Source organism: Brassica napus, chromosome C9, assembly GCF_020379485.1.
Source record: "Brassica napus cultivar Da-Ae chromosome C9, Da-Ae, whole genome shotgun sequence".
Taxonomy (NCBI): Eukaryota; Viridiplantae; Streptophyta; class Magnoliopsida; order Brassicales; family Brassicaceae; genus Brassica; species Brassica napus.
The window spans coordinates 15,442,638-15,510,250 of NC_063452.1; the positions used below are offsets into that span (position 1 = coordinate 15,442,638).

Consider the following 67,613-nt stretch of genomic DNA (forward strand, 5'->3'; position numbering starts at 1 on the left):
TATCACCGGCTATTTTATTTTCTTTTCTATTCTAACGTTTTATGGTCTTATTTTCTGTTAATTTTGAACTGAGTTTTTTTTTAGGTTTCTTAATTATGAGTTCGTATTTCTTTTACATGGTTTCTTTGTTTTATTTGGTTGTGTTTTGTGTAGCTTTTAATTCGTATTCAGCTTTGCCTTGCTAGATAAACCAAATAACTATTATCCAAGGAAAGAGGTTATATCAAGTGTTCCTCGGAATTTCCTCGGTATTTCTTAAAAAAAAAAAAAAATAAGTTCAATGGTAGTCTGTTTCCGAGTCATCATCACCAGATGAATCTGAATCTGGATCTTGGTGAAACTCTCCAATTACTGGTTCATCCTCTACGTGAACGACGGCTTCCTCTCCAAAGTCGGTTAAATCGACTACAAGGCCAACTCCAGCTAAATCTTCTGCTGCACTACAGTTGCCGGATGTGCTTGGTTGTAGTGGGTCTTCCAGCTCAGAACTTCCCTGAACTCGGCCTCTCGGGTTGAGTCTTGTAACAGTAACCCATGGATCATCTCTGTTCCTTACCCGGGGGTACTTGATATAACAAACCTGTAACATTTAGAAAAATTATAAATTAATACACATGATGATGAATCATTCTGAATAATTAACATTTAATTACCTGATCGGCCTGGGAAGCAAGAATGAAAGGATCATAATATTGCAGCTTTCGCCTCGAATTTACTGATGTAACACCAAATGCATCTGTTCTCACACCTCGATCTGGGGTGTTGTCGTGCCAATCACAATAGAAAACAGTACAGCGCAATCCAACCATGCCCAAATACTTGATTTCCAAAATCTCATGTATGTGTCCGTAGTATACATCATCTCCTGATGCAGAACAAACGCCAGCATCATAAGTCGTACTCGAACGTCTCCTCTTCTGAGTTGTGAATGCATATCCTCGAGTACAAAATCTCGGATATGACTTCACAACAAAGTTTGGTCCAACGACCATCTCACGTATCCAATCGTCAAATGTTTCACCTCTGGCCAAACCAGCAGACACCTATTAATAGCACATATATATATATTATATCAATAAATGTGAATTAGTATAAATATGTGATAAAATATATTTTAATTTGTTTAAAGCACTCACATAAGTAAACATCCATCCAGTAAATTCTCTCTGCTTCATTTCTTCTAGTTCGTCCTCTGTGGCGTATCTATACTCGAACCGCTTTTCTGCCATGAAAATCCTGTATATGATGACAATAATGTAATTAATTAAGATTTAAATTTCAACTTGTTAAAATAAAAATTTGTAAGCTCATTTATTTACCTCTCATATTGAAGAACGTCTTCGCAGTTGGTGAGCAAATATGTTTGCAAATGACTGCGCTCCTGCTCAGTAAGTCGACGGTCCTTTGGTTTTCCGCTAAGTCGTCCAACGTCTGTGAAAATGTCTGGAACCGTAACATGATATGTTGCCCGTTCGCCTCTATCATCATGCCGAGCAGGTCTTCTGTTTTTGGTCTGAACTTCTGCTGGAAAGTAGTACTCGGCAAAGTTTGAAGTTTCTTCATTGATCATCTGTGCGACTATAGAACCTTCCACCCTACTTAAATTTTTCACCATCTTCTTCAAATGGAACATATACCGCTCATACAGATACATCCATCTATACTGCACAGGACCACCAAGTTCCAATTCTCTTGCCAGGTGAATAACAAGATGCTCCATAACATCAAAAAATGAGGGAGGAAATATCTTCTCAAGGTTGCACTGAATCACGGCTATGTTAGTCTTCAAATTTTCAATACCTTCAAGAGTCACTGATCTCGTGCATAAATCGCGGAAGAAACCACTTATCCCTGCAATTGCTTCATGAACATTTCGTGGTAATATTTCCTTGAAGGCGAACGGAAGGAGGCGCTGCATCATTACATGGCAATCGTGGCTTTTCAAGCCAGTAAACTTTCCTTCCTTTCTGTCGATACAGTTACGCAAATTTGATGCGTAACCGTCTGGAAATTCCACATCGTTTGAAATCCAATCAAAGAACGCATCTTTTCCCGCTGCATCAAGTCGGTATATGGGAAAAGGAGCCCTACCATTCTCATCAACATGAAGTTCTGAACGAGCACATATATCGACTAAATCCAGTCTTGACTTCAAATTATCCTTTGTTTTACCTTGAACATTAAGGATCGTGTTCATGAGATTGTCAAAAAAGTTCTTCTCAATATGCATGACATCTAAATTATGCCTTAGCAGATGATCCTCCCAGTATGGCAGATCCCAGAAAATACTTTTTTTGTGCCAGTTATGTAGTTCTCCAACAGCATCTACCGGAAAACGCTCATGTCCACCGACTTCTGGCGTCCTTTCTGCACCAAAATCTCTTAGTTGTATCTTCAAATCTTTCCCACAAATTTCCGGAGGTGGACTGTCAAACACCCTCTTGTTCTTCGTAAACAAATTCCTACTCCTACGATATGGATGATCAGGTGGTAGGAATCTCCTGTGACAGTCAAACCAACACGTTTTCCTTCCGTGCTTTAGTTGGAAAGCATCAGTGTTATCTTGACAATATGGACATGATAGCCTTCCATGCGTTGTCCATCCAGACAACATACCATATGCTGGAAAATCACTTATTGTCCACATTAGTACTGCCCGCATTTGAAAGTTTTCTTTACACGAAACATCGTATGTTTCAGCACCTTGAGCCCATAGTTGTTGCAACTCATATATTAGTGGCTGAAGAAACACATCAAGTGATCTCTTAGGATGCTCTGGTCCGGGAACGAGAATCGAGAGAAACAAAAACTCTCGTCGCAAGCACAAGTTTGGGGGGAGGTTGTATGGTGTAAGAATGACGGGCCATAGAGAATACTGTCTTCCACTCTTGCCAAACGGACTGAAACCATCAGTACATAATCCAAGGTAGACATTTCTTCTCTCATACGCAAAGTCGGGATACTTTGATTGGAAATGCTTCCACGCTTTTGCATCTGAAGGATGTCTGATCTCACCATCTGTTGAGTGCTCCGCATGCCATCTCATTGGTTGCGCTGTGCGTTCAGACAGATACAACCTCTGCAACCTTTCCGTCAAAGGTAAATACCACATCCTTTTATATGGCACTGGAACTCTTCCAATTGTATCTTTATAACGAGGCTTTCCACAAAATTTGCATGTAACCCGCTGTTCATCCACCCTCCAATAAATCATGCAGTTGTCGCTGCATACATCTATTACCTGATACGATAAACCAAGACCAGCTACGAGTTTCTGAACCTCGTAGTATGAACCAGGAGCTACATTATCCTCGGGTAGAATACCTTTTACAAAATCAGCAATCGCATCCACACAGTCTTCAGCCAAATTATAATCTGTTTTAATGCCCATCAATCTTGTAGCAGATGATAAAGCTGAATGACCATCTCTGCAACCTTCGTACAATGGTTGCTTTCCAGCATCCAACATATCATAAAATCTCCTAGCTTCTGCATTGGGTAAATCTTCCCCTCTAAAATGATCATTTACCATCTGCTCAGTACCTACACCATAATCTACATCCGTTCTAATTGGTTCTTCTAATCTAACCGCTGGCTGAGGTTCACTAGTACTACCATGTTCATAATCAGTTTCCCCATGATGATACCAAATTTTGTAACTTCGTGTAAACCCACTCAAATATAGATGAGTCCAAACATCCCACTCTTTAATAACCTTTCTATTTTTACAATTAGAGCAAGGACATCTTAACATACCTGTTTTTGCTTCCGGTTGTCGGTGAACTAACCCCATGAATTCAGTTATACCTCGTTGGTATTCTTCCGTAAGCAATCTCGTGTTCGGATCCAAATGAGGTCGATCGATCCAAGAACGAAAATAATTTGAAGAAGACATATTTTTTATGAATCAAATTCGTGTGTAAATAGAGTAAGAGGGAGGATGAAGATATGAAGTGAATGAAGAGGAAGAGGAGTGCTTGTATTTATAGTTTAAATCCTGCCGACATACCGAGGAAATTCCAACGGAATTCCGACGGACAAAACTAGTTCGTCGGAATTTCCTCGGAATTTTGTAAAATCCCCCAACGGCTCTCCAACGGCTATAATATTTCCTCGGAATTCATCGGTTTTTTCCGAGGAACACAGTTTTCCTCGGAATTTCCTCGGAATATTCCGACGGACTGTAGTTTCCTCGGAATTCCGTCGGTATATTCCGAGGAAATTCCGAGGAAACCCAATTTTGTGTTTCCTCGGAATTTCCTCGGAAATTCCTCGGTATATTCCGAGGATTTCATTTTCCGTCGGAATGTCCGTCAGAATATCGCTGTTTTCTTGTAGTGTAGGAGGAAAATACATTTTTATAGTTGTAATTAATCTGCTTCTGTTATTAGTATACATCTTGCAACCATGGAGTAGAAAGAGACGTATAGACCTTTCTTGACGTAAACAGATACGCATACATATGTGAGATCACGTGTGTATATATAATTTATCTATATACTGTATCAACTATATTGTGTCTGCATAAATACATACATACATAGCTATGTAGATTATGGGTGCCAGTTCATGTTAGGAAGCTGAAACGCCTGTCTTAAAACCCCATGATCAACTAGAGTCGACGTCGTATCGATGACTCCATTTCCATGAAACCCTGAACTCTGAGGAATTTCACTAAGCATCGAGACAAATGAGACATTGTAGTTGTCATTATTGAGATCACTCGTATGATGGAACCTCTTGCTCGATAAGAAGGACCCGAAAGAAGATGATCCAGAGGCCTCATGACCTATACGATACTGACCACACAAGGAACGTTTGTCCGAAGAAACGGCCATACCATCGAAAAAGTGTTCTTCGTTATTATTATTGTTGTTGTTGTTGTCTAAGACCGATGTGGAAGATGAATTAGCAGATGATTTTGAGAGCATTCCTTCCATGAGATCTTCTCTTAGTAATACTCTCTCCATTGTTGGTCTTTGTGAACTATTCTTCTTATAGATCCTACAAAGAACCCAATCGTCTAGCTGCGATTTTTGGATTCGTATTACATTAATAAATACACCAAACCATATTACATATATTTAGTATATAATAATTAATAGCGTACGCGTTAGTCTAACGATCAACTCATTTAATAGAGACTATCATGAATTATACCCAAAATAATATTTTTGCTCGAGTTTCCCACGTGAAACAATGTTGTAGACTAACAAGTAGATGTTAGATAATTTTCCACGTGGTGACGGTATGAGGACCTTATTTTATATCTTAGAATCTATATAAGCCGATGACCAAAAATTGTTAGTAGATGTTAGACCATTTCGCATACCCGTAGTGAGTTTTTCCTTGACGTGGTTGAGTCGGGTGGCTTAGCAGCGGTGTTAAGGTTACCATCAGTGAGGCGATATTCATGCATGATCCAATCAGTTTTAATCCCTTTAGGAGGTTTTCCACCATAGAACACAAGCGCTTTCTTGACCCCAACCTTGTGACTATTGCACGTAAATATTGGTTTATCGGTTCCCGTGGCTTTCCAGTAACCAGAAGTTGCTGCCCGATTCGGCCTAACCCCATTGGGATACTTCCGATCTCTAGGACTAAAGAAGTACCATTCTTGTTCTCCAAAACTCGCCTTGCCTAAACCATTCAAAATACCGTACATTAACCAAGTGATCACCATCCATCAGTAAAAGAAAAGATGTCAATGGACTCATAATCTAACTAACTATGCATTTTAATCGAAACAACAAAAAACAAATTAGGAAATATATAGGTAAGTGTATATACTTGGAAGCTCCCAAGGATCAAACTTGTAAAGATCAATCTCGGCGATGATTGAGACCGGTAGTGGAATAGAAGCAGCTTTCTTCTTGAGGTAATGAACTACAAGTTCTTCGTCGGTCGGGTGAAACCGAAACCCGGGAGGGAGATGCGGATGACCCGGCCCTATGGTCGAATCCCCCATGTTTTCCATCAACTCGCTATTTTCAAATGAGTTATTCTACGAAGACCGTCTCATGATACTCAAGGGAGAATATGTAAGCAGAGGATTTTGATATTTTGGAGAGTGAAGGTGTATCATATAAGATGCAAGAAGAAATAGGTGTTAGGTTTGTGTGTGCATACGAGTACCGAACTGGGTCCCTTGATAAGAAAATGACACGTGGCTAATCGTGGGGCCCAGGATAAGCGGCCAATGTGCATTAAATGTTGGAGAAAAGGCAGGTTTTTTCGAACTGCCTTATGTCATGCCTTTCTTATGCTACACATCACGCACATACCTCATTTTGGGTTTTTTGCAAAACTTTTTATATATAAGAATATAAATGTGGGAATTCTGTCTTATATGCATTTTTTTACTTGAATATTGCATGAGCATTGTGTTTTTTTGTTTGCAATCAAACATTAACTAATTACGATGATATAAAAAAAATAAACTCGACCATAACAGATACTTTTAACAGATGGTTTTGATTAACTTTCTTTTCTGTGAATTTTAAAGCCTTTTGTGGTTTCAATTTAAATTATTTATTACCTTATCAATTTTTACATTAAAAAATGCTAACTAATCTAGGAAAATTGCAATACTAGTTATCCTTTAATTTGAGAGCCTTCAGAAGAAATAATGTTTTTAAAAAGAACAAAACTTAGGTTAAATTCACTCCACCTTTTACCAATCAAAGTGACACATAAATTATTAATTAAAAATATTAAATTAAATAAAAAATAGCTACAAAAAATAAAAACGCTAATTTTAACGACGCTAACGCTTCCAGCGAAACCCTAAGCCCTAAATCTTAAATTCTAAACCCTATACCCTAAACTCAAAACCCAAAGTCAAACCCCTAAACTCAAACCTTATACCCTAAACCCTAATCCTAGACCCTAAACCCAAATTATATACCTTAAACCCAAAAAATAGACTATAAACCTAAATCCTATATCCTAAACCCAAGTCTTAGACCCTAAACCCAAACCGTAAACCTTAACTCAAACCCTATAGCATCTAAGTTTCGGGTTTGGGTTTAGGATTTACCGTTTGGGTTTTAGGTCTAGGATTTGGGTTTAGGGTATAGGTTTTGGGTTTAGGATCTACGACTTGGGTTTAGGGTCTACGACTTGGGTTTAGGGTATAGAGTTTAAGTTTATTGTCTAGTTTTTGGGTTAAGGATGTATAATTTGGGTTTAGGGTCTAGGATTAGGGTTTAGGGTATAGGGTTTGAGTTTAGGGGTTTGGATTTTGGTTTAGAATTTAGGGTATAGGGTTTAAAATTTAAGATTTAGGGTTTAGCTGGAATCGTTAGCGTCGTTAAAATTAACGTTTTTATTTTTTGTAGTTTTTTTATTTAATTTAAAGATTTTTAATTAATAATCTATGTATCACTTTGATTGATCCTATAGGGTGAGGTAAACATGAGTTCCGTCGTTTTAAAAATTTGTGTGATTGAAAAATCTATTGAAAGGGCAATGGACCTGAGATTTAGCCCAAATTAGTAACACTAGGGGGCATTTGAAAATATATAATTAGGTGTTTCCTTTTCCACTCTACGCACAACTAATCCATCTGGTTTACAAGTTTTGATGTAAAGGTTGGATGCTTGGTCCAAAATATTGTGGGCCGGATAAAAACAAATCCTGCTAGATGTAATAGCCCAGCTTGACTGTATTCTTTATTTCGTGAAATGTCATGTTAATATATCCGTGTTCAGATTCAAATCTGCGTTTTTAGGTTGGATTTTCGGGTTCAGCATTCCCATTCAGATTTTATACATGTTTAGGTTTGGTTCGATTAACAATACTTCATATTTTAATACGTAATTTTGTTTAAGATTCGTTTTGTATTCAAACTCATATCAGATCGGTCAAAGTATCTATATATAGATATTATTATATCAAACTAAATATACAAATGAATATTTGAAGTATTTATTTAGATTATGAATAATTTTTTTTAACATCCGACAGAAATATATGTCTTGTGGTTACAATGGGAAATGAGAGCAACATAAAGGATACAAGTACATTAAATATTTTACATGATCTATTAGGATATTTTTACAACTTGGATCAAATACAAATCAGGGTTATTTGGTTCGGATATCTCCGTCCAATCCTAATCCGATTTATAATCACGTATAAGAATGCTTCGAATAATTATAACATCTTCCAGGTTGATTAATGTATCGAGTAATGCAATATTTCACGTCTGAGTCGTTAGGTCAATCAATTGAGTGACATAAAATTTTCGATATAGTTATGCCATTTGCATTTTGCTGATTTTACGTAAGAAACCAGTAAACAAAGATCATTTTATACTTATATAGATGCTCTTTTAAACCAACTTTTAATTATACATTTGTTAATTTAAGGTCCAGCATAAGTAACATTCATCTCATATGGTGGGGTATAAACACCATGACCTGGTTTGATGATTGTCCAATCTCATATGTGTTACCACGTATAAGCCTGCGGGAGGATATCAGGAGATCTCGGTGATAACGAGATCACCTAGAATATATTCCCATGTAACTATTAGGAAAGCTAGCATTAATGTATAAGTTAGATTTCTTATTCTATTATGTAAAAAACTTGCTAGACAAGTTATGTATTTGTATAAATAAGCCTATTGACTAAGTTAATAAGAAGAGAGAAACTATTATACTACTTAGGTTTCTTCCAAATTTGACATAGTATCAGAGCCAAAGATCTAATATCCTATGGGTTATGGTTTTGTTATTCTTTTCTAAAAAAGAAAAAAAAAATGGTTTTCACGTTTTCTTTCAATTTGAAGTTCTTATCTACTACTTCTTCTACTTTGTGACGAGTTTTGATTATTATAGTTATGCTTCTTCTGTAATTTATCTTCCTATGATTTTGCTACTAAAAAAAAAAAAGGAAAAGACGTTGTCTCATACTACAAAAGAGGACGACGTTCACTTTGATTATTATTACTAGGGATTATGAGCATGGACCATTGATGGATCCGTTCATATTCACTTGTGTAATATTTTCTTATCATGATCTTCATGTGGCTATTTATCAACTACAACTCCGATGTAGTCACGAAGATGACGACTCCAACGGGTATATACGGATCCAGTGGGGTGATTATTTGATGATGTTGCCGTGGACTTTGAGCATGAATCAGATGGGTTCGTTCGGTTCACATGGTGGCATGAGACGAGGAAGATACACAACTACTACAGTATTTTTCATGGAATTGATGACCTTGGCGAGGTATAAACGCTATTGATGACCCTATGGTGGGGTATAAACACCATGAGATAGTTTGATAATCGTCAAATGTCATACTGTTACCAAGTATAAGCCTGCGGGATTAAGAGATTTCGGTGAAATGAGATCACCTAGAATATATTTCATGTAGCTATTAGGAAAGTTAGCATTAACGTATATAAGTTAGATTTCATATTCTATTATGTAAAAAAACTTTTTTTGAAAAAAAAAGGTTAAACCCGGATCTATTAAAGACATAGACCTAACATCCGGATGGGAGATGCAACCCACAGATGGATCCTCTCCCGGATATTCAAATGGGCCGTAAACATGAGTCCATATCCACGTGTCCACATGTGGAGCTAATAATTTCGCACTAGAGAGGAGTCGATCCCTGGTCTAGACCAACAGGAAACTCCTCCTCTAATGGAAACAACTAAACCACCGCGATGTGGTTCATTATGTAAAGAACTTGTTAGACAAGTTATGTACTTGTATAAATAAGTCTATTGGCTAAATTAATAAGGGGAGAGAAACTATTATACTACTTAGGTTTCCGCCAAATTTGACACTACATAGGATGGGAACAAAATTTGACTGGGTCCACGAGACAAGCCTTCCAAAATAACAATCCTTAAACACCTTTGCAAAACATAATTAATTTTTTTTACAGCAGGCAAGCTAATTTTTTTTTTTTGGCTAAATTATATTCTATTTAAAGCATGAGACCAAAAAAGTTTACAAAGCTGAGCTTAGTGGGCCAAGGGCCTTAATAGAACGAGAATCACAGTAAAATTGGATTTTCTAGGCTTGCCCAAGCCCATACGAAAATCCAGAAGGTAGAGCAGCGGTCAGTTGCATGCATCAGAGGAGGTGGGGGATCGATGGAGGTCAAACAGTCCAAGCTTGGAACAGAGAGGACGATAAGTTTGGGTTTGAGTATCGGGTAGCAGCGATCTTTTGTCTGATTACTCTGTCAATGTCCTACTTTATCAAATCTCGATGCCGGAAAGCCGAGCGATGAAGATGACTGTTGCGCTCAGACCAGCAGAAGTATATTGTTGCTTAGAAGCGTGAGAAGGCGCCATGGCCCTAGAGGAGTAGTTGCTCGCATCGCAGAGAGGACATCATGCCAATTAGGGAGAGGGGGGGGGGGATGGGGCTTCTGGACATGAATGATTCCCATATATCCCAAGTATATGGGCAGTTGAAGAAGAGGTGATCACGTGACTCTGAGGCGGCATTACACAGGATACAAGACCGATCAACATCCAGACTGTTGGGGATTGATTTACATCCTCCTCAAGGCCCATTAGACATTGAACTAGACTCATATTACTAGGAAGCCCTAGGGAAGCCCTAGGCTTCATCTTTCTATAAATAAGGAGTTACTTCCTTATGAGAAAAGATCTCTCTCCTCCCATTTGACATATTAAACACTTCATACAAAGAGTTTATTGATTCTTAGATTTATTTACACTTGTAATCATACATGTAATATAATTTTTAATCAATAAATTCTTTTTGATGTTCTTTTTCCATTTGATTTCTATGTTGATTTCTCTTTAGCCTCAAGAATCTAAGAAATCTATTTCTTAAATTCTTCATTGTATGAATCCGACAAACACACCATTTTCGGTTCAAACAGTTGGCGCTAGAAGGAGGGGGCCAAAGAGAACAATCTTGATAGCATATCAAACTTGGAAAAACCCGAGATCTAGGATAAAAAAAAAAAAAAAAAAAAAAAAAAAAAAAAAAAAGAAAAAGAGAGAATGAACCAACGATGTCGTCTTGTTTCTTACCGTGGATACTCGTCAGTTCCGGTTTGTTCATCACAAGATAGGAGAAGCTGTTCGAGACTCACGTTCCGGTTTGTTCATCACAAGATAGGAGAAGCTGTTCGAGGCTCACGTTCTCGGCTTTGATAACGCGACAGTCCTCGACATAACTTGATATCGGCGTTCTTGGGTTGATCTCGGCAGTTTGGGCATATCATCCTCAGAAGATTCGATCCCGGCAGAAGCAGTTCATCGAGCACTAGGTGAAGCTAAAGGATGAAGCTTTCTCATGAAAGCTTTGCTTTCTTCGGGTGGGACTTTCATCGAGCACTTGGTGGGCTGATAATAACATGAAGCAACAATGGCAGTTCATGTTCGTAATCCCAGAGAACGACATCAGACACACGATCGCAAACGTCGCCGCCGTGAAGACGAGCCATCCTCGCAGCTTCCGCCATCTCCTTCATTCTCTTCCCCGGCGTATCCTCACCGTCCGTCAGAGATCTTACGGCTCCCGCGATCTCCTCAGCTTTCACTACCTCTCCGTTCGCAGCGACGTAATTCATACGCAGCTCCAGCTCCAGACAAGCAAATAGCAAACAGAAACTTATCTGGCTCGGCTTCCACTGAATCATCTTCCTCCTCATCAACTTCTGATCGGATGAGCAACCACTTGATCTGCCTTGAGAAACACATGTTCTTCACTGCGTTGTTGGATCGAGTTCTTGTCTGGTCAGATGAGCAACTGCTTCGCTCATACCTTTGGTCTCCAAGCTGTTGTTCAGACACGAGACACGGCAAAGACTTGATCCTTCAAGCCCCATCAAGGACAGCTTATTGACGACTTGAGCTCTGTTTTTCAAAGCTTTATTCTTACTAAATTGAGCTCCAAAGTCAACAGCTTCTTCTCGCCATGACTCGCTTTGCGAGAGTGAAGACTGCAACACCTTACAAGGCGTGCTCCAGCTTAATACTGCCATGTTATGTTTCCACTCGGCTTCACAAGATTGTTCACCGTGCAAAACGCATTCCAACCTGTCGTTAAGCTTGGCTTCTCGAACAGCAAAGAATCTGACGAAATGACATCAGTCATCACACCTCCATTAAAAGCTCTTGCTTCTCTTTGCCGACTTGTTCTGTGGAACACAGAGCTTACCACCATCTCAGCTCAGACAAGAACGATCCATTGAGGCAGAGCTCACCACCATCTCAGCTCAGACAAGAGCGATACATTGAGATAAGTTTTCCCAATATTAACTAATTATTATCATTAGACCACCTTCTTTAAAACGTCAAAATGCACGTCTATTGATAGTTTGGCAGCTAATTGCTTTATTAAAATTATTGGGAAAGTTAATGGATTATGGTAGTCATACGTAAACCCTTGTCCCTTGCTAGGAAAAATTAATATGCTAGCAGCAAGGAAAAACTAATATGCTAGCCCGAGTATCAAGTCATAAAGCATATCAACTCTTACATTTTTTTTTTGTGAGTTGCAAGGTCTAATTATTAATGGGGTTTAAATTTTATTTGTGAAGATTATCTCTTTGGTGACTCGATCTCGGCGACCATGATTCAGTCTTGATACATTCAGTTTGATTCCGGCGAGAGCGGAGATGATGAGCCAACCACCTCATCCCCTCATCACCTCGTCATTTGTTTCACAGGGTCGACGGCGTCTCGTTCTTGTGAATGATGCACTCATCAAACATTGTGCTTCTTTATGCTCCATCAACACCGATGAGCCCGAGCCCGACCTCACAAATGAACGTCATCGCAGCCTGACGAACATACAAGCCAACAACTTGCTCGGCACACACGATCTCAACACGAGACTTCGGGTCGGCAATAGTTCGGTAAACTTGTATTTTAGGCACGAGTTTAAATTGAACTTGCTTTTTATTAGGCACGAGTTTGCGGTCGACTCGCTTATTGTTAGACACGAGTTTACAAAAACTCAACTTTGGCTAGGCATGAGTTTACAGAAACTCTCCTTCTACTAGACACGAATTCTCAGTAAACTCGCCTCTGTCTTAGCATGAGTCAAGTAAACTCGTCTTTCGCTAAGCATGAGTTTAAAGCAAACTCGCTTTTTACTAGGCACAAGTTCGAAATAAACTCACCTAAACCGTCATAGGCATGAGTATGTCTAGTTCATTGTCTAATAAACCCTATTCGTAAACTTCGCAGAGATCGATTCCATCTCTCTCAACGAACTTGGGGGGACTTACTGTTGGGGATTGATTTACATCCTCCTCAAGGCCCATTAGACATTGAACTAGACTCATATTACTAGGAAGCCCTAGGGAAGCCCTAGGCTTCATCTTTCTATAAATAAGGAGTTACTTCCTTATGAGAAAAGATCTCTCTCCTCCCATTTGACATATTAAACACTTCATACAAAGAGTTTATTGATTCTTAGATTTATTTACACTTGTAATCATACATGTAATATAATCTTTAATCAATAAATTCTTTTTGATGTTCTTTTTCCATTTGATTTCTATGTTGATTTCTCTTTAGCCTCAAGAATCTAAGAAATCTATTTCTTAAATTCTTCATTGTATGAATCCGACAAACACACCATTTTCGGTTCAAACACAGACCCCATGCTGCCATCCTGTCTTTGGTAGGGCATCGATCAAGCACAAACAGCCAAGTTAGGAACTGATGTTTTGGGATTCCACCAGTGAACCAGACCTCCTAATGCCACGCCACCTCCGGCTCAGCCGTTCTTAAGAGGTCGTAGATCATTCTTGTTGAATAGGAATCTGCTTTATTACCTCCAGGCATCCAAAGGTACTCATCTCTAGTATGAAATAGAGATAGTGTTGATAAGTAAGATTGGATATTGACCTGTTTTTCTGATCTCGCAGGAGGCAATACCCAAGTGTCAGATTCCCATAGCTCTGCTAAGGTTGCCATTGAAGAAATATCGACATGGCTAGCGCTTTCACCTTGCAGGTAGTTCCTTAAATTTCCGAATGGTGACCAATTACTAGTCCAGAAGTAGGTTGTCTCGCCATTTCCTACAACAACCTTGATCCATTGGAAAATTGTTTCTCTAAGCAGCAGGAGATAGTTAGCTAACCAAGAATGTTTTTGCTTTGTATCGATCACCCAGAAATTGTTGATATCACCTTCAAGAATCTCTTCAATAAACCAAGTAGCCCAGATGGAATCAGACTTGAAGAATAGCAGCCATATAAGCTTCAGCGCACAAGCCTTGTTCCAAGCAATCCAGTTTTTTTAACCCTAGGCCTCCTTCACGTTTCGGCTGAGAGCATTTCTCCCAAGCTACCTTCGCAGCTCCATTCCCGTCCAGTTTGCCTTTCCCAAGGAACTTTGGACACATCGAGTCGATTTCAGATAGACAAGCTTTGGGTAGTATGTACGCATAGGTCCAGAAATTGATGAGTCCCGAGATACCCGTGGATATAGGTTGAAGCCTTCCTGCGAAGGATAGTAGACGGACAGTCCAAGACATGAACTTTGATTTGATGGCCTGAATCAAGGGAGCGCAGTGGTTCATGGAGAGCCTTGACAGATAGGCAAGCCAATTTTTCCGTCCGATTTAACGTCAAGTACTAATGTAAACATTTGTCCCCCGAAAAGACAAAACTAATGTAAACATTTCTGTTAACAATTTGATATATATATTACTAAGAAGTTTTGCAGTCATATATTTTTTGGATTTTCTAAAACAGTATTTAACAAAGTTGTTGTCAATGGTTTAATAAAAATTTCGTTTCACCAAAAAAATAAGTTAATGTCCAACCATTAATCCGATTATGCAGTTTTTCTCTCACAACATAATGATTTTTTGCTGTTTATATATGATATTTTTGTCAACTATATATGAATTTATTTCTCTCACAAAAATAAACATTTGTCCCCAAAACAACTAATGCATTATTAACCGTAAACGGTAAATCTGAGTTATAGACATGAGATATTTTATAAAGTTTTGTTTGTTTAAGCAACCATATATATATATATTTATATCACGTTATTGATTTGTTTTTTTTTTTTTTGAACATCGTTATTGATTTGTTAATATGAACTTCTTATTTTATATGCTGATACAGCTTTTTAATTTAGTGCATTAACGTAGCATTCAGGGAGTACTATTTAAGTATTTTGTTTTTGGGATGGTGACCGTTTCAAAGAATGTTTTACTTCTTTTTCCTGATGCTTTACAACAACGGAAAAGTAATTAGAATACTTTTTATATAATAGCATATACGTCTTTGAAGGTTTTTTTGTTTTCTCTTCAAACTACATGAAAGAAGACGCAAATACTTGCAAGTCAAAGAGGGAGAAAAAAAAAACGTTTCAAAAATATTTGTTTCCCAAGCTTGGAATCACACCAAGTGTTTTCTTGAAGTCCAAATGTTAGAAAATGAAAGGTTGAATTCTTCCTTGAATACCAGCGAGAGAAGAACCAATATTTACAAACCATAGCTAAAACCATTATAAATAAAGACACATATATCTATTTCTTGCCAGTCTAAAACCAATTCTTCTTACGTTCCATTACTGTTTCTTTTTCAAACACGGTTAAATAAAAATAGTTCTCATAATCTCTGAATAATTCTTGTGATTTATTTCATTTTTCTCTTCAGTTCAAATTTGATCGATGCAACGCTTGTCAGTACCTTGTTCTAAACTCGCATGCACAAGATACTTAGCAAACCCAACCCTACGTAACCAAAACCCATGTGATATTTTCATCAATCATCGCGGGATCGATACCAAGAAGACTATTTCAGGCCTATTATATGATCGATTCACTAGACTAGGTTTGAATTCTTTTTTGGATAGTAAGAATTTAAAGCCTGGGGATAAACTTTTCGTGGAGATCAATGCAGCAATCAAAGAATGCAGTGCTGGTATTGCGGTTTTTTCACCCCGTTACTGTGACTCTTACTTCTGTCTCCATGAACTCACCATGCTCATGGAGAGCAAGAAAAGAGTTATCCCAATCTTTTGCGATGTCAAGCCATCAGAACTATGCGTTAAGGACGACAGGACACGTCCAGCTGCCGAGATTCGGAGGTTCCGGTTGGCTCTCGAGGAAGCAAAATACACCGTAGGACTCACGTTTGATACATGTAATGGGTATGCTCTTGGGGTTCAATTTTTTATATATGGAATACATAGTTTCATTGTTTTTTTTTTTTTTTGATAACTCTGGTATCTGGGCAGCCACATTCCCAACTATCTCTCCGAAAGGGGTCCAGCGCCCCAACGGAAGAGATGTTAAATCTGTTGTGGCCAAGGCTCGAACCCGGGTGACGGGCAGTACATCTGTACCTCTTTTACCACCAAGCTACGAGCGCTTGGTTCATAGTTTCATTGTTTTCTAACTTATGTTAAACTAATTATCGGTAACCTTAAGAGAATAAACATAAATATAACACTTTTTATGGCTTTATAGAACATTTTCGTTTATGTATTTATATAAATACAAACGGAATAATGATTGTGTTGACGGTTCGTATTTGAAGGTTTACAAAGAAAGTTCATTAAAAAACTAGAAATATGCACTCATGTAGTACTAAGTATAGTTTTTGTACACAACGTTTGAAACAGTCAAACATAAGGCTTATAATTCATTATTTATTTCATAACTAATAAACTAATAGGTAGCGCTTATCTACTTATAGAAGCTTTAAACAGTAGGAGAACCCCGATGTCAGCTTAGAATGCTCTTTGGTTATAAGAAAACACTTATGGTCTCTCATTGATAATTTTTTTTTTGATCATTGATTATTGATTTTTTTTATAGTAGAAAAATCAATATATGAACTTTGATGCTTGTTGGAAACCCTACAAAGATAAGTTTGATAAAACTAACTTATGCGTAAAACTGTTGTGTAGAGACTGGTCAGAGTTCTTGGCCAAGGCATCGGATGCAGTCACGAAGAACTTGTTAGACGTTGAAGAGGCGAGACTACGGAGCATCAACCCTACGTACAAGCACATACCTGCATAGGTCAATCAATAATACAATAATAAATGAGACATAACAAAGTGTGTTTTATTTTCTGTTTATTTAACTTAATTTGACAGTAGAAAATTCTTTTATTATTTTGATTTCTGAATAATCATTTTTCAATTAGCTTCAATCATGTAAGAATTTGATTAGTTATATTGATTATTATTAATTTTGTAAACAGATTATCACACCAAATATGACAGATTGAATCAATTTTTTTTAACACGATTGAATCAGTATTATTATTTTTAGATGTGATTTTTTACAATGCATGTATGATATGTTTAGGGTATGACATGCTTGTGGTATGGCATATTGAATTAATATTACTGAAGTACCCTAAGCTTTTATGGTACGAGACGACATGTCTGTGGTATGACATATTGAATCAATATTAATCAAGTGTCTTAAGTTGTTCATTGTCTTAAGTTGCTCATGGTATGACATGTTTGTCTCAACACAAGCTTTTTATTTTCTAACTCTAGTGCTCAATGCTTATACTAGTTGAATGTTATAGAAAAGAGTGCATATTTTATATGGATTTGTAACATCCCAATTTACAGAAAACATATAAAAAAAATTATTTTATTGGAACGAGGGTAGTATGTTATTGCAATTTTGGGGATATTATATAAATGTTATGTTAGGCACTTGGGATTAAACAGCAACATGGGTAAATTAAAAAGAAAGAAGAAAAAAATGCAAGAAGAATCGACGAAACCACAATCCAAAAATCAATTGTACATTCAGGTACATTTAAGAAAAAAACATGCAAAGTCTGGAACGGATTAAATAGCAGGTACACAAGGAGACGAGAATGAAGAAATACATGTGCAGATAATGATAATTCAGAATTAGATGATCATGTGGATGATTTTGTTAACAAAGAGCATGATGAAGTTGTCGATGAGAAGATCAGAAGTTTACAGAATGAAAAACTTCCCACAAATGCTTCTGATCCAAGTAATTGGAAAAATTGATATGATATTAAGAGATTTATTGGTAGCCAATGGTCTATCAACAGGGCTATTAACTAATGCTTTTAGTGATGTTAGGCTATTTTTGGCTATTTAATCTACTAAAAAACATGATGTATAATTTATTCATTTAATCAAAAAGAATAATGCCTATTTTTATTTTTGAATAGAGATTCTAACAGATATGCACCCGTGCTGAAGGCTTAAGTCCAAAAATTGTCTTTGTATTATTTACAAAAACTATTATTGTATGAATAAAAAATGTTTCTTGAATCTATCAATCTAAAACATGCAGTATGTCCGATTTCACTAGTCATACTTACTAGTTTTTTTTGTTAAGTATGTGAATTTAACTTAATAATGAGGCAAAGAGATACAATGGATTTCAACTAATCTAATCCTATTGAATCTAAGTCGCTAAGTCAATAAGACAGAGTAATTGAGCCATAGCAAGCCACAAAAAAGTAAAAAGACTCACTAAGACTAATAAGGTTCAATCACAACCATGAGGATGCGAGAAGCTTAGCTAGTTTTTAACAGGTCTTAAGACAACCATTCAGCAAACAGGAGACCAGAGAAAAGATCTTGAAGCCGGAACCTGCATCAAAATCGCTCGGACCAATAGAGAATCGCAACCGGAGAACGGTCCGAGGCACCGCAGACCATCCCGAAGGCGACATCGAAAGAAGGAGAGGCAAAGCAGGGTCGGCAAGCCCTGGTCCGGCCATCGCAAGCAATGAAGTCCACTCCAGACGTTGCTATCTCAAGAAACTGTCATGCCATACTCTGAGAATCCAAACTGAAGTAAAGAGCCGGTATATGAAGCAAAGGTGGAATACTGGCTGGTGGAAGCAGAGGTTTAATGGCTGGACTCTGGTCCCACCACGCGAGCAGAGCACGAGGGATTCCAGCAACAGAACACCAAGAGAGGCAGATGACAACGACCAACTTCCTGCTGAAGCTTGAAGAACGGAGGAGCCATAGCTCCTTACAGCAGGTGAAACAGGAGGAGAGACCCGTCTGAGGAAGCTAGACAAAACGGAGTAACGACACGAAACTCCAATCCAACCCAAACCCGAACAGATTGAAACCCAAAGAAATACCACGTGGTTATCTAAGAACCGTTACCGAGAAAGAAGTCCCCGACAATGAGTCTCGAATCGCCTTTTCAACTTGGAACAAGAGGGGGAAGTTCTTACCAAAGCAGCCGCAAGAGGATACATGGGAGAGACGGTGGAGGCAGAATACTGACCAAAACGGCAAAGGCAGCGACGCAGAGCCACTGCGGCGAACCCTCCTGGAGAGATCTGACCCAGATCTACTCCGTGCGAAACCCTAGATCTACCAGCTTGACGACGCCTCCAACTCAGATCTGGCTCACCACGACCTCGCCATCTCTCCAGGGAAGCTGAAGACACCCACAGCCACCAGTTTGAATCGCCTAGTCTGGCCGCAACCCGACGATAAACAGAGGAGATGAAGCAAGGAGGAAGTGGAGGAGACGGAAGCGTGAGAGGGCATAGACTAGGAACGGTGACGAAACGGGGTGGCGACCGACGGGTAGAGACCCTCCATCGGCCACCGGAACGAGAGCGGTGAAGAGGTGTCGAGGGAAAAAGTATGGGTGGGCACTTCGATTATTTTTTCGGTTCGGGTTCAGTTCGGTTTGGTTAGTTCGGTTTTAGTATTTTTTCAACTGAAATAAACCATAGTTGGTTTGGTTTGGTTTGGTTTGTGTTCGGTTCGGTTTGTATTCGGTTCGGTTTGTATTCGGCTCGGTTTGTTTTTGGATCAGTTTAATTAGATTCTTCTTAGTTTAATTTTTTAATACAAATTATGTTTTAAGACATAAATTATGTAAACATAAACTATGTGAACTAAATTCAATATAAAACTGAAACAAAACCATTTAAAAAATTACAAAAATATATAAAAATTAAAACAAATGAAAGTTAACTAAAAGAAAAAGTCAACATCATTAGTAATGTCTTTTATATCATTATTAAAAACCTCCAATGAATCATCTTCCATGTGATGATGTGGAGAAGAATTTTTGTTTTTAATAAAATTTGTTTTAGGTTTTGATTTAACATCCACGTTTACATATATAAGAATATAAAAATAGAGACTTTTTCTATTTTTTTAAATCAAATATTTTGATGATTACATATTAGGTTAGAAAAATATATGTTAATGAATGAAAAATGGAAAATACTTGGTTTGGTATTAGAATTTTAGTATATTGATATTACTAATATTTTTAATTTAAATAATTACAAAATATATCGGTTTTTCGGTTCGGTTCGGTTTAAAACCGAACTATTCGGGTTGGAGAAATCTTCAACCGAATGGTTTGAAATAGACTTTGGTTCGGTTTGAATCGGTTTCGGTTCGGTTGGTTCGGTTTAACTCGGTTCGGTTTGTTTTTTTTGCCCACTCCTAGGGAAAAGTATGTGGGGGAGAAAAGATAGAGAGAAAATACTCTCTCACCTCTCTCTAAATATTCTTTAAACTAGTCTTTTTTTTCACCGGTACTTACTAGTTTTTTCACTAGGAAAAACGCCAATATGGCAAAGGTTTTTGAGATTCACTATTATTGACGACATTGTATAGACACGGTAAACAAAATCATATACTAGATTGAAAGAGTCAGAGGAGAAAATAAATTAGAAGATGAAGATGTTTTTCTCTGTTGATTTTCGGGTGACAAATTCATGGAGAAATTCGGTACAAATCAAACATATGGTCTCTCTCATTTGGATATCTCATGACGTGTACAACTGGTGTATATTTAACACAATACAAAAATATTCAGTCCTCACATGGTTTGTGATGAAAAACCATTTGGCATCATGAGACAAGCTAAAAATGGAGTTCAGAAAACATAAGAACATGTATTATACGCAAAAAATAAATTGATAAACCATTTTCACATGTCATTTAGAAGAAAAAAAATGGAGAAAAACGTTAAAAGAAGCAAGAAAATAATACAATATAGGGAAAATCTCCCCAAAAGTCTTTAAAAAGTTTTATAATCAAAATAATTCACAAAGAAGAAAATGACTAAAATAACAATTATTAAAAAATAAAAATATATCCTTAATAAATAAAACATAATATAAATAAATATTTATTTTTATATTTTTATTTTTATTTTATAACATAAATCTTATATTCTATATCATGAACCCAAATCTCTTCAATCTCATCCCCAGAAACCATATCTTGGTCTAGTAAATAAATGAATAATGTACAAATTATATAAATTTGAAATTGTACTTATAAATATACTGTATTTGTTTTGTTTTTCTGATATTATATGTATAGTTCACTATTGAAAGATACAGTAATTATTTTACATATTTTCAATATTTTATCTTACTTCTGGTTGTAAATATATATATTTGTAAGAGAACTCTGATTTGTGATCCAAGTCTTTATGTGTAAGGGCATCTTTTGTCTTAAGCCACCTGAACATCCTCTTATGACACATCAACCCATGAGTTAAGACACATGACACCCTAAAGTGATCCAGGGAATTGTGATCTGGGACTGAAATTAAATACATTTATCTCAAAAATTTTACTAAAAAAATCATGATCTAAGTTGGTGGTGAAAGGCGTTTTATAATCTTTGTATTGAAAGCATAAATTCTGAAAAACAAGGTTGGTTAAAAAGGTTGTGTGGAAATTGTTAGTTCTTGAATCACTAGAAAAGGTTAAAGTCTTTGAGGGATTTGCTATATGCCACGTCACTTTGTTTGACAGATTGACAATATAATCATTTGTCACTACACTGCGAAGACTAAAGTCCCTTAAGATTCTTACTTGGGCTTCTTTAGGGATTTGGGATCACATCCCTGTGAAACTTCATAGGTTAACGCCAGTCTAGTAATTGAATCTGAGCAATAAGTTTTTGTTTCGATCAATGTTACACAAGTTTTCTACAATGGTAAAGCTTGAAACTTTCAGATTTGATCTTAACTTCTTCAATGCCATGTTACCTAGATGGTGTGATTCTCAGTGAAAGTTCCTTACATGACACGATAAGTTCGATGATAATTTTGTGTTTTCAGAGTCATCATCTTCTTTGATATAGATTCTTAAACTTGCTTATAATCTTACTGTGCCATCTCTCTTGGATGGTCTTGGTTTCTAGTAGTATGCATGTGCTATGCGCGGGGTGGTTTACTCTTTGTGCTATTCACATAAGTTATTTTAAGAGATGGCTTGGTTTATTGAAATGTATGTGTTGTATTTGTTATCGTTGCTTTAGCGAGTGTATGGTAATAATTTGGTGTTTTTTTTTAAGTTGTAGGTTTTTTCCATAATGGTTATTTGTTTGGGTTTAAGTGAAAAGCTTGAGTTTATTAATATATATTGTGTATACATTTTCTTGACGTAATATATATGTATGAGAAAAATGAGTGGTTAAACGTAAACGTAGAGAAGTAAAAAATTTATATATTGTGTCCAACAGAAACCCACAAAAATTGTTATTGCTAAAGTACATGAAAACAGATGCGATACAATGTTTTTGCAAAATTGATTCAAAACTTGGAGTCAAACAGAAAATTAACCTTTTCTTTTGACTCCTTTTTTTTTGAGATTTTAACTCCACACCTGCATTTTATCTACGAAAATGCCATTAACATTTTTTTTTTCTTTCGAAAATGGCTTCTTTACTGTCTCAACCTCATCTTCTTCAAGTATTAACAATATTGCCACTGCAATGAATAGTGGCAACAACCTTGTACGAACTGTTTGGAGCTTTTAATGCCCTTTAATGCACGTAAATCTCTTTACACTCTCTCTGTTTCAATTGTTATGAACTAAAAACAACATTTCTTTCACTTTCTCTCTATATTCATCCAAAAAACTCAAGCTTTTGATTCAAAATATGGGCTATGGTTGACAGAGCCATATTTCTTTCGTTTTGACTTACGGTTGCTTTCGTTTGAGGTTCTGGGTGGTTGGAGAAGACCATGTGTGCAAACGAAGTCATCTCACCTAGTTTAAGGTACGAATTTGAATTTTTTTTCAAGATCTGTTCGCGTAGAAGACTTACTAGTAAGTCATCTGTATGTAGAAGACTTACTGATGAGTCTTCTGGTCAAACGGACGACTTAAATTAAGTCGTCCAGCTTTGTTTGTTAAAAAAAAACACTCCAGACGACTTATATATAAGTCGTCTACGAGAAACGGGCTAGTTTTGCATTTGACCGAATCGTGTCAGATCTTTGACTATTTCTGGACGACTTATAATTCAGTCGTCTCTGGGAAAGTTAAAATTTCAATATTTTATGAAAACTTGACGACTTACGTGTAAGTCGTCCTAGGTTAGTTTTGTAATTGAAAAATAAAACTTCATAATTTAACTTTAACCAGACGACTTAATATAAAGTCGTCCCTCCAGAAGACTTAATTTAAAGTCGTCCGGGGAAAGCAAAGTCGTCCAGAATTTTTCCCAATTTTCTGGTCAAACCTTGCTTATCCCGGACGACCTTAAATTAAGTCGTTTAGCTGGACGACTTTCATCTAAGTCGTCTGGAGAAAGTTAAATTTCAAGTTTTATTTTTCAATTACAAAACTAACCTAGGACGACTTACACGTAAGTCGTCAAGTTTTCATAAAATATTGAAATTTTAACTTTCCCAGAGACGACTGAATTATAAGTCGTCCAGAAATAGTCAAAGATCTGACACGATTCGGTCAAATGCAAAACTAGCCCGTTTCTCGTAGACGACTTATATATAAGTCGTCTGAAGTTTTTTTTTTAACAAACAAAGCCGGACGACTTAGAATTAAGTCGTCCCTTTTAATTTTCAATTGCAAAAGTGACCTCTTTAGACGACTTACCTTTAAGTCTTCTGGACGACTTAATGCTAAGTCGTCTGCGGCAATGTTTATTGAACTTCTTCATTTTCTCTATGTTTACTAATGTGTTTTATTTTGAATATTTGCAGATGATTTTTCAGTTACATGCAGTGTATGGAGAATGGTTGTTGAGAGATTTCCGTTGGGATTTTGTGGTTGATGATCTCAAAGGAGCAAGATTGTTTTTATTGAATGAAGATTCAACACATGCTGAACTTGTTGCAATGGCTCAAGAAGATTATAACCTGGACATGAGAACAGTGAGTGTGGAGATTAGCTACTCATTACCAGCAGAAATGATGATGGCTCCAGGCAGTCTTCCCATTCATGTTACAAGTGATAGACAAGTTCGAAACTTGCTGGAGATACTCAAAACCCATAGAGTATGTCTTTGTGTATCAAGCCGCAGCAAGGTCGAAACGGTTTCAGAGAAAAGGGATATTGATGAAGCTGGTGAATGGGAAAAAGATGTTGGTGATAATGATGAAGCTGGTGAATGGGAAGAAGATGTTGGTGATGATGATGAAGCTGGTGAATGGGAAGAAGATGTTGGTGATGATGATGAAGCTGATGAATGTTTTGAAGATGTTGGTGATAATGAGTTTGTTGAAGATGAAAATCAAGATGGGGAGGAGGAAAATGGGGAGGAGGATGCTGATAATTCTATTGTTGGTGAAACGGATCAGAATGGTGGGGATTACAGTCTTTATGGAAAGGTTCCAGATGAGGACGAGGAAGATGATGATAATATTTGTTTTGAAGAAATCCAAAAGACATATGCTAAGACAAATGCTATTGAAGGAGGAAAATCGAATGGTACCAGTATCTATGTCAACCAGAGTTTTGTTAGCAAGGGTGCACTGCTTTCAGAGCTGCGGTTGGCAGCAGTGAGGGGTAAGTTTTCTTTCAGATTATACAAATCAACGAAAACTCTCGTTGTGGCAACATGTCGGGTTAGCTATTGTGGATGGAAGGTCAGAGCGAGTGTCAAACATGGGACAAACACGTTTTGGGTAACAAAGTATGTGGAAAAACATTTATGCTCAGCGGGAGACCGAATCGCTCAGCGGAGACACTGTACTCCGAAGTATGTAGGTAGTCTTTTCATTGATCGTGTTGGAATCATTGATGGGATAACTCCGCAGCATATCACTGATGCAATGAGGAACATGTTTGGCATGGCGCTTGATTACACCACTTCATACAGAGCACTGTTATATGCACAAAGATTGGTGAGAGGATCAGCAGAAGAAGGGTATTCGCGTCTGGCATCATATCTCGAGCAAATCTCCATTGCAAATCCTGATTCTATCACGGCGATAGAACTTGATTCTATGAAAAGATTTAAGTATCTATTTCTCTCTTTTGGAGCTTCTATCAAAGGTTTTAAGTATCAGAGAAGGGTCATTGTGGTGGATGGAACTCACCTAAGTGGAAAGTATGGAGGAACTATGTTAGTTGCAGCCGCACAAGATGGCAATTTTCAGATATTCCCATTGGCTTTTGGGATCGTGGATGAGGAAGATGTACCTTCTTGGGAATGGTTTTTCACAAAATTGGCTAGTTGTATATCTCATGACAAGCCTCTGGTGATAGTCTCCGACCGGCACAAGGCCATTAAAAGTGCGTGTGATAAGGTGTTTCCTTGGGCAACCCGAGGAATATGTTATTATCACCTTCAAGATAACATTGTCAAAAAGTTTAAAGGGAAACATCTCATGTACTTGGTGAAAGGGGCTGCTTATGCTCACACGGTTTACGATTTTGACCGGTACATGGCTGAGATACGGAGTGCAAACCCGGAACTTGCAACGTATTTGGAGAAAGCCGACGTCAGGCTATGGTCAAGGGTTTATTGTAAGGGAACAGGTTCAACATAAAAACAAGCAACATTGCTGAATCTATTAATTCCGCACTGAAGCGAGCAAGAGGATTTCCGATTACGTTCCTGCTGGAGTTCATAAGGCAGAAGTTAGGAAAATGGTATTGGAAAAGGAGACAAGATGCTTTGAGTCTCACAACTGAACATAGCGGGGGTGTTGAATACTTGCTTGCTGTTCGAGAAGAGATAGCGGATACGATGACGGTCGAACCAATTGATGGATGGCATTTCTTTGTCAAAGGTGGCAAAATGGACTGTGTGGTTGATTTGGAACATGCAAAGTGTGATTGTGGTGTCTATGGAGTGGAGAAAATACCTTGCTCTCATGCTATAGCTGCTGGAACACATGCTGGTTTGCATATCTCCACACTTGTATGTCCACTGTACTCAAAGAATTATCTGTATGCAGGATACTCAGAGAATATATATCCTATCGTGTCACAACATATTGAGGAACGAGAATGCTTTCCTCCAGAACTAAAGCGTGGTCGGGGGAGACCGAAGAAATCAAGATGGCAATCTTGGTTGGAGCTATCTAGGATGAGAGGACACAAACCCAGGAAGAAACACAGGGCACGGAGATGCTCAAACTGCAAGGAAACTGGCCATACGAAACCACAATGTACACAACCAGTTGACTAGTTGTCCAGACGACCTAAATTTAAGTCGTCCAGTCTTGATTACCCGTCCAGACGACTAAATTTTTAGTCGTCCAGTGTATTTTATTTTTAGACGACCTTCTACTAAGTCGTCCAGTGTATTTTATTTTTAGACGACCTTCTACTATCCCTTCAAGTGTATTTTATTTTTAGACTACCTTCTACTATCCCTTCATGTGTATTTTATTTTTAGACTACCTTCTACTATCCCTTCAATTGTATTTTATTTTTAGACTACCTTCTACTAAGTCGTCCAGTGTATTTTATTTTTAGAAGTCCAGTGTAAGTCGTCCAGTGTATTTTATTTTTAGAAGTCCAGTGTAAGTCGTCCAGTTGGAAAACCTTCCAGACGACTTATAATAAGTCGTCCAAACCTTCTAGACGACTTATTTGTAAGTCGTCCAGTTGGAAAACCTTCCAGACGACTTATAATAAGTCGTCCAAACCTTCTAGACGACTTATTTGTAAGTCGTCCAGTTGGAAAACCTTCCAGACGACTTATAATAAGTCGTCCAAACCTTCTAGACGACTTATTTGTAAGTCGTCCAGTTGGAAAACCTTCCAGACGACTTATAATAAGTCGTCCAAACCTTCTAGACGACTTATTTGTAAGTCGTCCAGTTGGAAAACCTTCCAGACGACTTATTTCTTCCAGACAACTTATATATTTACAAATCTATACAAAGACAAGCTGAAATACAAATACTTCGCTCGTTAAAAAATCATGTTCAAATACAAAGACAAGTTCAAATACAAACACAAATCTAATCATACATGCCCACGAACTTATCACCATCCACATTTTCTTTCAAATGCTGATCAACAAGCTCCTTCCATATATCCACCGCCATATTATCCCTCATTTTCTTCGCGTTGCACCTAGCAAAGTCTTTAGGGTCAAAGGAGACCCCAAGAGCATGACATTCAATGTACTTTACAGCGTACACGCCACAATCACCATTGTTGGCCGTGGGTACACCTTTCAGCGGTCTCTCATATGTGTATGGCTCCAACCCGTATTTGACCCGTATTTCGTCGGTGGCTGCGCACTCAACAAGCAGATAAGGGACCATCTGGAGAAAAGGCTCCATTATCGCATCCCATGCGTCTGGTACACTAGATGAAGGTATGCTGTCCCAGACGACTATGTGCCTCTTAGGGATCGATATCCAAATAGCAACCCAATGCTTGTCGTTCAAGTTCACTGGCGCATAGATATCATCAATGTCCTCCCCCCACTTCTTGTTTGATTGGCAAAATGAAGGTATTGATCCGTCATAAAAATTCGACGCCCCACCAGGTAGAACTCTTCCTAAACCTTTGTGATCAGGTTCCGATGTTTTGAAGAGCTGATACTGCTCTCTCCAAGACTGGGAAAAGTTGTGATCCAGGAAGCACATTCGCTCGCTCCTGAAAGCTTGTGGGTTCTCCTGATACCTCTGCCTTAGCACATTAATCCAAGCATCTATATGCTGCATATTAAATATAACAAGTTAGAAGTTACCAGACGACTTAAATATAAGTCGTCTACGTGGTCGATTTATCTTTAAGTCGTCTGGAAAGTAGTCTACTTGGACGACTTTGTAGACGACTTAAATCGTGTGCAGAAGACTTACGCAGTCTTCCAGCCATTCTCTGGCTGTCCGGAGGAAGTGGTACCACCTTGTTGGTGATGTACGTGGTTTGTCCTCGGTCTTAGTTGAATAATGACTGCAAACAAAAAAGCAATCAGTTTTGGACGACTAAATCAAGCTATTATGGGTAAAGCAATCACTTACGGATCAGTTTTCAACCAATCAGCGAGTTCCTTCATCTTAACTTTGTTTACTGGCGGAAATGGATTATAGGCTGCCACTTTATCTTTTTTTTTCTCTGCCGTATAAGGAGATCTCACAGTGGGAGCAGGTTTCTTCGCTCGTTTACTCTTTGCACGCTTGTCCAATACAACCAGGCTCGGTTCTGAAACTGGATCGCTTGGCTCGGTGGAAGCGAGACTCGGTTGTTGATCGGTGGAAGCGAGGCTCGGTTGTTGATCGGTGGAAGCGAGGCTCGGTTGGTGATCGGTGGAAGTGACAGCAACAATCTCTTTGGAGGTGACACCATCTGCTTTATCCTCCGGCAAGATCTTATATACCGAGTTCGCCTTGGTTGCTGTATCCTCCGGCAACCATCTCTGCAATAAAAGTTGCACACAAGTTAACCCTGGATGACTTAAATAAAAGTTGTCTGGACGACTAGTTGACCCTGGATGACTTAAATATAAATCGTCTGGACGACTAGTTGACCCTGGACGACTTAAAATTAAGTCTTCTGTGGTCAACTAGTCGTCCAGACAACTTACGTTTAAGTCGTCCAGGGTCAACTAGTCGTCCAGACAACTTTTACAGTCGTCTGGACAACTAGTTAACCCTGGATTTGATACTAACCTCTTTGATTTGAGGAGGCTGTTTCTTTTGAGGAGGAGGCTGTTTCTTTTGAGGAGGAGGAGGAGGCTGTTTCTTTTGAGGAGGAGGCTGTTTCTTTTGAGGAGGAGGAGGAGGCTGTTTCTTTTGAGGAGGAGGAGGCTGCTGTTTGGTTTGATGAGGAGGAGGCTGGTTACTAACTACGGTTTCATTGGCATGAGGGGTAGCCTGTTTGTTACTACCCCCGGTTTCTTTGGCAAGAGGGGTAGGCTGTTTATCTTGAGGGGTAGCCTGATTGGTTAGAGGTGGAGGGGTAGCCTGATTGGTGACACCAACCTTCTTCTCCACAGCTTCCAATCTATCGGACAACTTCCTAAACTCCCTGATGCACTTCTTAAACCCTTCTTTCATGCAGTCAGCTACGCCCTTGAACATAATTTCCAAATCCTCTCTGGTCACCCCTCTAGCCTCTTCTCTAGCCTCTTCACTAGCCACTTTAGGAGCCTCTTTACGAGCTTTCTTTCGAGGTCTTGGATTGTCTTCCTCCTCCTCCTCCTCCTCCTCCAACACAACCATCTCTTTGGCTTTCTTCGATGGAGTCACAACCTTAGGTTTTGTATAGACCTTAGTACCAGTGACTTCCCAGCAATCCATGGTCCACTTCCACGGTCTCCGCTCATACATGACTTTAATGATGTTCTCCGCGGGCAGGTCCTCAACATCAGAGTCCCATTTTGGCTACATTTCACTAATGTCCTTCTCAACAAAGTTGATCACGCGGGTCTGCAGTAAATAGAAGAATCGAGTTAGATATTTGAAAAAAAATACTAAATAGACGACTTAATTATAAGTCGTCTACAAACAGACGACTTATAATAAGTCGTCTAATAAGTCGTCCAGCTGGAAGACTTTCCAGACGACTTAATTAAGTCGTCCGATAAGTCGTCCAGCTGGGAAGACTTTCCAGACGACTTAATTAAGTCGTCCGATAAGTCGTCCAGCTGGGAAGACTTTCCAGACGACTTAATTAAGTCGTCCGATAAGTCGTCCAGCTGGACGACCTTCCAGACGACTTATTATAAGTCGTCTGCGTAGTCTTTTGGATTGAAGAAAATACCTGACTCAAGATAGCAGCTTTCACTGATCTGCGGCCTCTGCTGCCCTCGTAAGCCAGTATCGGTGGAGACGGACTGTCTGCTCTGGGACCACCAATACTAGCACCCAATTCCGGCATAGCTGTGTACGCCCAGACCTGAAGAACTTGTATAAACCCATCCACGGTGTAACAGCCAGTAATTTCTTTGTTCCACAAAGAGTCCATCAGCACCTTAAACGCGACTCTCCCCCATGGATAATTCTCAAACCGTTCTAAATCCATCACTAGCCTTGCCAGAGTAGATCGTGTAGCGGTTGAAAACTTTCTCCCTTCAATGAATCCAGTGAAGATGGAGAGGTACGCGAGCCGCTTGCGATCTTCCCTGGACCAATCCCCGCATCTCTTCAGTGCTGCTATTATCTGATCAGTAGTTGGCCCAGCTTCCAGATGAACTCCCAGCATCCCCCAGAAAGAAACCATCTCTTGGGTAACGTCACATTTTGGTGTCTCAAGGTCCTCGATGTACTCGCAGTTTAGACCAGTGAGGTTTTCAAACTCTAACAGTGAAAACCTCAAAGGTTCTGGACCAACGAGAGACCACATCTCATACTTCTTCTTAATGTCCAGCTTGAAACTGAGCATGTAGTGAACCAGCCTTGAAGCCCAACCAAATCCCTGCTCCTTGAACTTGATGAAAACTCCCAAACTCGACTCCTTGAACTCTTCAAATTCGTCATCAGTAAGAGCTTCCCTAAGAGCAGTATGCAACTTGCTGTTATCCGTATGATACGAAATGCTATTGTGGGCTTCTGGCTCTTCCCCTGATGTGTATAACCTACGGGGGAGTTCTGGAATATCCATCCTTTTTGTCTGCAAAATAATCAAAGACAACAATATAAGTCCAGACGACTTAGTAGACGACTTATAATTAAGTCGTCTGGAAAGTCGTCCAACTGGACAACGTTTATAGTACAAAGCGGACCTGATTAGTCGCAGAAGGAGTTGGAGTACTCGTCATTGCGGTTATAGATCTGAAAAAATAAACGTGAAACGGTGAGAATGAGTAAATTGATAGAGACAACGTTTTATATTCATCTTTTCCTCGAGATTGATGACTTATCGGCGTTAGGGTTTACAGAGAAACGGCGCTAAGGTTTACAGAGAAGAAGTGGCGGCGCTAGGGTTTAGAAGAAGCGGCGGCGCTAGTGTTTAGAGGAAGCGGCGGTGAGAACGTTGGTGACCACGGTGGCGAGGGCGACGGTTTGTTCGGAAATAGTGGAAGCGGCGGCGCTAGGGTTTAGAGGAATCGGCGGCGCTAGGGTTTAGAGGAATCGGCGGCGCTAGGGTTAGAAGAAGCTGTGGCGACAACAGTGAGAATGAAGTGAGATAGATAGCCACGTTGAGAACGATGGTTTGTTCGGAAATCGTGGGAATTCGAAATCGCCTTTGAGAGAGAACTGTTAGGGTTTCTGAATTTCGCGAAAAATGAAACAAAAAAAGAAAAAATCACCTTATATATTGGGTAAATAATCCGGTTAGCTTTAAAAGTACATTGGTAAACTTTAAGGTTTGGTCCGGTTTAGACGACTTATTCTGGCTGATAATGTACAACAGATGACTTAATATTTAGTCGTCTGTTTTCAGACGACAAAATATTAAGTCGTCCTAGACCCTAAAATGAACCCCTAAACTAAAATGACTAGATTAACTAACTAACCACGTTATAAAATCAAATTATACTTAAATAGTGTTTACTATACACAGAAATGAACACGCATAAGTAATTTTAAAAATTTTCAAAAACGGTTTTAATGCTTTCCAAAATCTAACCCTAAGAACACATACAATACTACAACATATGTTGATGAAACATAAACTAAAGAATATCATGACTCACTACTTTCACTCATCTATGCTGAAAACAATTGAAATTTGTTATATCTTAATTTATACCTCCTAAGGCATATGTTAATTACATAATTCCCATTTTTCACTTATCAAAATATTTTTTACAAAATTTTTAAATTATGTTTAAGACTAACTGTCCAGACGACTTTCAGTTAAGTCGTCTGGACGACTTATTTGCAAGTCGTCGACTTGCGAGGGGTAGAAACGTAAAAAAAATTCCGTTTTTTTGTTTGGTCACAAGGGGATAGTTGTAATTTCAATAGCCTTTTAGGTTACTTTTGCCTTTGACCCAAGTTGGGGTATTGTTTTGGGTTTGACTCCAAGTTTTGAGTCACACTTGGCAATTCTCCCTATATAAAATGAAGTATATTATTTTTCATTTGGTTATACAAATAGTACTGTTTCTAAGTTTCCAGCGACAAATATTTTGTCATGAGATTGCGATACCTTATTAGAGAAGCAAGTGGATGGATGGTAAATGATTTGACTGTCATATGCGTGTAGCCTCGTGTGTCTTTAGCAGCTTCGGCGAAATGGGCATGATTGCATTAGATGGAGTGTGGTGGTTCTTGATAACCGTGCTACGCTTGAGAAGATATCACCTTGGAGGTCTTGAGGGAGGGCTTCGAGTTTTGATAGGGGTTGATCTCCGTGCAATATGTGAAAAAGCTTTTTGGAAGAATTGTGTTTTTATTTTAGCTAAAAGGTTCGATTTATATTGATAAAAAAAGGGTTCGATGTATATAGTCGAGTAATATGCAATTAAATTAACATTTCGACTCATGCGTGGTAGTCTTTTTAACTGAGATTATTTTAACTGGAAAGAGCAGGAGATCGCAAGAGAGAAGATAGAAGGAGAGTGAGTATAAAGACATCTGCTGGTTGAAGGAGAGACGCAGCGGCCAAATACCAGAAACTGGCTGATCAATGGACCTCTAACATATCAGACTAACCGAGTTTCTGGAACAGCACATGGTTGCAGGCAGAGGGGCTATTAGACCGACCTGAACACTGATCCAAACCATGAAAATACCTTCTAAGATGTCTTCTTGTCTTTGTTGTGTCGTCATGTAATGTAATTTTTTTTGTTTTGGGCTGATTGTATGATTTAATAAATCCAACGTTAATTAGATTTTTTGGATTCTCTAACTTCGCTTTTATGGTATGTGTTGGTTTCTCTTTAATCATCATGTATTGTATCTATAGTTCCACCATTTGTATTGATTGAAGTTTACAAACGTAGAAAAAAATAAAACAAAGAGAACTTGAAACACAATGCTACATAATAATTAAAGAGAGAAAGATGTGTTATTATTCACTCACACGGCAGCTGAACTAAATAAGAACAATAAATCTTTGAAAATGTCTTTGGCCAGAATTTCAAAATACATAAGAACAAAAAAAAAAAACCTTGGTACACGTTGGAAGACAAAGGTTTGTGATATCTTAGCTCAAATTGTTAGCGATCTCAGAGAAAATGTGCTTCCACCACAGATCACGATGTTATACCGTACGCATCCTTTCTGATGTCTACATCACATTTCATTAAAGAGTTATAAGTTGTTTCATGGATACCAGTATTCTCCATACGAATCATAGATGGCTAGTAAATAACCTTGGTCCTCAGGACAACGGAACCGCTCAGAAACAATTGGCATCACTTGCCCATCAGGTAGGTCGCAGTTCTTCTCAACAGCTTAGCTAGGTCCCATGAACGTGATGCCACACCACAGTACTTGCACTACACTTACGAAGAAAGTCTTCATATGATCTTACATATTAAAAGCTACTGACATTCATACAAAAACCACGTTAGTTAAAAACAAAAAACATATGTTGAAAAAATTACGGTGAATCTCTATCTCTAAACCCTAATGCATACCACTTCCAATGTCATTAGCTCATCAAGGAGAGGATTCAAAACTTATATTCACAAAAAGGGTCATACTTCCACCAACTTAGATATTAAATATGATACACATTGATAACCTCTGCAATGTGGTACACATGAGACATACAACAATAACTCTGAAATGTCTAATCTAACACCACAAAGAGTCCGAGAGTGAGCAGTAATAACACAGCAGTACACCAAAACAGAGTAAAGTCGAATATAAAATCAAACCAATCAGGTAAACATGAGAAAGAAAAAACATGATTTGAGCAAACACAGTTTAAGAGAAGCCTAACGCTCTTCACAATTTGGGCAAAAGAATCTACTACACAAAACACAAACTGGGGTCTTGATTCAAACTCAAACTAACATATTTAAATAAGACAAACAAAAAACAAAGTGGGTTTCAACGAATTGGTAAGAAGATGAAAAGCTAAGGCACGAAATCACGAACCTTTGTCTCGATTCAAAAGCAGGACTGTCCTCTCCACAAAAAGCTTCAGACTTTCCAAACCAATAATCTCCATTACAGCTCTGAGCTACATGAACCGAACCCGAACCTTCGAGCCAGGCTCCTTAATTCTCATCAGCGGCTGTTTCGGCTCCGTCAGCGCCGGGGGTTTCTTGAGCCTGCGGCTGCGGAGCTGAAGGTAGCAAGAAGAGTCTCCAGCTAGAGTGGAATCAGAGGCGGAGGAATTGAGCCGCTTCAGAGCTAGGGTATTAGCGGCCCTAGTGCAAACTCCCAGGGAAGTTGGCTTGGTCGGCTCCGTATCGATGTTGGTAATCTTGATTTTTTCATGTATTTGCCCATTTTCGGACCTTGATTTTTGGATCTTTTTATAGATGAATCTCCACCGCCTGATCCATAAATCACATTGAATATAGATCGTGTGTGAGAAAGTAATGGAGAGTTTAAGATGATAATTCGGTAACTCCTAACATTTCCTACTCTGAGGAAGAAGATGGAAGAGCGATTTAGAAAACTTAATCGACATGGGTTCTGTAGAGGCAAAGAAAAAGAACACGAATTTATTCTAACTGAAGTCTGAAGTAAACATGAAACCCATAAAAAAATAAAGCCCAATCGAAATACACTGTTTAAATGAAACGCAAAGTTTCAAGGAAGAGGGACATCTGTCAACCTCTGGTGACAGTATTATCTTACGTGGCGATAGTTACACTCTTCTTTATAGTATTAGAGATATATGTTTTTAGATTTTTTATTGAAGATTATTTTGATCATTTTTTTGAGACTATTTTTATGATAAAAAATTTTTATGGCTATTCTAAGTGTTATGACTCATAACCAAGAGATTATGATTTGTAATCTTTCCATTTATCTATGACGGTGTAATCTCCTATATAAAGAACCTCTATGTTATGAATAAAGAAAGACTTTTCCATTACTTTTATAACACGTTATCAGCACGAAACTCTAAATCCATAAGCTAATACTCAAATCGAAAAACCCTAAAACCCTAACCCTAGCCGGCGATCCGACGAACCCTAAACCCCGACCGCGTCTCTTGTTCCCGCATCTGTTCCAGCTCGCGTCCCCGATCAGCTTCAGCCCAAGGCGTTCCTGATCCTAGCTCAGACGTTCGCGACCCGAGAGCAGCTCCAGCACGCGACCTCTTCCTCGTTCGCGACAGCATCAGACAGCTCGCGTCCGACGATCAAGGCATTCCCAATCAAGCAACAAAGGACGTCTGCGACCCGATTGAAGCGACTCGATCTATTCCAGCTCGCGTCCCGTTCGTGTCTATCTCTCGGCTCAACCCATAATCGAACATGGATTGATTGATAAAAGGCAACAATCATCTAAGGTTAAAAGGTAATTCAAAACCTAATAACCCATAATCGAACATGGATTGATTGATAAAGAATGAAACCCTAAAACCTTAATCTTTATGAATCAAAACCTTAGGGTAATAGATCAAAAATCCTAATTGAGTAAATCGAAGCTCTAAAGGTTCTATACCCCAAACCCTAACTCATGTTCCTACACGATTAAAACCTCAAATAGGGTTTTACAAGTTAAAATCCGATAAACTCTAACCCTATATCTATAAACCCTAAATAATATAAGTATCAGAATTTATTTTACTATAATTATCAAATCACATATTAAAACCCTAATCGAATATTTTGAAATCAAAACTGTTTTCGGTTTTGATCATTGAGGTTTTAAATCTGATTGAATATGATGCTATGTTGCTAGAATTGTTTGACTGTTAAATTGATAGATTTATTTTCTCATCCTGCTTGGTTAATTGTTCATCTGATTTAAAATTGTTTAAACCGACCAGCCTGTTAAAACATTGATTGAATCCGATAGGTTGCTAGCTTGCTTTGCTTATATAATCCGATAGGTTGATAGATTGATTGAAGTTTACTTGTTTAAAATCCGAATGATCTGATTGGATGATTCCTGAGGTTTAATATCATCTGTTAGGATTGATAGTTTTGTAATATTGTATGTTTTAAATAGAAACACTAAATAATCCGTATGATAGGTTATATTGATCTGATTTGGATGTCTTTGAGAATTGAGAATCCGTATGCTAGGTTGATAGATTCATGATAAAATCTAATGTCTTGAGGTTTAAGATTGTATGCTAAGTTCGATTAAATTGATTGATATGATTATATGTTTTTGAGGTTTGATAAATTCGGATAGTAGATAAATTATTTACACATGGTTTATGCTAAATACCAATCAGCCTTGAAACTGATTCATTGAAATTCATGCTTGAAATCTATATTCTAGTATTGCTAAAATCAGCCTTGAAACTGATTCATTGAAATTCATGCTTGAAATCTATATTCTAGTATTGGTAAAATCAGCCTTGAAACTGATTGAATGATTAATAAATCTTTTTACTAGTCTTGCTAAAATCCATTGATTGTTAAACCCTAATTGCATGATTAATTGAATCCGTTTTTGCTAGTCTTGAGCACATAGAAATAGTATTGCTGAGACTTGCTAGAAATTGACTGATTGATTAAATGCCTTTAAGATTGATAGTCTCATTGTCTTCACAAGATTGAAATCCGAATTGATTGTTTTTAAGAGTAAGGCCGCATGAAAGTTATACCTAAATATTGAGTGATATATGATTTGAGATGTCGAAAATCAACCTGGATTTTGCTGTCCTAAATCTCTCTGGAGATAATTATTTACGGTGGGCATTGGATATAAACATTATCCTAAAGTCAAAAAGACTTGGTGAATGTATCATAGAAGGCAATAATGCCAATGAGAAAGATTGATACTTGACAATATTAATTATTAGCCATCATCTTATTAAGAGTCTCAAAGATCAGTATCTGACTATAGAGAATTCTCTAGACCTTTGGACAGAGTTAAAAATCAAGATATGATCACCAAAGAACGGTGTTATTACCAAAGGCCCTATTTGATTGGAGAAATCCCAGAATCCAGGACTATAAGTCCGTGGATGAGTCTATTGCTAGCTGGGCAAAATAATAGATTACTGATGAGAAACAGTGAATTGAGACCTCCTAGATTAACCCCATTACCTGATACCAATAAGGCCGCAGAAAAAAAAAAAGGTAACCACGTCCAGAATGATAGACCACACGGTCATGGCCGTGGAGAATGGAAAGGACGTGGCCATGGCCACTATAACGCATTTGGCCATGGGAATCACTATGGCAGAGGCCGTGGGTATCAACCCAATTTGAGCCATGGTCAAGGCAGTGGCCGTGGTATATCCTTTAAACCACAAAGCTCGACCAAATCAGTGTGCCATAGATGTGGAATGGGGAACCATTGGGCTAAGATATGAAGGACTCCCAAACATTTTTGTGACCTTTATCAAAGAGAATCTGAAAGGGAAGAATCCTGAAACCCACTTGGTCTATAAAGATGGTGAAAATAATTTCGAACATGATCAAGATGATCTTATGGAATATGAGACTTATGATTACCTAAAAGAATCAAGTTGATAATTTGATTTCGACATCAAACTTGTGTGATTGCTTTGCTTGTATGCTTTCTCTGATTTTTATCTCCTTGAATTTATTTCTATTACATTGTCTGCTTAGATTAAATAAATGAATGATTTTTCTATATGAGTACACTGAAAAATGCCAATATAAGTACTAAATCAGGTATCGCCAGTCTGAAAGAAAACTATGGCTAGGCTAATATATTATTGCCTAAGGGTATGCATCTAGAAATCAGTGATGCCTTATATTCACCCAGCTCTAAGAGCAAGAGCAGCCTATTGAGTTTTAAAGATATAAGAATGAATGGTTTCCATATTGAAACAATGGGCGAAGAAAACAAAGAGTTCCTTCAGATATATGTATAAAATCGCCCAAGGCTATAATAAGTCCTAAAGACTATACATGCATTCTCTACTGACCTAGACTATGCATAGATCAGTATGATAGAGGCTAAAAGCCTGCGAAAATATACACTTTATGGCACGACTGGATTGGCCATCCTGGTTCAAACATGATGAGAAAATTGATATTCAAAAGGCAAACATTAAAAGATAAGAAAAGTTATCCCAAAGAATCTCACTTGTGTAGCATGTACACAAGGGAAACTCATTAGGCCATCACAAGTAAAACGGCTACGAGCCCCTTTTTCATAAATAAAGACTATATGTCTAGATAATACTGGTGAATACATGTCCCAAGCGTTTAAATGAATATGGTATGTCCATGGGGGTAAGTGTGGACAATTCTGTGATACATGTCCATACCAAGAACAGCTTGGCCGAAATCTTTTAAAACGCAAATAGCTGATTGATAGACCATAACTTATGAGGTCAAAACTCCCATTCACAGCTTGGGCCACACGGAATTTACATGCACCTAAGTTAATATGCATCAGGCCATTTAGTGAGCATAGTTATCTCCTATCACAATTATTAACGGGTCAAGAGCCAGACATACCCCATCATAAGACAGTTGGATGTGTTGTCTATGTACTAATTGCTCCACCACAGAGAACTAAGATGGGACCTCAAAAGGAGGATGGAGATATATGTTGGATATGATTCTCCCACAATAATAAAGTACTTTGAGCCAACTATGGGTGATTATATTTGAGGCTAGGTACATGGATTATTTTAAGACCAGGAAGAGAAAAATAATAAAGCTAGTAAAAGAATGGTAAAAAAATAGAATGGAATCAACCATCAATGTCTTGGCAAGATCTTCAGACTAAAGAATGTGAAATAGACGTCCAAAGATTATACATTTACAAAGCTAGGTAATCAAATGCCAGACACATTTTCTGACCCGAAAAAGAATGACTAAGTCATATATAAACCAGCTTGTAAAGCACCAACGAATTTGATGTCCAAGAAGAGACACAGTCAAGTTGCTACAGAGTCTAGACAACGTATGAAACGTGGTAGACCAATAGGTTCCAAAAGATAAGAATCCTCGGAAACAAAAGAAAGGTGCAGAGAATGATAATCAAAATCTAAATCCGAGGTTACGAAGGAAACCATCTCAGACATGGAGATAAGGCCGGCCGGCTCTAAGGTACAGGTACCAAACAATGTAGCTTGGGACGCCAAGCTGCAAAGTATTAAAGGTCCTGATAATAATGAATCTCAATCGATTATATCATGTCTGGAACATAATGAAACCAATAAGGAATGTCGACATAAGATGATTTATTTGCATACAAGTAGCACTTGAATTTATGAATATAAGCGAGGATCATGAACCCACGTCAATATAAGAGTGCGCAATCGTAGAACATATTGGATTGAATGGAAACGTGGGGTTAAATAGTTTAAAGAAGAAATGTGTATTTGGCCATATGATTAAGACGCCATATGATGTAAAACCAGTGGATATATATGGGTCTTGTGAGGAATAGAAATCGTGAGATATAAAGCTGATGTTGCACAAGGATTCTCACAAAGACCAGTAATAGATTAAGAGGAGACATACTCCCATGTGGTGGATGCAACTACTTTTAAATTTCTCATAAGTCTGGCTATATAAGAGAGAAAATTAGACTTGCAGCAAGTTGATGTAGTGACTGCATATTTTTATGGTCCACTGGATAATAAAAGTACTAGAGGGTATTGAGCTGAAAGTACAGCAAGTTCTCGAGAACAATATTGATAATCATCAAAGTATATGATCTAAATATCCTAGGAACCTCTGGATACAATTTTCCAAACAGTTGAATATCTCAAGAAAGAGTTTGAGATGAAAGATCTTGGAAAACAAAGTTTTGTTTGGGATTACAGCTTGAGTACATTAACAATGAAATCCTTGTGCATCAAATAGTATATACAGAAAAGGGTACTCAAGAGATTTAATATGGACCAGTCTCACCCATTATCTAGTACATGGGCGTGAGTTCACTTGTTTTGGACATTGATCCATTCAGTCCAAAGGTGGACGATAAAGAAGTCCATCTAGTCCTGAGATGGACGATGCAGAAGTCTTGTTTTAGACACTGATCTGATTGGTCCATAAGAAGGACGATGAAGAAGCCTTTGATTTTGGTTTATTTTATACTAACCAGCCCAAAGAGGCGTTATTTGGTTTTGTTGATTTGTTTTCAAACAGGTTATGTTTTACACATGGTGGTACACACATATCACAGCAACATCATCCAAGATTTCGTGTGTGTGTATTTGAGGTCGATGACTTAATATGTTCGATCAGATTGTAGCATGGCCGATGGTAAAGAAAAACCAACTATCATGTTCGAGGACGAAGCATATTCTGCCCAAGATCTTCATCACCCACAGATTGCAGAAAATTGGAGAGGTCCAATGGACCTTCAGTAATGTCCAAATCAGGGGGAGTAATGTGTGTTGTACTATTTTTCATTCACCATGGTTTTGTCACAATTGGGTTTTTCTTGTAAGGTTTTAATAAGGCAACATTAAATTACATTACAAGCTCTAAAGGGTTATGGCATCCAAGGGGGTGTTATGAACCAGATTGTGGATGGCTCATAACTAATAGATTATGATTCGTAATATTTTTATTTATCTACTATGACAGTGTAATCTCCTATATAAAAAACCTTTACGTTATGAATAAAGATAGATTTTTCTATTATTTTTATAACACTAACATATTATTCTCTATAATTTATATCTATAATATCGTATCTCACACACACACGTAAGTAAATGTTCTTGTGATTATAGAAAAATAAATTGTCTAAGTAATATAGTCAATAATAATTTCAGAAAAGAAACTGATCAACATAATATAATAACTTAGCGAATGTTAAAAAAAATAATATAATAATATACATAACTTTTAGTAAAACATAATAACAATATCAACCAATAGTCTTTCTCAAGAAAAGAAAATATCAACCAATAACTTGGTGATAAGATTTTTTTTTTAAACAAGTTGTTATTCTATGTTCGAGTCTTAGCATAAACTAAATACTATTGTTTGACCAAACGAATGTAGAGTCACAACTTACGTATAATTAGAAATATAGGATAGTCATCAGTATGGCCTCGTTGGAGATTAGTTGAATAGTGATCCATATACCGCGGTCAATTCGAAAAAAAACATCAAAAAAACATTTTTTCATTTTCATAAAAATGTTATTTAAAATTTTTTTTGAATAAAATGTTAAATTTGATTTAGAAGAAAATGTACTTTTTTACTATTGCTTATGACTGATTTTCTAAAAACAGTTGAGCAAATATGAAAAAGTGTCTACGTTCTCACTTCAATCCATCCTTGGTATGCTTGCTTGGGTCTTTTGTCATGTCGAGACATAATCCTGTTATTCACTTGTCTATCGATTGCCCGAAAGAGAACTTCTGGTGTTCGCGATATGTCATCATGCTTTCTAACGTTTCTTTCTCTCTAAATTGTGTAGATAGCAGCCTGAAATACATAGCAAACCAGGAATTGGTGGACGAACGAGGTTGTTGACTGCGTGAGATAGTGAACAATGTCGTCCCATTCCCTAGAGTTATTTTAATAGAAGCGTCGTAACATTTTTCTTTACATAAAAAGAGTTATTTTATAATTCTAACTAGATCCTGATCAGCGCGGATATGAATTTTCAGTTTTTAATTATTTATTTTATTAAATGATGTATTTGTAAAATTCATTCATATTATATTCATTAAATAAATATTTTTTTTTTACATTTTAAACTATCTATTTTTTTACGAATGTGTGATATCATATAAAAAATATAAAAAAATGAGTATACATAGTTAATTAGATAATTGTAAAAACATAAATTTTTCTTTCGTTTGCGATATCATATAAATAATGATCCTCCCAATTAACAAAAATCATGATTTTTTTATGTGTAATTTTTTTTTTGACCATTTCTTTAAAACTATATTAAAATTTACATATTTTAATTATAATATTTTTTAATATCTTTACCTTTTTATTTGAAATGAAACTCAATATTTTTTTAAAAATTATAACAAAATATTTAAAAAATATTTTTAGAATTTGTTTGAAAAATATGAAAATTACATTTTAAATTAAAATTATCCTAAAATATGATAAGTTTTGATGTAAACGAAAACTCAAATTATGTCAAAAATAATTATATTCAATGATAATAACAATTTAAATTGATTATATTTAAAAAATACATTTACAAAAATATTGTTTGAAAGAAAATTCATTTCTCTTTCAAATATAAAATGAAAATATTATAATTAAATAATAAAAAAATATAAATATAAACCATAAATTTAGCAAATGACAACTGAGTTATATTATGCTAAAATTTTATTTCTAACAATTTAGAAAATGACAAATGAGTTATGAGCAAATAATACCATATAATTTTTAAAAACATAGACATTCTTAAACATTTTTTGAATAAATAAATATTTTTTAATTTAATCAACTGAAAATAATATCCGTACAATTGTGTGAGTCAAATTCTAATTTTATTGATGCATGTTATATATTAGTGATGTATGTTTTAGGTAACATTTTAATGATGCACGTTTTTTAAAATCTCCATTATTAAAATTATGCACGTAAGGATAACTCATGAGTTGTTTTTGTTGATTAAATGACATTATGTCCAAATTTATTTAAGGATATTTCATTAAGGTAACTAAAAAAGACAAACAATAAAATATGAAGTTTAAATTCATTTAAGCATATTTCATTAATGTAACCGAAAAGATAAGTAATAAATTAGGCAGTTTCATTCGTTTTAAGATATTTCATAAATGCAACTGAAAAAGACAAGCAAAAAAATAGGGAGTTTAATTAATGAAATAAGAACATTTTCAAATGAGTACTTCTTTTTTAATAATATAGATATAATGTACACTAAATTTAAAATTAATTGTAAAATATATTGTTTTATAAACTATTTTATTTATTTAAAATGTTATTGATGGAATATTTGTAGTTAATAAAATATAAATTTATTCCAATCAGTTATTTCAATCAGTTTGCGTGGAAAATGTCAAATAACATTTTTTGTAAGATGGAAGGAATATTTTTTTGCTGAACAATTCATAAGACTAGATGTACTTTGAGACTAGATGTACTTCTTTTTTTAACCCAGACTAGGTGTACTTTATCTGTCGGAAACATTTAAAACCGTTAAAAGCAAGATTTTCCCTTAATTTACGAAGAGATGTCGTGATTTCGTAAAGCTTTTTCTCGTATTGACTTTCTTTGTCTTTTTGATATTTTTGTTTAATGCCCAGATTTAATATTAAATTAAAAAAAAAACAGTAATACTTGTAGAAGCCGGTAAACCGGACTGACATAAACGATAAAATAAAAGCGATGTTAAAAAAATAGACGAATGTAAAAACGAATACAAGAACGATAAAAAATCGTATTCGCAAAGAAACATGAAGTCGAGATATGATCTTTTTCCTTAACTCTAAATATTCGTTCCGTTAGTGAGACGGGACTGTACGAATATCGAGTCCCTGGATACAACCATGGTAGACGAATCACGCTTCACTCGTGATCGCCTTAACGAACTATAAACTCTACGAAACACTCTCGTATTTAAGACTTACGCTAAGGGAATATTTGATGTTGGTTTGATGTGAAAAAAAGTTAAGAAATGAAGAAGGAGGAGAGACGAAATTTAAAAAGACGGAGAAGACCTACTTCCCGCAACAGCTGCTGCACGTGGGCGAGAATCTCGCGGAGATCGAGGGAAGTTGAGTTGTGAAACTTATTCCCCAAGGCTCTCTCTTATCTCGTTTAAAAATTTCGAGAGGATATAATTCATGACGTTTTTATTTTCTAGATAAACTACTTGTCGTTTTAAATAAAATTGCATTCTGTTTTTTTTCCGAAATGAATGGCAAAACGTTGAGCTTAACTTGGTCCAAAAAGAATCTTATTGGACCGGAAGCCCTCCACCAAGACCCAAGACCCAAGACCCAATACCCAAGCCGAGCCGGCCGGACGGCGGCGGCGGCGCGCGCGTGGAGTGTCTTCGTCTCTCTCCAAGTCGTTTGAGTAATGATAATACATGAGCATATATATACCTCTCAGACTTGTTGATGTTGTCCGATATGGGACAAACATCATTTCCTCATTTATTTGACAATTCTTTGGACTGTGACCCATGTCATTTTTGTTCACAATTTACTAAAGGCCAATGGGCTTTTAGTTGATCCAACAATCCCCCACATGAATAGAAATGACTCTAAACATATGCAGACTCGATAAACTCTAAAAAACTATATTTATTCTAATCCTGACTAAACTCGACAGACTTATCGAGAGTGTTTGCGAAAAATTCGCTGTGTTTGAGTTGGTGATATTTTTAAGTCTTGAACCACTCATAGTTAATATCTGTCGGGTTTACTTTACCAGAAGGTGAATATGATGTCTTGAACCAACCGGTGTTTTATGTAGACCGAGACAACAAGCATAACGCAGCTCATTTTCTCGTAGAATTTAGTTCTCTATTGTGTTCATTGTGGCCCTGAACTATTCCTGGTTTTCATGAGTGAACTTAGAGAATATAGCCTTGCATTCATTCTCCTAGAAACGGCCCCATTTCACACTCATTAGGTGATTGACCATGAAAAGTATTGAGTAATACTCTGCTTTAGAAGCTATGGAATCATTAAAAGCTTATGCTTATCCTTCTCACATTTGTTAGCACTTTTATCATCTTAGGAGCTGGGAAGAGACTACTTTGTCTCAAGTGCTTTGGTTATATTCAATTTGATTTTGTTTTCCCTTTGAACCTACGTCTTAGGATCTCCAGTCATGATAGGTAGGGTTGCAATCAAGCATCCTCATTCGTTATAGGCTTTAAACTCATTCCTTTTGATGATTTAGCAACAACATCGCGTGACAAACCTTTAGTAAATGAATCCGCTAGGTTGTCAGCTGATTTGATGTAGTATATTGTGATTACACCAGTTGAGATAAGTTGTCTAATGGTTTTATGTCGTCTTCTGATGTGATGATATTTACCATTGTAAAGATTACTCTGAGCCCGAGCTATAGCTGATTGACTATCACAATGTATGCGTATAGCTGGCACAGGTTTCTTCCACATAGGAATATCTTCCAAAAAAATTCTAAGCCATTCAGCTTTTTCTGCTGCTTTGTCTAAGGCTATGAACTCAGATTCCATGGTGGATCTGGCTAGCACTGTTTGTTTGGTAGATTTCCATGATATTTCTGCTCCTCCTAGTGTAAAGACATATCCACTTGTGGATTTTGAGTTTTTAGAATCTGATATCCAGTTAGCATCAGTGTATCCTTCTAAAACTGCTGATTCTTTACCATAGTGAAGCCCAAAATCTTTGGGCTTCTCCCACATAGGAATATCTTCCAAAAAATTTCTAAGCCATTCAGCTTCTTCTGCTGCTTTGTCTAAGGCTATGAACTCAGATTCTATGGTGGATCTGGCTAGCACTGTTTGTTTGGTAGGTTTCCATGATATTTCTGCTCCTCCTAGTGTAAAGACATATCCACTTGTGGATTTTGAGTTTTTAGAATCTGATATTCAGTTAGCATCAGTGTATCCTTCTAAAACTGATGATTCTTTACCATAGTGAAGCCCAAAATCTTTGGTGTAGCGCAAGTAATTAAGTACTCTCGTTATAGCTTTCCAGTGTGTATGACCTGGATTACTTGTATATCGACTAAGCACGTTTACTGCATGCGCTAGATCTGGTCTCGTACAATTAGTCAAGTACGTGAGACTTCTGATCACACGTGCATACTCGTTTTGTGAAACTGCTTCACCTGAATTCTTTGTCAAGTGCATCTGGAGATCTAACGGAGTTTTTGCCGTACTTTTAGAGTAATTTTTAAATCTCTCTAATATTATTTGAGCATAATGAGATTGGGTTAAGGTAATTCCATTTGAATTTCTTGTGAAGTATATGCGTACAGACTAAGCTCACAAAAACACCACCACCTCGTGTTGAGAGAAATAACAAACTTCTAAATTTAATTCACACCGATTTATGTGATTTAAAATACATACAAACTCGCAATTTTTTTGTGACCTCAACAATGAAAGTGCTGATCTTTCACTAAATGGGACAGACTGATCTGAATACAAAGCTATGTACCTTGTAGTATTTGATTTCAGACACACATGCAAATGACAGTTTCTAATGTGAATTTTTTTTTTTTTCTGTGGAGATGACAAGTCAGTTACTTTGGACCAACACCCACCTCTTGTTCCAAACTTTCAACCACCAATGGGATGGCCAAACCATATACCTCAGTAGTACTAGCTACCCGCCTGCAGCCAATGCCAAGTCAAAACCAAGGAAACATGCCATGGCCTTCGAAAGGCAAAGCTTCCAAGACGAAAGGGAAAGGAGATGTGTCTAGTGTATCAAGTGAATCTGACTAAGGAAAGCGATGATGATTCTGTTTCCTCTTTGGAAGATCAAGGTAAAAGACATTTTCTTGGGTAATCAAAGAAAAACAAGAAGAAGTCGTTTGTTGAAAGTTGCATTCTTGTTTTGGAAAGGCAGAGAAGAATTGCTCAGAGATCAGCTTCGAGTGGCATCACGAAAAGCGTCGAACTGAGTTTCTTTGGTTCGAGAAAGGGCAACACAAGAAGGTGAAGTAAGAAAAATAGCGTTGCGTTTAAAACTGTTGGAGACAAAACGAGTCGTTTTACTGCGTCAAATAACAGACTCGGAAACGCTTTGTTTGGTTGTTACGTCAAAATGTTTTTGATATTTGTTGGTTTTGCTCGTCTTACGATTATATATTTATTATTTTTTTTTCAGAATGTTTTTGTAATTTTATTGAGTTATCTCTGAGATTTAATATTTATAGATATTGGATCATAGACTCCAGTAGCAAACTAAAAAATAAATATCTTCTAAATGTCACCGTCCATATGAGAAAAATTAAAATTAGCAAGTTCACAACTCTACTATTATTTAATTATTCATCGTGTTTTTATGTTTTACCGACTAGCCACAACGCGTATAACGATTTGAATGGTCCACCTGAGGAAGTATAAATACTTTTCTTATGAATAAAAGTTTTTTTTTTTTTTTTTTTTTTGATAATCCAGGGTTTCCCGCTTCGCGGGTCATTTTCTGGGCCCGGTCAGGCAGTGGGCCAGTTTCACCCGGGAGGTTTTTCCCTGAGCCCGAAGGCCCAGTACCCACTTTAGTGACAGGGATGAGCAGTTCGCCTCCGGCTGGCGTCGAACCCGGAAGCATGACAATTGGCCTCTAAGGTTCTAACCAGTAGAACTGACTCATCCCGTGTTATGAATAAAAGTTGGATACGTGAATTATATTTTGTGCCGTTTCTATTTGCTTTGACTAGAATTAGCATAAGCGCTTCTATTTTTTAATTAAAAATATAAGATATTATCAAATTGCTAGTTGAGAAATGTTATGCTTTTTCGCAAATATATATATATATAATCAGAGATTTGTAGTTAGACAAAACATGTCATTAAGATGGAATCAACATATATATAAACATAGGCTCTTAGCATGCTTTTAAAAAAAAAATCATGAAGCGGAGAAAATTTGAAAATATCTAATCTTTTAGTTAATATGACATATTTCATTATTTGCATTAATAATAAATCAACTATAAATTTTTTTTTTTAATTATAACAAAATCTTTTGAGAAAGAATTTAACAAAATCTTACTAAAATTTAAATATTTTTATAAAATAACGCATTAATTAATTTTGTAATTATTAATATAATATTATTATAAATCAATGTTAATTGAAATTATATTATAAAACAAGAAAATAAAACATTCTATACTATTTTATAAATTTTATAGTTATATTATGTATTATATGAAAATAGAAGTGGTTTATGAATTAAATATGAAATATATATTAAATAGGTAAATTAAAATTTTTTATTTTTAAAATTTGTTTCATTTAAATAAATATCACTCATCATTAAAATGAGTTAAAATTTGTAAACTATATAAAAATTTTATACAAAAATAAATTTATTAACATGGGTTAAGCTTTTATATCTGCAACTATATGTTATCTTTCTTTTTTGAAACAATCAATAATATATTGTTTAAAAATGTTTATATACAAAAATATAATTTCATATAATAACATTTAGTTCATATACTATTTTTAAAATATGCTATTAGAAAACTATGAAATAATAATAATTCATTTAAAATATTAATGACAAATAAAATTTTGATTATATTTTTTTAATTTTAATTATTAAAAATTAGCTAGAAAATTTTATAAAACATTACCAAAAGTTCAAATAGTTTTCATAAAATAATGTATTAATGTAGTAACAAAAACAAAATTCAAAATTCATGTAATTTTCCAAACTCAAAAATAGTTGTGTAATTTTCCAAAGTTTCTCGACAAAATATACAATTTTGAAAATAAATAATCAAATTCAAGATGATAACATTTCAAATTTTACAAGAGATAAAATCATAGATAATAACGAATAACTTTTTAAAATGCACCACGAAAAAAAAACTATATATGTTGTAACAATTAACGTAATCTAATATTTTCAAATCTGAATTAAAAAAAAAACTTAATATCATAAAATCCAAAAATATCCTATATCAATAAAATTTAATAAAATAATATGATAGATTCTACTATGTATAAAATTTATTAAAATAATAGGGTTCTATTATTTAAACAAAACAGTATTTTACTTATAAATCCCATAAAATACCAAATGACATATATTAAAGTATATTTTTATAAACACAACATGTAAATGTAAATTATGTTAAACATATATATTTTTATAATATAAATAAAATTTAAAATGTATTATATGCAAAATATATAAATTAAAGAAAAATATATATTTTGGAGGAGGTTATCTACTTGATTATTTCAGATTGCTATTTTATTGTACTTAATTTAAAAATATATTCGTAAATAATAAAAATAATAACAAAAAATATATTAAAAAAAAATCACTATGTATTATTATAAACAATAATATTATAGAGTTATATAATATAAAACATTAAAATGAAAATTATATATTTAAAAAATTTGTAATAATATCAAATATATTTATAAAATGAAAAAATATCTGCACGGATGTGCGGGTTAAAATCTAGTATAATTTTGAAATTGATAATGTGTAAAACCGTAGAAGGATACGAATAAAAAATTCTTATAAGCATTTTGATTTCTTTAAAGTTTGCATTTTGACGGGTTTGAATTTTGTATATAACGAAGACACTAGTACAATTTACAAACTACGTTATTATATGTTATAATCGATGATATATCATGTTTTTCAGGAATTAAGCTACTATTTTAAATCTCATTTTGTATATCCTATGACATCTTATGTCCAAAAATTTGGAAATTGTTATAGGTTAATTGTTTCAGTCCACAAACTTCACTACTGAGATAGTTTTTACATTTTATAGCATCTAAATCAAAAAGAAATAATTTCATACATTACATTTACAACTGCATGTACAATGTATGGTGATGTATTTGATTTATAGTTAGATTTTTTTACCTCTTGTACATTCATACTATATATTAGGCCTGGGAAGGATCGGGTATCCGGAAATTTTAAAGTATCCGGATCCGGATCCTTATCCGGCGGATCCATAATTTTACTATCCTTATCCGGATCTGGGGCTCTCGGATATCCGAGTGTCGGATATCCTTCTAAAAATTGTAATATCCGGCGGATATCCGGATCCGGATTTGGATCCTTAAAATAAATAAATAAATAATATTAATATATATAAAATATTAACAATAATTTAAAACAAAAAATATATAATGTTTTGAATTATTTCTATGTATAAAATTACAAAACTTACATAAAATTTACATATACTATTATAAAAATAAAAATATATTAAATAAAATTAGTTTTTATATATAGATATTACTATTTTTGAAATAGTTATTAATAAAACTTACGGATCCGGATATCCGGACTAAAAATCGAGATATCCGGATCCGGATCCGGCTTTGGCGGATCCAGCATTTTACTATCCGGATCCAGATTCGGTCCCTCTGGATATCCGGATTTTCGGATCGGATCCGGATCGAATCTCGGATCGAATCCGGATCTCGGATAAAAGTCCCAGGCCTACTATATATGTTTTGTGAGCTAAGATGAGTTTGATATATTAGCAACTTTTGAGAGAAAAAATAATATAAATCTTAGGGATACTGATTATATAGTTTGTAATCAAGAAGCTCACCGTCACTATAGCTGCAAATCGTGTTGAGAGGTATGTGATATTGTTTAATGTCTTACCTGTACAATAAATAATACTCCCTCCGTTTCGGAATAATCCTAGAGTTTTCACGCTTATTAAGAAAACATGTAAATTTTTGATAATAAATGTATTACTTTCCGTGTTTAGCTATTTCCTATGATTTTTAACCAATCAAAATTCAGTAAACAGAATTAATGTTTTTGAAATTTACAATTTGACATTTTTACATACATTGAAAATGTAAAATATTGATCTTTTAGAAACAAAATATTTTTCTAAAACATGGATCATTTAAAAATGGAAGGAGTATGTCTGTTAACGAAATCTTTTTTGTTTTAAATTGAAGCACCAATTGTGCAGGTCATGCATTGCTTTGCTTTCTTTTTGTGTTACTTGAAACAAGATAAAATTTTGTTTTCTGTTACAAAGTTTAGTCTCCAGAAAAACAGAATGGCTATAGGAATTCAATCGTTTTTAACTACCTTTTCGATAAATTATATAATTAGTAAATCACACAGATAAGAGAAAAAAAACAGAACAAAACAAACTAAAAAAAGGACATAGGTTTAGGGAGGGTTTAGAGAACATTTGCCCTTAAATAAGACAGATTCAACATTTGTTTTCCTTTGGCTCTCTCTTTGAGAAAGTTCCATAAGTCCCACAGCCAACAAGTCGCTCTTGAATTGAATCTCAAACCCTAATTAAACCTGCCCTGCACGATTCTGATGTTATTCTATATTAATTTCTTCAGCTGTAAGGCTTTGAATAAGTCTGTAAATAATCATATTTTATTTTGAAAATTTCAACAGAAACCCCCAAAAAATATAGTTTTTGTTACATTATAAAGTTGGAGTTGCCGGCAAGTTATGACAGCCGGAGGCTGTTTGGACATCCAAACAATGTTGTTCGGTCGTAAATCATCGAGCAAGTTACAGGTAAAAGTGCTCTTGTTTTCTTGATTGATTTTATGCTAAATTTCTCTTGATTGATTTTGATTATTCATATGCACAAAGTCCTTTCATGTATTCAGGAAATCATATAAATGATTCATAGAAAAGTCTTGGATTAATAAGTTTCTTGTCTCTTGACTTATTATGTGTACCAGATTTTTATAAGCATTCGTCTAGTCCATGTTAGAGCATCAGATTACATGATGATGAATAATAAAGGAACTAATTAACAGTTTTTCATAATAACAATTTTCAGCCAGTAAAAAGCCAAGCGTCACCTAAAGTTAGCAAGGTTAAGAAGCAGGATGATAAATCTTCTTCTTCTTCTTCACCAGAACCTTCTTCACCTATACCGATTAGATCATCTAAGACAGTATTATCTGGGAGCCAACTATCATCATCATCATCAAGACGTGTTTCTTCGCCTATGGGCATCCTAAAGAATGTTTCTATTAGAGAAGCTAAGAGCCCAAAGACAACCAGCTCACCTAAATGGACAGGAAACTTTATTCTTATGGTCGAGCTTCGCAGAAAGATTGTTACCTTTAGAGACATCATTGACCTTGCTCCTCTCGAGGGTTCTCCTTCAATAACCGATGTGAGTACACCACAAAGTTAGCTATCCTTTTTATTAATAGTGTATATTTTTTGTACTCACATCCTTTTTTGTTGTTGGATAGATGGTGATGCATACAATGAAAGATCTCCAAAATCTTTGTCCTGAGATTATCCGCAGCTCACATATCTCTGAAATTAGACGTGCAAATGTCGATAAGGTATTCAAAACATGATCTGAATATATGCCTTCCTCTGTCCTTAGTTCATATAACTTGAGTATGATCAATTGTTTTTCCCATAGGTTCTTGACCATTTCTTCAATGCTTTGAAATCCATTGGAGATTCATGGATCGATAACCCGGAATGGATAGCTAAATCTAAGTATTGGAGTAGCAGCGTTGGAAAGAATCAGTCCGATCGACTAGGTAATAATAAACGTTACATTCACAAGAAAATCATTTCAAGATCTTGAAATTCAAACTTTTTAAAATGTTATGTTTCCTTTCCAGTGGAAAAGGTGTTAGCAGCATTAGATGGACTGATCAAGATGTCAAAAGAGAGGTTTGATATGATGGAGATTGATGAAGAAGAAGAGAATAAAGAGTTGACTAGTCCAAGGACTGCCATAACATCGAGCAGTCGAGTTTTATCTCCATCTGATTCATTCTCCGATAACAGAAGCTCATTCTGCGGCTCACCAATCACACCAAGATCGGTCCTTCCAGAACCAATGATGATGGGTTCGCCTGGTAAAGTTGGAGACTTTGCAAACTCTGCATCACATCTTCTGTGGAATATGAGAGTTCAAGCACTTGAGAAGCTCAGTCCTATCGATGTTAAGCGGCTCGCTATTCACATTTTGTCACAGAAAGAAGCTCAGGAACCAAACCAAAGCAATGGAGAAGAAGAGGTTAATGTTGTTGAAGAGAACAAGATGAAGACGAATGACATTGATGTGAACATGGAGACAGAAGAATCTGTTGTTCTTGATAAGCAAGAAGATACATTCATGAAAGTCTCTACACTGGATTCAACATCTGAATCCAAACTCAATGTTTCAGTGAAATCTGAAGTTGCACCAGCATCTTTGTCACCCCCACCACCTCCTCCTCCTCCTCCTCTATCCACTAAAAAATCTGTATATTTAGCTTCTCAACCGCCACCACCACTGATTGCAAAGGCTGACGTGGTGGCCATAATATCAATCCCACCTCCTCCGCCACTGCCACCATCTCCACCTTCCATTATGCCTTTACAAGGCTCTATTCCACCACCACCACCGCCTCCTCCTCCAGCAGCTGTGGCGGCCCCACAACCGCCGCCTTCACCTCCAAGAACCACAGTGGCGCCACCACTGCCTCCCCCACCTCAAGGGACTGCAGCTGCACCACCACCACCTCCTCCTCCTCCTCCACCGATGCAAAACATAGTACCACCACCTCCACCAATGCCTATATCGAATAGAGCCGGTGGTGGACCACCGCCTCCACCACCACCTCCTATGGCAAAGGGAGCCTCACCTCCTCCGCCACCGCCTCCTATGGCAAAGGGAGCCTCACCTCCTCCGCCACCACCTCGAATGGCAAACGGAGCAGCACCGCCTCCTCCACCACCTCGAATGGGTGTGGCAAACGGAGCAGCTGGTCCACCGCCACCTCCAGGAGCAGCAAGAAGCTTGCGACCCAAGAAAGCAGCTACTAAACTAAAAAGGTCCACCCAGTTAGGGAACCTATACAGAATCCTTAAAGGGAAAGTAGAAGGTCGTGATCCCGAGGCAAAGAAAGGTAGCGGAAGTGGAAGAAAAGCCGGAGTCGGAAGCGCTCCCGCCGGCGGAAAGCAAGGAATGGCTGATGCTCTTGCAGAGATCACAAAGAAGTCTGCATATTTTCAGCAGATTCAAGAAGATGTTGCTAAATACATGAAATCAATCAATGAGCTGAAGGTTGAGATCACTAAGTTCCAGACTAAAGACATGACTGAGCTTCTTAGCTTCCACCGCCGTGTCGAATCAGTTCTTGAAAATCTTACAGATGAGACACAGGTCAGTAACATTTCAAACAGCTTATTACCATCACTTCTATATCCACTGTTTTTGTGATTCTTGATCCTGAAAATGTTTTGAAACTATTAGGTTCTTGCGCGATGCGAAGGGTTTCCACAGAAGAAACTTGAAGCAATAAGAATGGCTGTTGCATTGTACTCGAAGCTGCACGGAGTGATCACCGAGCTACAGAACTGGAAGATAGAACCTCCTTTGGTTCAGCTTCTTGATAAAGTAGAACGCTACTTCACAAAGGTAACTAGTTTACTTAATTTCATACCGTTTTAACAACATCATGTAACTAAAAGATCCAAAATAAACAGATCAAAGGAGACATCGATACGCTGGACCGAACCAAAGATGAAGAAGCTAAGAAATTCAAGAGCCACAACATCCACTTTGACTTCAATATACTTCTTCAGATCAAGGAGACAATGGTTGATATCTCATCAAACTGCATGGAACTCGCATTGAAGGTAATTAAACAGCTAAAAAATATGAACCTTTTATTTTTAAGTATTTTTAAAACCAAAGTTCTTATCTGATCAACCTAAAATTCACAGGAAAAGAGAGATGAAAAGCTTGTGTCACCTGATGCAAAGCCTAGCATTAAGAAGACAGTAGGATGTGCTAAAATGTTGTGGAGGTCATTTCAGTTTGCATTCAAAGTCTACACATTTGCTGGAGGACACGACGATCGAGCTGATTCTTTAACCAGAGAGTTGGCTCATGAGATCCAAACTGATACTCAGAACCCTTGATGATTCCATCGTTTTGAATCATCACAGTTACCCAACTACTAATCCTTTTTGCCTTTCTAAACACCTAAAAATATTCCAAAATGTTTGATATGGAATGATAAAAAATAAAAGTATATGTATAATATTTAACCTATTGTTTTGGCTTTGAGTTTGTAATTTTGAAGCCCACCCAAAAAGACTAGGATTTAGAGGTTTCATGGGAGCTCAGAGGTGCAGAGTTTTTTAGTGAAAACCTATAAAAACCTTTTGAGTCAAGGAAGACCATTGTGTTGCCACAATATGTAATATGGTTTTGTTGTTATAAACTTTTTTTCTTTCTTTAATTCTAGTTGTAAGGTACAAGTCGAAATGGTGATGACAAAACCTGGCAAAAGAAATGATATTTATTAACAGAATTTAGCGAAAAGTTGATGATAACGAGGCTAATAGGAATCACAACCTATTTATCTCATTACTCTAAGTTGGTATGCGAATAGAAGGGATTGGCTGAAGCCAGCATGCTCTAATACTGAGCAGTGCAGTTGCATTTGGATATCTAACCTTATGTGCTGCGTTTGTGATAAGCAAAACTTAAAAGACGGATTTACCCCTAAAATTCGCCATAAATAACTAGAAGAAACAGACTTCGGATCTAGAAAATACACATAACACATTGCTTGTTTTGTAGGGCTCCTCAAAAGTGGCAGATAGAACAGGAAATTTGTATGTTAACATCATGCAGATATAATTGTCTTTTGTCTATATCTCTCTCTCTTGTGGGAAATTTACTTTGCATGTTCTTGTTTTACTAATGTAAAAATGTTGTGACAAAAAAAAACTAATGTAAAAATGAAGAGTTACAGAAGATACAAGAATCAGACATGAGTTTTTGAATGATGCTACCTTTTTCAATCCTAAGCTTCTTACTCTCTCTGTTCCAAAGATGAACAGATAAGCTATGTTTACGTAAATGCATAAGTCTCTTATGTGACCAATTTGCCTCCCTCCCATTCACGGACGCTCTGTAAAATCCACTGATCCTAGTCCAATCCACCGGATAAAACGAAGATGGTGGAAGAACAGAGAATCCCATATCCCAGGAAGAGTTAGAAACGTTGAATTTTGCAACCACTCTTGACACTAAGTATGGACCGTTGTGACCCCATTTGTTACCGTTGAAGGTTCTTGAGAACTCGTCGATGAAGCTTTTAAGCAAAGGATGGTTCTTGTCGAAGATGAGCACCGCGTTGTTGAGCCTGCTCCATTTCCTTGTAACGGGATCAACTGTTTGTGCTCCGATTACATTGTGGAGATTAGTGAGAGGTTTGAGGATTATAACATCTGTGTCTAAGTAGATCCCTCCGAACTTGTAAAGCAAGGCTAGTCTTAGAATGTTAGAGAGGTTCTGCTCTAATGGAATTACTCCTGGACTGAACATTCCTTTCTTTAATCTTTCAAACCATTTCTCCGCTGACGTGTCTTTGAAAATGTAAGTGAAGTCTGGTTTGATCGCAAGCACTTTAAGCCCTTTATCTGTAAAGGGTTTCAAGATGAGTGTTCCTCGCTCACAGTCGAGTGAGTTTGAGACCAGGATCAGACAGCTATTTGGGTGAGACTTGAAGAGACTCTCTATTGTGAACCGTTCTCTTTCACCAAAAGATTCTAAGGAGGAGATCCAGATCATGAAGAACAGGGACTCGCATGAGGATTCAGACAAGAATGACTTGATCCTCGTCTTGAATTTTTGCCTTGATTTGCCTTGTGGCTTCTGTGTCATCGCGGGTGTTAACCCGTTTCTTCTCTTCCGTCTCCTTGTCCTTCTCTCTGTCTTTATTGGCGAAACTTTCTGCTTTTGTACGAACCCTAAAGAGGTTTCTTTCACCGCAAGCAACATTGAAGAATCTGACTTAGATGATGATGTTAAAGTTGACCTTGATGATGATGATAATGATGGATGATGATGAAGAACCTGGTGGTGGTTATAATCGAGTGAAAGAGTGGATTTGGGTGGGATTGGATCAAGATGAAGGGAGAAGGCAGAGAAGCTGTTGTAGATTAAGAGAAGCATGAGAAGAAGCCCTAGAAGAGACAATGGAAGACAACAAACCAAAGAAACTGTCAATTTTTTCAACCTCTGCAATAAATCAACTTGTTCTGCTCTTCTGCTCTCCTCCATCTTTTGTTCTCTCCAAACAAATATTTCAAAGACAGAGATTTGGTGTAAAAGATTTCTTCAAGGATAAAAGGGTGTTGTTGGTCTGTCTTATGTGATGATGATACATGTTTGCTGAATATATTAAACAATTTTTTTTTTTAACTTTCTTGGCATACCGAATATACATGTATCATTCATAATAGGTGAAAGGGATGAGTACTAAACTATTATTTAAAGACGGGAAATCTCCTAAATAACTCATTTTTAATTTTTGTTCTAAAAAAATCAACTAAAAGTCAAAGTGACTAAAATAGTAGGGTTTACTAAACGGTTAAATGAAGATTCTATTTTTATTTATAAATTTAATTGGTTAATTATTAAAATATATATAAGTAAATAAATATTAAAATTCGAAAAAATCGCTTTTTCAAAATTTTCAAAATATTTTATTTTAAATAAAAACTAGGAAATGAATTTTCTTTAGAAAAAAGTTTATGAGACCTTCCTGAATATTAGGGGTTGGAATTTTGGTTTAAATTCTGACTGTGTTTGGATTTAGTTCCTTTTTGTTTGTTCGAGTCTAAGAAAACTGTAACCGATAAAAACTAAAATTAGTTTAGTTTGGTTTGTGTTTGGTTTGGTTCGGATTGACTTAGGTTTGGTTTGTGTTTGTTTCGATTTAATTCGGTTTTGCTTGTGTTTTTTAGTTCAATCGAGTCGTTTTTAGTTTTTTTGTTAGTTTGGTTATGAAAATATAATTTCTAAAACATAAAACAGATGATCATTTAATCTCTTAAAATGTTGACAATAATAATAATAATCTCTTAATATATAAATGTAAAGCCAAACATCACAATAAATATTTGGAATATGTATTTGTATCCGGATCTTTATCTGGCAGATCTATGTTTTCATTATTTTTATCAGGATATGGGGTTCTTGAATATCCAGGCGTCATATATCATTTCAAAATTATAATATCTAGCGGATATCCAGATCAAGATATGAATTCTTAAAATAAATAAATATATATATTTAAAATATATTTAAATATTAAAAATAATTTAAAAACAATATATATATGTATATTTATATTGTTTTTAATTATTTCTATTTATACTATAATATAAAAATAAATATAAATATTACTATTTTAAAATAATTATCAATAAAAATTACAAATCTCGATATTAGGATCCAACATTTTACTATATGGATCAGGATCCGGCAATCCGGATATCCAGATTTTCAAAGTGGATTCGGATTGGATTTTCCATCGAATCTGAATCTCGGATAATGATTCCATCCCTAGTGTATATATCATGTATTGTGTTTATTAACATGTACCATTTTTTAATCTTTGTTTCTCGTTTCGTGTTCCAATGATTGTGATCCGAGTATACAATGGTTACGTAATGTTTTGTCTTATGGCAACTCTAGCAATGACACCAAATTTGGTGTTGAAATGATATCAAATTTGGTGTCATTGTATTTTTGTCATCTCCAACAGTTACACCAATTTTACATCAAAAGTATTATTATATATTATTTGATGTTTTCAATTTTATTTTTATATATTTTTATTATTTTTAACTGATAAATAATTATTTTATCATGTTTAGATTTTTATTATTTGTAAGTGATAGATAATAATAGTCATCAAGTGATTTATTGTGAAAATAAAAATAAAAATTTAATTTGTTAATTATGTGAACATAAACTAAAATATAAATAATACAATTTTCATGTTTAATTACAAATTTAATAGTAATTGAACCTTTTATAATGAAACTTAATATAATATGTATTTTAAAGATTTGGTGTGACAAATAGTGTTACACCAAAATTTGGTGAACTACTATTCATATTACACTAAATTTGATGGAATGGTGTCAATTTTAATGTCTTGTTGGAGATTAAATAACACTAAATTTGGTGTTTTAGTGTCTTGTTGGAGATAAAATAATACTAAATTTGGTGTTTTAGTGTCTTGTTGGAGATAGTCTCAGGGCAACCCAACGGGGGTTGCTTATGTATATTAGAATAATGAAGAAAAGGATAAAAGGTGATGTTATAGAAACTAATGGTTCTTCATTAACATCCTCAAAAAGAAAAAGATAAAACACTCTGTACACATGTTGATTTCTGATTGGCTTAAATATCTCAGTTTTATGATTTAAAATTTAACTATTAATTAAATTATTTAAAAGATATTAATATTAAATTTGTTAGAAATTCTTAAAAGATAGTCCATGTTAATGATGATCTTAGCTATCTTAAAACAATCATTAATATAATATAAATAAAGATTATTTTTCTTAAAATATGTCTACTGAAATATAAATAAATTCTTTAAAAAAAACTAAACTAAATAATAAGAAACAATATTATATTATGCTTTTTCAAACTGGTAGAGCTAAAATATAAAAATAATAATGTTAAAATATAAATTAAATTAACGGAAATTGCCACAAATACCACATTCATAGTACCACTTTTCATGTCTACACTAATCACTTTTACCGTACTTTTAATGAAGGATAAAATACACTTATACTCCTAGTGTTAACTAATGGGAATTGCCACAAATACCACATTCATAGTGACATATTATGTTTACACTAAACACTTTTACCCCTAGGATTAACTAATCTAGACTTAAGGTTTAGAGTTGAGGGGTCGGATTTTTGGAATATGAAATTTAAGATTCTAATAAATATATACTTAAAAATATAAAAAAAAAATTAAAAAATAGTTTCAAATATAATTTTCGATTTTCAAAAAGAAATTTTCAAAAAAAAATAAAAACAAAATTCGAAAAACAAAATTCAAAAAAAAAATTTTATAAAAAAGTTAGAATTAGAAAAAGTATAATTCGAAAACATTAAAAAAAGTATTTTTTTATTTATTTATTTATTTATTTTTTATTTTTTCTTTATATTTAAATAATGATTTATTATATATATAGATAACAAGGGTATATGAATCTTTTGCCACTTAATGAAGAAGATATTTTTGAAAATGTCCCTTTAGTAGTGGTAAAGATGAAAAGTGGTACCATGAAAATGGTAAACATAAAATTTCCCCAACTAATCTAGACTTAGGGTTTAGAGTTGAAAGGTAAGGTATGGATTTTGGAATGTGAAATTTAGAATTCTAAGACCATGTACAATGGTTTCAACACCCTCTCCATTTTCAACACTCTCATTTTCTCCTTTAAACATTTCACATCATCTTCTCTTTTTTCAACACCTAATTTATTCAACACTCACTTCATTCTAAACATGTACAATGGTTTTTGTTTCAAAAAATTCAACACTCTACTCAACAACTTTTAATTCATATTTTTTTATTTTTACAACATAACAATTATGTATTAATAATTAGCTTAAAAAATATAATAACATAACTTTTAATAATATTTAAAATCATTATTATTATGATCCATTTAACAAAAAAAAAGAATAAAACACTAAATTCGTTGATTATAAAGAAAAAATATGTTTTTTTCTATATCCAAATGAAATGAGAGTAGTCTCTATTTATAGATTAAAAAAATCTTGAATTTTGATATAATTTTGATATATTTTTTTAAAAAAATTATTATATATTAAATGTATTTGAATTATTGGATGAGGATAAAAACAAAATAAATCTGCACAGCCAATCGAAAAGTGATACGTGGCAGCGTTAGGCAAAAAAAAAAGTTTCAACAGTTGAAACTTTGCAACAGATGTTGATGCCACATAAATTAACTCAATTTATCAACACCATCATTGAAAACGTTTCAACTGTTAAAGCTGATTTTCAACACCGTCATTGTGGGTGGTCTAATAAATATATAAATAAATACTTAAAAATATAAAAAAAAATTTTAAATAATAGTTTCAAACATAATTTTTGATTTTCAAAAAGAAATTTTGAAAAAAATAAAATTAATTTCGAAAAAAAAAAAAAATCGAAAAAAAATCATTATATATAGAAAAAATTATAAAAATGTTCGAATTTGAAAATGCATAATTCGAAAACATAAAAATAATTTTTATTATTATTTTTTATTTAAATAATGATTTATTATACATATAGAGAACACATGTATAAGAGTCTTTTGCCACTTAATGAAGAATATATTTTTGAAAATGTCCATTTAGTGGTGGTAAAGATGAATAGTGGTACCATGAAAGTGGTAAACATGAAATTTCTCCTTAAATTAATATATATATATATATATATATATATATATATATTATATTTAGATTATCATTTCTGAAATGGTGCAGAAAAACTCATAGTTATTTTTAACATTTAGGATAGGGTGACCAAAAACTCAAATAACTACACTCATATATAATGTACTTTATTTAATTCGAATAACAAAAGGTAGAAATTATATAAATTATGGTAAATTAAAGCTGAATATATTTGGGAAATTGCCACATATACCACATTCATAATACCACTTTTCATGTCTACGCTAATCACTTTTACCTTCATTTTAATGAACGGTAAAAGACACTTATATCCGTACGATTAACTAATCTACACTTAGAGTTTAGAGTTGAGGGGTGAGGTAGGGTTTTTGGAATTTGAAATTTAGGATTCTAATAAATATATAAATAAATACTTAAAAAATATAATTTTTTTTTTAAATAGTTTCAAACTTAATATTCGATTTTCAAAAATAAATTTTGAAAAAATAATAATAAAAAATTTCGAAAAAACTCAAAAAAAAATTTATAAAAAGTTCGAATTTGAAAAAGTATAATTCGAAAACATAAAAAATTATAATTATTATTTTTATTATTTATTTAAATAATGATTTATTATATATATAGAGAACAATGGTATGAAAGTCTTTTGTCACTTAATGAAAAATATATTTTTGAAAATATCCATTTATTGATGGTAAAGATGAAAAGTACTACCATAAAAGTTGTAAACAAGAAATTTCCCCAATATATTTTGATAGATGTCACCATATGAAAATTAAAATACTTAAAAGTATCGAAAAATGAAAATAGAATCTTCCAAGATTCTATAAATTATGGTATTTAAGTAAACTAAATCTGAATATATTTTATAGTTGGCTCTATTTGAAAATTAAATACTTACAGTTTTTTTAAAATTGAAGAAAATGAAATATTTTAATATAAAAAAAAAAAAACAAGATGACAAAATCTGAATATATTTGGACATTTACCACAATCCTATCCGTTATAATTCTCACTATCTTTAAACTATAGATTTAAGGTTAACCTTTGAATATTATGAAAGAAATACTATTTTGTGAAATAAAATATATGGAATGAGAGTTTTTTTTTTTTTTTACGTCGAACGGCCATTCTATTAGGTCTGAGTAACCAGACCAGAATATAACAACCAATGAAAAATAACTTCCTACGAAAGGTTCTAGCAGACTTAGCTAAAAATTCAGAAAATTGGTTGCGCACTCGTGGCACATGGGTGATTTTGAAGTCCGGGAAACAAATCTGCAGCGTCTCTATCTTCTCCAATTTTGTCGCGAAGCTTGGCCACTCCTGGGGTTCCTTTATCATTGCAATCAGCTCCTTGCAATATGTTCCAAAGCTCTGGCATGGCGAGTGTTGAAGTATATTCTTCATCGCCCATCGCAGTACTTCTACCTCCGAATGCAATGCTGATTCACATCGAATGAAATTCCGTGTTCCCATAAGTTGTATGTTCTCCCCACTATCCATCCAGACCAATCCACATCCACTAAATCGATCAGAAGCTGTCCAAGATCCATCTAACAGGCAAATATTACCCAAGCTTAAGGCTTGGTTTTCCTCATTATTGCTGGCCTGTACTACTGGTGGTATCATCTCATTTGCATTAAACCATGCTTGACACTCACTTTCTGCGTATCAAACTAGTTCTAAAGGGTCTCTGTCGATTCCCCTGAAAAGTTTATCATTACGAGTCTTCCATGTATACCATATTATCCAGGGATAAGGATCCCTGTCTTGGTCTAGTTCTATGATATCATTCTTCCTCCAGAATAGATAGTCCATTGTGTAGACGCTTGACACTGGAAATGTACATGAGCTTGTAGGAGTTGCTGATAAGGACCATACTTGGAGAGCTGGAGGGCATTCAAATATTGCATGAGTTACAGATTCTTCTATTTCTCCACACCTTGGGCAATAATTATCGCACCTCATATTCCGCCTTACTAGATTCCTCGTTACTGCCACCTGACCCGTTATCAATTGCCATATAAGATGGCACATCTTCCTTGGCGCTTTCAATTTCCAAGCAAAGGCTTGAAGTTTAGTGATACTTAGTTCCAGTATTTCATTTTCCTCTTCTGGCTTCAACAGATTTTGAGCAACCCAGTATCCAGATTTAATTGTGTATTGGCCATTCCTCGTGTAGTTCTAGCAGAAAGTATCACGGCGATGAGTAGAGCTTATGGCCATACTACGTATGAGTGGTATGTCATCGGAATGGACATAATCCTCTAGCAACCCAACGTCCCATTCTTTCGATTCCTGATTAATGAGGTCACTAACTCTCATATTCGGGTGCATCACAGGCGCTACAGGTGTAGCTGATCTACCAGGTGTCGTTGGAATCCACGGATTCTCCCACACCTTGACTTCATAACCAGAATGAATCTTCTGTCTGATCCCCATAAGCAAAAGCTTCCTTGCGGCGAAAATGCTTGTCCACACATATGATGGACTACTTGCAGAGATTGCTCTTAATGGCAAGGTCATTCTATAATACCTACCCCTCAGGACTCTGGCAACCAGTGAATCAGGGTACTGAACCAATCTCCATAATTGCTTTGCCAATAGTACGAGATTAAATTCATGAATTAAACGGAAGCTAATCCCACCCTCTTCTTTTGGTAGACATACATTTTCCCATTTCGCCCAGTGTATTCCTCTTTTTGGTGGATTCGAACTCCACCAAAATTGTGCAATGGTACTAGCGAGGTTTTCAAAAATCTCCTATGGGAGCAGAAACGTCGACATAACGTATCTCGGAAGAGCGAATAAAATGAACTTGATCATTACCTCTTCCCCCCCCCCTTTTGAAGGCCATCTACATGTCCATCCATTTACTCTATGCTACAGGTTTTCCTTTAGAAATGCAAAGAGTTTGCATTTGGAGCCACTAATATCCTCTGGGATTCCCAAGTACTTTGCCGTCCCACCATCATTATGTATTTCAAGTACATCTTTAATCTCTTGCTTAGTAGCTGCATTAATCCTCTTACCAAAGAGTAAGGAAAATTTATCAAAGTTAATACATTGGCCAGATGCTTAACCATATGTCCTGACTACTTTCATTACTTCTTTACATTCACGGGGCTCCGCCTTACAGAAGAAAAGGCTACCATCAGCAAAGAGAAGGTGGGATACCGAAGGACATGCGCGTGTGACACGCATCCCCGTTATCTTCTCTTGGTTCTCTGCATGATTGAGAAGGCTAACGAGCGCTTCCGTGCACAGAATAAAAATGAAAGGAGATAAAGGATCTCCTTGACGCAGGCCTCTACTTGGAACAAAATTTCCTCTTGGCTGCCCATTCATAAGAACTTTATATTTCACCGACGTAATGCACCTCATAATCCAGGTGATCCAAGTTTCGGAGAAGCCCATCTTTCGCATCAGAGATTCAATAAACGACCATTCCATCCTATCATATGTTTTACTCATATCTGTCTTGATGGCCATCCCTTTATTACGTCCACTCGGTTTGGTTCGGAGGGCATGAAACATTTCTTGAGTAATCATGATATTATCCGAAATCTGTCTTCCAGCAACAAAGGCTGACTGGGTTTCTGATATCAATCCTGGCAAGACTTTCTTTAGTCTCTGACAAAAGACCTTAAATACGATCTTGTAGCTGACATTGCACAAGCTTATGGGTCTGTATTGAGCCATATCATTAGGCTTAGTTGTCTTTGGGATAAGACATATATTTGTATCATTCAGACCATTGGCCATAGTCCCATCAAAAAGGAATTTATTAACCATAAGAGTTAAATCCTCTTTGTCAATATCCCAAAACTTCTGGTAAAAAAGTGCAGTCATCCCATCTGGTCCCGGCGCCTTATCTGGATGCATGGCAAAGAGAGCTAATTTGACTTCCCATTCGGAAACAGGAGCTGTAAGGCTGTCATTCATCAATCCTATAATCGTCGTAGGAACTTCAGATAACGCCTCTTCAATGTCTTCTGGAGTATTGCCGAAAATAGCTAGTAGCAATGGCTACCAGACTTTCCTCGTCCTCAACTATGTTACCATTTTCATCCAGTAGTTGCGTGATTTTGTTCCTTGCTCTCCTTTTCTTCGTTAAGGCATGGAAATTTTTTGTATTTTTATTTTTTGTATTTTTATCTCCTTCTCTCAGCCAAAACACTATACTCTTCTGTTTCCCGAACATTTCTTCTGCTTTAAGAGCATCAGAGAGTTCCTTCAATGCTGCTGCAATTTCCTCAATAAACCCTCGACTTTCTCCTTTAGTTCCTCCACTAGATTCGCCGAGTTAATATTGTGTTGTTTCCTCAACTCACTCAAGGCTTTTCGGCAGCTGGCGATATGTTCCATTATAGTCGCACTTGGGGGGAGATCAGAAGATTTTCATCCCTCCAGAATGACTTGCCTTAGTTCCTCATTATCTAGCCATCTTCTGTCGAATTTGAATTTTTTTGATCTTCTCGTTGGCTTTGTGAGTATGTCTGCGAGAATCGGGCGATGGTCCGATCCCCATAACCTCATGTACTTTACATTAGAGTGTGGGAACTTCTCATGCCAATCAGCATTTCCTACTGCTCAGTATGGAATGAGAGTCTTTTTTTTTGGTAGCAAACGACTATTCTATTACTCAAACTTGAGGTGGTCTGGGAAGTCAGACCAGAATAGAACAACCAATAAAACATAAAGGTCTATGAAAAGAACTATAAATAGAATATAATGATCACTACATCAATTTCACGAGAAAAACAAAGAGTTTTTATATAGAGTACTAGGTGTTTTCCTACACTGATATCTTGCATATTGGCGCCGTTGCCAAATTCCTAACATCAAATTGGCGCCGTTGCCAAATTCTGAGTAGATTGAACATTGAGATTTAGTCACTTACTTGAGACTAAGTTATTTTTATTTTCTTTTGTTACTGATTCTTCTTCTTCACCTACCTTTAACTTTCAGGTGTATGAACTTGAGGAGCAGGGGTCCATCAAACCTAGTTCCAATAGTAGCAGACATCAGAGCTTTCGAGAGGGAGTGTGCTAGAGCTAGAAGAGAAGAAGAACAACAAGCCCACTTGCAGAGATTGGATATTGATATGGCAGATCCACCGCAAGGGGCAGAACACCAACCGCGGGCAGCTCGACCCATTGGTACTTATGACCGGCCCAACATTCTTGGTCATAGACTAGGAATCCGAGCACCGGCTGTGGCAGCCAACAACTTTGAGGTCAAGTCAGGACTCCTCAACGTGATCAAGAACAACAAATATCATGGCTTGGCTTTAGAGGACCCATTCGATCACTTTGACAGGTTCGACAGCTACTGTGGGTTGTCAAAAACCAATGGTGTGTCAGAGGATGCCTTAAAGCTGAAGTTATTCCCTTTCTCTTTGGGGGATAAGGCACGTCAGTGGGAGAAGTCTCTACCCAGCGACTCTATCACTACTTGGGATGAGTGCAAGAGAGCATTCTTGGAGAAATTCTTCTCATCTTCAAGAACTGCTAAGCTGAGAAATGAGATCTCCAGTTTCCAACAGAAGAACTTGGAAGGCTTCAGTGAAGCCTGGGAGAGATTCAAGGGCTACCAAGCTCAATGCCCACACCATGGTTTCTCTAAGGAGAGCTTACTGAGCACATTCTATCGTGGTGCTCTTCCTAAGTACAGGGCCAGACTGGATACAGCTAGCAATGGGTTCTTCTTGGGGAGAACTGGGGAAGATGCAGAGGAGCTGGTTGACAAAATGGTTAAGAGTGATGCAGTCTACAGTGGAGACCACGACAGAAGTAGTCGAACAGATGATAAGCAGACGAGGAAGGAGTTGAAAGCTCTACAGGATAAGATAGACATCCTCCTTGCTGATAAAGCCACACAAGAGCAGCTGCACTTTGTTGGTAACCCAAGCCAAGAGACACCACCTGTTGTCCATGAGGTTGAGGGTTTGGAAGGTCAGGAAGAGCTGTGTTTCATCAACAACAATGGTAGCTGGTACAAAAAAGAGCCCAACTTTCAGTACAACAACTACCAACAGAAATCCTATCCCAACAACCAACAGAGTGGTTATCCACCTCGAAACAACCAGCAAGGCAGCTATCAACCTCAGCAAAACCCCTCATCTGGTTCCTCTGCTCCTCAAGAGAGCAGCACTGACACCCTGCTGAAACAAATCTTGGAGTCTCAGACTAGAAGTGAGAAGTATGTTGGTTATGAGTTGAAGAACCTTCATTCCAAGATTGATGGGAGCTACAATGAGCTCAACAACAAGTTCTCACATCTTGCTTCTACAATCAAAAAATTAGAGAATCAGTTTGCTTCCATGAACACTCACCAGACTCGCCAGCAAGGATGTCTACCTGGAAAATCTGACCAAAACCCCAAGGAGGCCAAAGCTATCACCCTTAGGAGTGGTAAGCAGTTACCTCCTACAACCCTCACCAGGGATGCTGAGAAACTAGGTGAGGAGGTGGCCATCAACTTAGATGATGAAGTGGTGATTGTTGATGAGAAAATCAATGATGAAATCTTGGAGAAGATTGTGGAAGCCAAGGGTAAAGGA

At 36.1% G+C, this 67,613-nt stretch overlaps 4 protein-coding genes, 2 long non-coding RNA genes and 1 other non-coding gene across 8 annotated transcripts; 3 read left to right on the forward strand and 4 right to left on the reverse strand.

The window, feature by feature from the left end:
• Positions 1 to 4,395: 4,395 nt before the first annotated feature.
• On the reverse strand, positions 4,396 to 5,977 carry LOC106375041 (NAC transcription factor 25-like). The gene is given in 3 exon segments (NM_001315987.1): positions 4,396 to 5,027; positions 5,333 to 5,640; positions 5,791 to 5,977. Coding segments are annotated over 3 exon segments (969 nt in total). The 3' UTR covers positions 4,396 to 4,553.
• Positions 5,978 to 10,407: 4,430 nt separating this feature from the next.
• On the forward strand, positions 10,408 to 14,698 carry LOC111211813. 2 transcript variants are annotated; one of them, XR_002662721.2, is made up of 4 exons: positions 10,408 to 12,871; positions 13,620 to 13,814; positions 13,892 to 13,979; positions 14,140 to 14,698. It is a non-coding gene; the product is annotated as an uncharacterized LOC111211813 (long non-coding RNA). The 2 variants fall into 2 exon arrangements; XR_002662722.2 differs by having other exon boundaries at positions 10,409 to 12,871; positions 13,649 to 13,814.
• Positions 14,699 to 15,143: 445 nt separating this feature from the next.
• Positions 15,144 to 17,183, forward strand: LOC106374066 (TIR-only protein). Its single transcript, XM_048770093.1, has one exon. The coding sequence runs from the start codon at positions 15,655 to 15,657 to the stop codon at positions 16,201 to 16,203; it is 549 nt and encodes a 182-aa protein (XP_048626050.1). The 5' UTR covers positions 15,144 to 15,654; the 3' UTR covers positions 16,204 to 17,183.
• Positions 17,184 to 33,078: 15,895 nt separating this feature from the next.
• On the reverse strand, positions 33,079 to 34,782 carry LOC106377379. The gene is made up of 3 exons (XR_007329348.1): positions 34,165 to 34,782; positions 33,432 to 33,605; positions 33,079 to 33,346 (listed from the first exon to the last, which is right to left on the reverse strand). It is a non-coding gene; the product is annotated as an uncharacterized LOC106377379 (long non-coding RNA).
• Positions 34,783 to 50,136: 15,354 nt separating this feature from the next.
• BNACNNG11830D (uncharacterized protein At4g04980) lies at positions 50,137 to 54,998 on the forward strand. Its single transcript, XM_013814940.3, has 8 exons — positions 50,137 to 51,325; positions 51,597 to 51,938; positions 52,021 to 52,116; positions 52,200 to 52,323; positions 52,408 to 53,939; positions 54,030 to 54,194; positions 54,263 to 54,415; positions 54,503 to 54,998. Exons 1-8 carry the CDS (start codon positions 51,257 to 51,259, stop codon positions 54,698 to 54,700), a joined length of 2,679 nt encoding a protein of 892 aa, XP_013670394.1. The 5' UTR covers positions 50,137 to 51,256; the 3' UTR covers positions 54,701 to 54,998.
• A 224-nt stretch (positions 54,999 to 55,222) lies between these two features.
• Positions 55,223 to 59,535, reverse strand: LOC106375187 (uncharacterized protein At4g19900). The gene has a single exon (XM_048770094.1). It carries the CDS (start codon positions 56,853 to 56,855, stop codon positions 55,518 to 55,520), a length of 1,338 nt encoding a protein of 445 aa, XP_048626051.1. The 5' UTR covers positions 56,856 to 59,535; the 3' UTR covers positions 55,223 to 55,517.
• Positions 59,536 to 66,563: 7,028 nt separating this feature from the next.
• Positions 66,564 to 66,670, reverse strand: LOC125593515. The gene has a single exon (XR_007329419.1). It is a non-coding gene; the product is annotated as a small nucleolar RNA R71 (small nucleolar RNA).
• Between the last annotated feature and the right edge of the window lie 943 nt (positions 66,671 to 67,613).

Bases quoted from the DNA above. Each gene is read 5' to 3' on its own strand.
- LOC106374066 (XM_048770093.1), top strand. From the start codon at position 15,655: ATGCAACGCTTGTCAGTACCTTGTTCTAAACTCGCATGCACAAGATAC.
- BNACNNG11830D (XM_013814940.3), top strand. From the start codon at position 51,257: ATGACAGCCGGAGGCTGTTTGGACATCCAAACAATGTTGTTCGGTCGT. The intron at 51,326-51,596 runs GTAAAAGTGCTC...AACAATTTTCAG, and splicing joins AATCATCGAGCAAGTTACAG to CCAGTAAAAAGCCAAGCGTC. The intron at 54,195-54,262 runs GTAACTAGTTTA...CAAAATAAACAG, and splicing joins TAGAACGCTACTTCACAAAG to ATCAAAGGAGACATCGATAC.
- LOC106375187 (XM_048770094.1), bottom strand. From the start codon at position 56,855: ATGGAGGAGAGCAGAAGAGCAGAACAAGTTGATTTATTGCAGAGGTTG.